A 72,089-nucleotide genomic window follows, 5' to 3' on the forward strand; every position below is an offset into this window, starting at 1 on the left:
ACTAATTACATGTCTGTGGGCTCAAACGGTGCCAGATTCCGAGTTCAAACGAACCTGATAACACAAAAATAAGATCTGAATTGATTTTGGAAAATATGTTAATCAATTCTGGAAACGAAGAATGGAGGCACAACGACGACAAAAGGAATGGCGACAACACCGTTCTATAGTGGCGAAGCGCTATTATGTAGTGGGGGCGGTGCTGGTGCGGGGGACGTCTGTAATTCGTCATTTGGTTTGGGTTTTAATGCAAAACACTCAAAAACGCTTAAAACGCACAAAAATAGTACTGGAATTGAAATCTAAATGTCCTAAACACTCAAAAACATCATAAAAACATGTTTTTAAGCGGATCTGGACGAAAATATGTCAAGAACATTAAGCATGACAAAAAGGCAATCCATGGCAATTCTACCTACATATCTGATCAGATCTGGCATGTGAAAGCAATTACAACATGTAAAACATCCTAAAACGCATGTTTCTAATATAGATCTGGTCTAAACATGGCATAATCATTAGAATTAACAGTTCTAGCAATTAGGTAAAACTACTATTTAATTAATTAAATTCGTAATAAGTCTTGCAAGTTAAGTAAAAAGGGTTTAAAAGTTTATTTTGGTGTCCAAAAATATTAAAAAAGACTTCTGGGACCCTATGGGTTTGGGTATGGTCAATTTAGCCCGTCAAACTTGTAAATTGGCCCATACACTTCTAAGATATCATAATCAGTCCAATTTCTTAGACTTAGATCACAATTTCTTTGGATTTTTATAGGTTATCTATGACTAATTAAATTTTAATCCCTCAAGTTTGGTAAGTGCACATGGATCTAATCAGATTGAACCTGACAAGTGGATAATAAGCTCGTCACCCGGATGAATTTCTCTGTAAATCATAATTGGACGCTTCAATCTTTTATCACTTTTTTCCTGTCTCTCCCATTTTGAATCAGATTCCTTTAATTGCAGAATAAGAGCATCACTGTTATAACCCAATTCTTGAATTGCGACCAGCGCTAAGAAATTGGGCTAGTAGCTCTAAAACCCGTAGCAAGCCTAAAACCGATAAAATGTTTTCGCTAACAAATACACATACTCAGGACAACAATGAAAAGCAGAAGCACAAATAAAACATATATATATACACATGGTTCACTGTGTCTATCGATAGCATACATGTGCGCATATAATTTTTGTAACCTTGTACGTAATAGCTCAACCATGATCATATACATAAGCTGGTATAACACAACCAGACCAAAACATGGGCAACTGGTACCATGGAAACAATATCATAAATCGAAGCCTACAAAAGATATATATATAGACATCTGCTGCAATAGGTTATGACTAGTCTATCAAAGACTACTGCAGCTTTAACCCGAGGTCATGCACTGCACATGCCAAACAAAAAATACTTACGAACAAGGAATGAAAGTCTTGCATGTCCAAAACTCTAAACACCTAAATAGTTTAAACATCGACGGGGTCAGACTATGCTGAGTGAGTTCACTGTTACAAATAGTATTATATAAAATAACATTGCATATAGTAAAATGATTATAAATATAACACAGGTATTAGATCCAATCGAAACCCTAATCAAACAAACATTACATGAACAGATTAAACTCAATTCTCAATCTATCATATTAAGCTCTTCGGTCCATATGGCAAGGTCCCAAGATAGTTTGGCCGAGTTAACCTATACCATGTGACATAATCCCGGGATAGTTCCACCGAGTTAACTCATGTATTTTTTTAAATTCAGGGTGTGAGTCCCGAGATAAATCTACCGAGTTCAACTCACTAGACACAGGTCCCGAGATAATTCTACCGAGTTCAACCTCGTGTCTACCATACAGAGTTAGTTGATACTAACATCAAATACTTACCCAAAACTGGTGATCACACAGTCCTATTGACGCCCAATAGGTAGCCTATTCCCTCGGATCATACTCTAGTTTTTATACTTCTAAGCAAATCACAATACGATAAACATTTCGATAAAATCATTTAATATGAAATGCGTTTCATATCGTATATCGTATAATAAATAGCTTTGTATAATAATACACATAAGTAACGTGTAAGCTCATTGTGACCGCTACACGAAGATATAAAGATAATATGCGTCGATTGATTCCTTAAATACGCAACCTTGTCGGTCAGGTAGCTCCTCGGATCCTCTGTTGCAATACAAAGTCGGAATGCGTTTAATTCATAAACGCTAACTCTAGTGACAAACCCTAGGTCTAAGACTAGACCAATACCATGTTTTCATTTAACATTGGAAAGTGGAAACCCTAATTCATTAGCTCATTGTTTGCTTAACGACTCAAACTCGTTTGGTCCTATAATTCAATTATTAAACCTTAACTTAACCATTCGCAACTCAAACAATCGATAACTCATTTGTTTATCGCATCGATAGTCCTTTTTGTCCAATCAGAAAGTCCTCGGTTAACTTTTAAGATACAATATACTAGAATTGATAGTCCGGGTCGAAATTAGGGTAAAATGCATCAAACGGTCCATCTGGCCCCTTTGCGGTCGCAAACAAGGCACTATGTGATCGCAAAGTTAATTGTGCGTTTGCACAGCCTCGGAACTCGTGTTCCGAGCTGCTCTAACGTGTCAAAACGCTTTAAACTTGATAAATAACCAAAACCCAACTAAAAACAATAATCAAACGTCATAAAAATATCAAAATGGCTAGGTCACGATGCTCTTAATTCAACCGCATGCAATTACAACCAAAACAGCCCAAGAATCTCATAATTTCACATTTAAAACTTAATTCTTACCTTGATTTACAGCCTTAAGATGATATGAGCTCGAATTCTTGACTCAACGCGATTAGAATCGTTCAATTCGAACAAGAAACGTTAAACCCTAGCTAATCCAAGTTGACATGCAAAAGTGACGAAATTTGTGTTTCCTGGATTATGAATTTGAAATCATAACATCTACTTTATATACCTTCGTCAATCCCTCACTTCTTTAACTATTACAATCAGTCCTTTGATCTTTTCTTTTAATTTAAGTGATTGATTAATCGACTTAACTCAAATACTTACGTATTATTCAAAACCAACTGAATAATACCACTCCGAGACTTTATAAATATATTCTGTTAATCTCTTATGAATTAATTTCGAATCTTACTACTCAAATTTGGGTTTTTGACGGATTTGTGCCTACGAAATTTAAGAAATTCCAATTTTGTGCCTCCTTTTAAAAAAAAATACCGATTTTGTGCCTGGGCCCACAAATTTTTCACCCAAGTAAGCAGCAATCCGCATTTTCAAGATGCGGATTGTATGCTTATTTGTTTGGTAGAAAGGTAGATTTAGTCCCTAACTTAAACCAGCTAATATAATAATTCCTTTTTATTTTTGTTTTTATATTAATATGAAATATGGTTAATAATCTTTTCAGTCCTTTATTTCTTTAACTTATACAATTTTCTTTTAACTTTTTCTTTACCTTAACGATCAAATATCCGATTAAATTCAATTGCTTACATATTATTTAAGTGTAAAATTAATTTATAGTTGTCATAGGAAGTAGGTCGTAATTATAGAAATTTAAAATTTAAATTTGGGAATTTAAATTTTAATAATCGGTTTTAAACGGAACAAATGAAGTTTAGAAGGTAAATATATTAGAAATTAATATATCAATGTACATCGCTAAATGTAGAGTTAAAAGTTTCGGATAAAACCTCGAAATTAAAATTTCGAAATTTAGAAATTTCGACCTAATATAAAAGTATATAAGTTAAGCTATAAATATAAATTATATTTATAAATATATAACAAATAAATAAAAAGAAAAAAAAGGTTCATGTAATCCCTAAATTTTCTTCTTCCATCACACTCCTCCGTCTCCCTTTCTTTTCTTTTTTTTCTTTTTTTATTTATTTATTATATATATATATATAAATAATTTATATATATATCTTAACTTATATACTTTTATATTACGTCGAAACTTCTAAATTCGACATTTTAATTTCGAGGTTTTATCCGAAACTTTTAACTCTACATTTAGAAATGTACATTGATATATTAATTTTTAATATATTTACCCTCTAAACTTCATTTGTTCTGTTCAAAACCGGTTATTAAAAATTAAATTGTCAAATTTAAATTTTAAATTTCTATAATTACGACCTACTTTCTAGGACACCTATAAATTAATTTTACACTTAAATAATACGTAAGTAATTGAGTTTATTCGAATTTTTGATCGTTAAGTTAAGAAAAAGTTTAAAAAAGCAATAGTATAAGTTAAAGAAATGAAGGATTGAGAAGATTATTAACCATATTTCATATTGATAATAAAAACAAAAATAAGAAGGAAATAATAAATCATTGGTTTAAATCAAGGATGAAAATATAAATTTTGCCAAACATTTTTCATGCAATCCGCATTCTAATATTGCGGATTGCCACAAAATCGGTATTTTTTTAAAGGAGGTACAAAATTGAAATTTCTTAAATTTCGTAGGCACAAATCTGTCAAAAACCCCTCAAATTTCCAATTCGAGACATAAAACTCATTTTATATACTTTTTTGATACTTCCCTTTTAATCTCATCATTACTTATCTTAATAAATGTCGATATTCAAATTCCTCCATATAACTCGATAAACATAAACGTCTTACTCGATAATATATATTCTTTAATATCACTAATTCTTTATCATTGCAACTTCGGTCCCTCCTCACAGGACACGTAGCGCGGTACATCACCTGAACTTATAGGGCATTGCATTCACGCTCATTGAAAGAACGCTGGAGATCCGCTTTTTTGACTCAAAAAGCTTTTTTGTACTTTGCCATTTCTGTAGCAGCAACCTGGCGACGCTTATCTAAGACTAAAATTGCCTGAACCGACTGAAAAAAGAAAGAAAGAAATGGAATTAATTCAAAAAAGAAACTAAAAAAAACCAAGACAAAAAATAAAGAGAACATACCGAGAGACTACCAAGGCAAGCAGTGTGGACCAGATCCTCGTCATTTTCTCAATCTATGTTTTTTTATATCCTCAGAAATGGTCAAAATCTCCATAAAATCACTGAGGACATCATAATTAGAGAGCTTTGGTGGGTTTCGCATCTAAGCCCACCTAGCCAGATTAGAGATCCCATCTGAAACTGGCTCCTTATGCAAGTTTTTCGCAAGTATTTTTTGCTTCTTTGAAGCAGGAGGGTCCACCGCATCATCGGAAGCGGGACGAATTACGATGGTACTCAGGTCGGGAAGAAGGGACCCGTCAAGATTATACTCCTTAACGTCTTTAGGAGTTTCTTTAGGAACCTCCTTAAATCTCCTAAAGAAAGGCCTCATTTACGGGGGCAGCTTCAATTGGAGGAACGCTATTGCTCGCCTCGCCCATTGGACATATCCACTTCAAAATCAGAAATAAGGTCGTTAAGATTTGTATTCATTCTATAAATAAAAATAAAAACAAGTAAAGTTGGAAGAAATATCTCTAAGGCCATTACTACGATCTGCCAAAGCCCGATGGCTAAGATAATTATTTATCAAATTAGAGAACGAAGGCTTATTTGTCTTACATTTTGATAGTAGATAACGTTGAAGTGGGAATCCCACATTGGTTGTGTGTGTGAATGGACATGCGTTTAAATATTGGTTGGACACCTCCACTTAACACCAATTGGTTTTAAGATGGAATCTAACAGATAAAAAGCAAGATCAGACTCATCACGAGTCATTGAAAAAGAAGAAAGAGAAACTTTAAAAAGAGAAAAACTCTAGAAGAGATCGGAAAAATAATCGTGCTTAACAAGAAAAAAATTGAAGTCCAGTTCTTTAAAGAACTAGGAAGTTTAAACAAAGATCGTCTTGGCCTACCGCCAGCATAAATAAACATCTCACCTCTACGCTTCAAAAAGATGTAAATGGTTAAAGAAGCTCAACAAAGGGATTCGCCTATGAACCCTATAAGATTCTAAAAAACAAATGAGGATTTAGAAAGCGTTCGGGTGAAGTTGCCCAGGCGAGATGCCTAAATCTAAATAAATTTCAAGGATGAAAGGCTCTAAGAGAAGCCTAAGCCCAACAATCAAATGTTCTTCAAGTAAGACTATTTTATTTGGCGAAACAGGGCAATGGTGAGTTCGAAAACGTTTATTAGGCCTCCTAAACCCATACTCTTCTGGAAAGTCATACTTAGTGGAAATTTCTAAAATTATTCAAAAGAAAGGGAACTAAGGGTATGATCTATGTCGTCCCTAGCATTTTGAATTTTTCCCGCCTCATTAGCCATTTATAAAAACATTTTGAGGGGGGAAAAGAGTAAGCAACAAAGGTTTAAAATTTCCGAAAGTAAATGGATCAAAACCACACATTTGATTACAAAATGAAAAGACAAATCAAGAACAATAAGAACACAAATAAATTGAGAATCGAATAAAGAACAAAGATTATCAAAAGTAATGAAAAACAAAATACTTAGAAATGAGATGTAATGGGTTGAAGGAGAGGTAAGGAGCAACTCGAAAGCGAGGAATTTTGAAAGGGAAAGCTAAACAAGTAAAATACAAGTTTCAGTTTTAGAGAGCTTCAAATCTTGAAGAAAAATCTGAAATGGAAGTGAGGGAGAAGAAGAAGAGGAAGAATAAAACGATAACATATACATGTATGAATCCAAAAAAAATAATGATGACGATTAAGAAACCGAAGGTTGAAACCCTACGACACATCCAGGATGAATACACATGGCGATTGTAGTGACACGTGTTAAAGATCTGTGATCTATCATGAACGTGTGTCAAATAATAAAATAAAAAGAGAATATGGAGAGACTCGCTGAGGATCTTAAAAGACTCACTAAATAAACCTAAAAATCAAACAATGCATAAATATATAGATTTTAGCTTACTTGCGGGGGAGCTAATGATGGAAACCTGATTCCACATAGTAGCATTATAAACCAAATCTTGGAGGATTCACCCACCGAGGCAGACCTCAGGACTCGGCGAAGAATGATAAGTCAAAGAGAACCAAGTTCGAGTTAAAAAAGACCGAGTCCTATAAGGCTCGTCCATTTAGAATATAATCCATACATATGTTCCTAAGTAGAAAAAGACCGAATCCAATAGTGTTTGGTAATCAGATCCGATGCGGATATTCAAAGATCTAGAATCTGAATATAATTCAAATTCAATATCGATAATGAAGGAGAATTTAGAAGAGCAAGAGATATTCTCCTATTTGGAATCATACTCCAAATTCAAGAGTATGAGCCTATTTAGGAGACTTATTCCTAAACAAGACTCATATACTAATATAGGAATCCCTTTCCTATTTAGACTCATATGCTAAGTAGGAATCCTATTTCTATTTGAACTCTACAAGGTATCCCTCCATGCTCACTATAAAAAGACTTCAGGTATTGCTTATACACATATTAAATACATAATTATAAATAATATTCTCTTAAACTCGATACTAACTTAAGAATCAGAGTGCTAATCGGACAACCACCATCTCATCGGCAGTCTAACCATTGTTTTGCAGGTTTACACCTGTTGAGAAGACAAACTCCATGATTATTTTGTGTAAAAAAATCAAATATCAAAAATAGTTTAACTACATCAAGAAAGACATCTCATACCCATTATTTATATGTATCTAAAAATGTATATATAACATATTTCAAGTCAAAAACATATGTATCACATATTCAAAAAATATTTAAATTATGTATTAAAGATGTGTCTAAAATATATCATAACTTTATATTAATTTATATTTACATTTTAATTATTTTACATAAAAAATCATATCCAGATTTAGATCAAATACATCTAGAAGATATTTTATACAGATCATTTATATGTATATGAAAGATATTTATAATATAGCTCAAGTTAAAATATATATGTCACGTACTAAAAAAACACATAAATTATATATCAAATATGTATCCAAAATATATAATAACTTTACACTTTTATGTTTAAGTATAAATATTTGTAATTTAATTTTTTTCATATAAAAAATCATATCAAATATACAGTTAAAATACATCTAAAATATCTTATATACATCTCAAAAATTAAAGTTATAATCGAAATAAAATGTATCTAAACTGTTTATAGAGATGTATCATATATGTATATGAGATGTGTCTCTAATGCACTCAGATACTGCACTGACGAGATGACATTCTCATCCATTAACATGTTGACGCACTAGCGCGCTGGTGCACCGACGTGTATTTGAGATGTATTATAAATATATCATATATGCATTTGAGATGTATCACTAAAGCATTGATCGAGATTCAGCTCCAACGAGATGGCGTGCTGGTGCGTTGTCGTGCTGACGCCTTTGACGCACTAACACATCTGACACGGTGATGCAAGCGACATGTGTCATTTTTTGATTGGAAGAGTAAAAATGTAAAAAAGATGCATAGTGAAAAGAATTTAAAAAATTAGCATTTTTGAAAAAATTAGGAGTATTTAGTTTTTTTTTTCAAAAATAATTTAGGATTATTTGTTTATGAAATTCTGACTTTTAAAGTTTATAGAAATTTAAGCACATATTTAAAACGTGTCATTTCACATCCCATCCTTTTTAAATTTGGCATTGTGTAGGCCATTGTCGTGTTCTGGGTGTTCGAAGCCTTTGTAGAAAAACGGAGCAACAACCGTAGACACCTATTTTCCAAACAGGTAAAAAATAATAAGAGACTGAAGCGTTTAATGATGATTTCCAAAGAAATCCGTCTGAGTGACGAGTTTGTGGTCTGCTTGTTTGGATTCAAGCTGATAAGACCAGTGCGCAGTTGTAAACTTGAAGAATTGAAACGTAATTAGTTGCAAGTAGTATATAAAAATCCAAAGAGATTGTGATCTAAGTCTGAGAAATTGGACTAATTGCAATATTTTAAGAGTTTATGGGAGAATTTGCAAGTTTGACGGACTAAATTGACCATACCCAAACTCGTAGTGTCCTAGAAGTTGTTTTTAATACTTTCGGGCGCCAAAATAAACTTTTAGACCCATTTTGCTTAGCATGTAGGGTTTAATTCGAATTTAATTAGAAAAATCTTAAAGATAAATGTTAAACTTAATCCTAATCCAAATTACACCTCTAGAGCTATCACTTTACGCACTCTCACATTCCTGATGCAATACAACAAATACCTAGTAAACCTTAGGTTAACCTAAATCACTATAAATAGGACCTCAAGACAGCCTAGCTAAAGATCCAAGCGGTCGCACCAGAAAAAACATAATCAAACCCTAGGAAATCTTAATTTGGCCCAACCCCCCCCCCCCTCCCACACACACACACACCAGTCGATCAAATAAGATAAAAACGCTTCAATCACACAAGAACGCCACTACATCGATCTGAAGGTGGATTTCGAGTCCAGGTCACTAGAAATCAAGCCAAGGACTCATAACAAAAATTTTGAGGACCCAAATCGTCTTTCCATCACTTTTTATCACATTAATTTAGAACTAATAGATTCAACATCTTAGATTGCATGTTAGGCTGTTTTGTTGTGAAATTGTCATAAACTGTGTCTTTGCCATGATTGCCATGTTTTTAAGCTTTTGATATGATTTCCATGAAAATGAATTAGAAACATGTGTATAGGCTGTTTATATATATTTTAATCATCACATGTTGAATTGTTTACTTTTGATGCTTAGAACACATGCTAGTAACTTAAATTGCCATTATTGCTATGCTTATTGTGTTCTCAGCTGTTTTGCCATGTTTGCCATGAATTAAACTTAGAAACATGTGCTTAGAGTGTTTAATTCAATTTTAGACACTTTGTTTTGATTCCACTAAATTCCAGATGTTTCTTATATCTTTTGACCGTTTTTTTAGCATTTTTGCATGAAACCGAACCGAACGACGAGTCCCCTCAACTCAGCCATGACGGCGCCGACGCCGCCCCACCATTGTGCCGCCGCCATCCCATAGTGGCACTGCCGCCACTCATAGTGGCGCCACTGTTTATCCCTGGTCATGATCCCTTAACGTTCCAAGATTTTCCAGATGCAACTTATCATATTTTTGTGTTTCTAAGTTTGTTTGAACTTAAAATTTGGCTTCATTTGAGCCCACGGACATGTAATTAGATATTGAATTTGTTTGTATGTTGTAATGGGTCAATGCAAATTTATTTCGGGCCCAGAAGCCCAAACTTTTAATCCGCCATGCCAACTTGACCATGGTTTAAACTAGTGGATTTGTATCGACGAGATAAAGAAATTCTATGTTTTGATTGAGTCTATATTCCGATCACACAAACGAGTGTCGGACATTTTGGGTCTATAAGGTTTAAAAGTATCTCTAACCTTGTATACCTTGTATGTATATCAATTGTACGTGTGTATGCTTAAATTGTTTATTGCTTTCTAAAGCATGTCTAAATTTAATATTAACAAGCTAATGAACCTAATCACGTTAACTTAGTTAAATCCTCTAAATCCCCTAGAAATCACAGGACTGTCATAAAAATTTACGTAATTAGTGCTTGTATAGGCATTCAAGACGACTTAATAAAATCAACCTCACTAAGACATCCAGTTTAGGCTTTGTCCATGCAAAATGGTAAAGACTCACCACTGTCTGTTATATGATAGAAACCACCAGGATTAGATGATTGTTTAGGAGTACATGCTACATGTCTCAAATGACAGTCCAGATCGAGTCATATGCGTGTCTTAATTTTTTACCGCTTTTAGACGTGTTTACATTTCCAGTATTATATCTAGTGAACTCCATGATTGTTGAGATGAGATAACCGGGTATGTCATGCAAATGTTTGAAGCGTTCAATAAGCCAAATACAAGTGTTTTGGTAGTGTCCATCGAACCTAGTCTTTTGGTCTGATGCACGATAATCTCACCCATAAGCGAGTGAGTTTATCTAGTCTGTAGAAAAGTCAATTCCTACCTGAGCTAGGTGGCGAATCCAATATTTTTAAAGCCTAATCATATCCAAAGTCAACTATAAGATTGGACGAGCGTTCACCGCATCCCGCTTTGCTTACAACAACTGTATACTAACTCATCGACATCTTGTCATCCATATTTGAGATTATTTTCATATTAAAACCCGACCTTTCGCATTTGTAGCAATTTAGTTAAATTTGGCAACTCGTAGAATAATCATATTTTCTATGTAGGTTTCCAACAACCAGAAAACGTCAATGGAGTACACAATGCGAAATTTAGAAAAATTGAAATATGTTATATAACGTTTTAATTAATGTGCTTAAATTGGTACAAACATTAAAGGTGAGAATTTTATATACTAATTATCAAAAAATCTAACATAGATGCATTGTTCGAATGTGAAATGTCTCATGTTCGCTCTTTTTTCCCTAGCTATTTGCATATATTGATGTTTGACGTTTGTAGTGATTTAAGCATTACATTTATAATTTGGCATAAGAAAATTACATCATCTCATTTTTAATATTAAAAATCCAACATTCATTTTTTTGGTATTTTACAAGCCAAAAGTCGTTGTCCAATATCGTTTCTATCATTAAAAATCCATCAAAACGACATCGTTAGGTGAAAAAATATGTTTTATATGCTAAAAGATGCCAAAAAGTAAAAGGTTGGGCATTCTTTGCCAAGTTTAAATAGTTATGTTTAAATGGCTGTAAACGCAAGAGTTTGAGATTTTATATGCAAATAACTCTAAAAGAGATCTCAAAACTAAAACTTAGAGGACCTAAATGTACTGAACTTAAGTTAAGGGGCATCATTTAAAATAGTAAAAAACCATATTAAAAAGTTTAGGGCTTTAAGATGGACTTTGGATATGGTTGATGTCCACGCAAAGCAAAACCTGCAGTTCCAACTCAAATACCCATTCAGCAAAAAAGACACAGTTATTCCTAAATTCAAATGGCTAGGGATAGTTGCTTGACTCGTGTCACCGCCGGCGTAGCTGTCGGTGGCGCCGTGGGCGGCGCTGTTGGTAAACCCTCTTAAACCCTTATTGTTATTTTTCAATTGAATTTGAATAATTCTTTTGTGGGTTTAGTTAATTTATTTATATATGTGTGTTCTTGGTGTTTCTGTTAATTGTTTCTTGTTTCACTTGATTTCTATGTGGATTCTTGTTTTTATTGGTTTTATGTGTTATTTATTGTTAGAGTAGTTTATCTGAATGCTAGAGAGGGTTAGTTGAGTGATTATTTCAAGCAACCGTAGTGCCACGTCGTTCGTCCAACAAGCTAATGAATGTTTGCGATATTTGAATATTCAAGTATTATTTATTTTTTTATCTTAACTCTGCAAAGGTTTCATTGGTTTGTTGAACCAATGACGTGATACGACTGTTGTTGTGTTGAATAATTATTCCGGTTAGAGTTAGATTAACAGGCTGTAGTTTTTATTGTGGCGTCATTTGTTTGAAGAGCAAATTAGAGAGCTTTTTCGATGAATACAGGCATATGGTTAGATCCTCGAGCTGTTGTCTTATGTGCAAGATTTCTTGTAATATCGTGCCAATTTTGTTCATTTGGTTTTTATTATTGTTATTTGGATTTTCTAATGTTGAATGCAGCTTGTGATTGAGTGTCTAACTCTGTGTTTTTCTTGTAGGTGCTGTATATGGAACTTATGAGGCAGTGAGGTATAAGGTACAATATCTAACCTGCCATTAAATTTCATACATGAGATTGTTTAGAGTTAAATATGTTAGCCTAGAATGAAATAAGTGAAGAAACTTTCTCCAATTTTGTGATGGGATTTTTCTCGTTAGAATCATGTGTAAGATAGGGGGACTTCATATTCGAGAGCTTCGAAACTATGTGCCAAAAAATAAAATCCTCCCTTGTCAAAACTGAAAAAACCAGTGCTAGAGGGATCAAAACAGGAATGTTCTGATTTTTTTTTTGAAAGAGGAATTTTCTGATTTAGTGCGTCAAGATACCCATTTGAGGGATAAAAAACAGGAATTTTCCGATTTAGTGTGTCACGATACACTAATTTGAGTCTATAATCTTATTTAATATGTACTTGTGCATATGGGGTCTATCACCAATGAAAGTCCCTATAATTGAACAAGTAAGACACTTACCTTCTCCTATGATTTAAAAAGAGCCTAGTCAAGTCCTTGTATGCTCAGTTTCGTGTGCATCTATAGGCTGCTTCGTATTTGAGTAAGCCAGCCCGTTGTGTTTTTATATTCATCTACAGATTTCTGAACTCGGCAGATTAAATCAGTGATTTGAATTTAGGCTGCTCGAGTTATTATACTCTTATTCTGGGTGAGCTGGAAGTTGGATCATATTCTTTATTCTTTGTAGTTTTATGTTACCTCCTCAAACGAGGTGTTAAAATGGTTTTATAATTGGCTGGGGTGGTCTGTTTTGTCAGCTACAGGCTTCTCTTTAACGCAACCATAAGAAGCATGTAAATGATATTTAATGTAAAAAGAGAAATATAGAAAAGAAAATAAAGTGTATAGTTTTGTTACCCTCATGCTGCTTCTGTTGGAAAATAAATATTTGTCATGCATAATGCCAAACGATTAAACAAATAGTTGACCAATGCAATGAGCTTCTCCGTCCTTAATTTCATGTGATATGGTCTTCTTTTTTCTAGATGAATTATCTTGCACGAAAATTTGTGGAGTCTTATATTTCACTGTTTCATTTTCGTTTCTGGAAACACTTTCGAAACTCTGAAATTGGAAATTTATAACATATTCATTGCAAGGTTTTCATTTCCGTGCAATATAAATAGATTTATCTGGCATTTAATCATTTGAAAATCTATTAATTACTTTCTTTTTATTTTATCTTCTTACTCTTGCTCTTCTTTATGAAATACGTATATTTTAAATTTGGATAATTTAAAATATTAATATCTTAGGGAAAATTGCAGGTTCCAGGACTTTTAAAAATCAGGTATATTGGACAAACGACATTAGGAAGTGCTGCCATATTCGGTCTTTTCTTGGGTGCCGGGAGCTTAATACATTGCGGAAAATCATATTAAGCGACACTTTGGCAAGTTTTCTGATTATAATGTTCTACTTTTGCCGTGGCTATTTGTTTCTTGGAAAGCTAATTTGATGTAATGTTGGTTTTTGTAGCCTCAGTAACTGCAGAATCACAATTGGCCTTCTTGCTTATGAAATTCTACCGGAATCCTTGCTTGAACTATTGTCTGACACTATCCCATTTTGCTTTGTGTCTCCGATGGTGGGATTGTACTTTATGCAGTTCATTTTAGAGTTTATGGTTCAGAACGTTTTACAACTCGATGAACTGAGTGCAGTGTAATAAACAAATTGATGTCCAAGAATTTGTTTAAAAAAAATATTACTGGTGTTTGATTGAAATGAATTTTATAAAATGTGGTGAAAGTTTTTTGTAATTTTTAGTGTTAATTTATTTTGTAGAATGATTTATGTTTATGTCAAATAAATTACTAACTAAATTTATTCGTAAATGAAATATATATTCGAGTAGAATTGAACCGTTTGCCTTATGTATTTCGTGTTTGTAAGTACGGATGCAAGATGGTTAGCAAGGGACTAGATATTCAATAATTGGATCCATCTTCTTGCTTGAAAGAGCTTGTAGAGGAAACTTTGATTTTCTCTTGCTGAGGATGCAATCCGGTTTTAACATCGGAAACTGGAGATTATAATTCGACCTGAGAGTTTTATATATGATTTTCTGCATGGTAATTGAAAAAGAACATAAAAGCTTGATAATAGAATGGGGCATCTACTATTGTATATTATGTTTCTGAGCATTTTCTTTTGCAAGTCGAAATTGAAGATCAGCTTCACAAAATGCAACTAAATGTGTGCTTGAGTGATATATAAATTTTAAATTTGTATAAAATGGTGTTCGAGTTAAAAGTATTATTAAATTCGAGCTACATGTATGGAGTATTTTAATATTTGAACTCAATTCAGTAGATAGAACTCGTGCTTGACTTGATTAGTATAAGACTACTTTAAATATTGTCAAAGTAGTCATACTGATGATGATAATCACAATAATACAGATTGTGCGATGTAACCTAACACGCAGCTTATGTTTATGCATCTTCGATAGATTCCAATACTTGCTTTGTTCAATATAATTGTGCACGTAAATGGTTCGTCCTAAGTTTCGTTAGGGTCAATACAACAAGTTAACTGAGTAAGCAAAAGAGCCATAGATAGCTGAAACTCCCACTGGTAACAAATCTTTTCTAATATGAAGTGCCCCCAACCAGCAAGATCATCTAATTCGAGTAGTAACCCCTTCTGCATCTCATGTATAAGCTCCGGCCCCACTGATGTGCATTCCAATTCTCCATGGGGCAGTTTTCTAGGATGCGTAATCCACACCCAAATCGAACCTATTGTAATAGCTCATGCATCCAGGTGTGTAATGTTAATTAACTCTTCTTTCAAATAACTGTCTTCTCAAAGCTGTAACTACTTCATCGAGAACCCCATTGTTTTCAGCGAGATACTCTTCAGCGGCTTGTTTGTTGCTCAAAGCTTCTTCTCCAATGAGGTAAGTACTTCCTTCTCTCAAGATGATTCCATGTTCACAGCCCAATTCCAAAACCTCGGATTCACAGCAAAAGCCTCTCCCAAATTGTATCCTAATATCAGCTTTTTTCATTGCAGGTGCCAACTTATTTTTCACCACTTGCACTGACACTCCAACGCCAGTTATCTAAAGAACAAACGTATATTAAGAAGAAAAGTATAAAGTTAGAAGAACAATAAGAACCGAAAAGGAAATGGTTTTTCAAAACAAGGATAAAAGCAGGACATGACTAATGATATAAGAGATGCAAAAATAAAACCCAAAACAAGCAGAGATGATGCATTAACCAAAGTCAACAAGTTTGGGGATAAAGTAGTGAGAAGTAAAGGAATAACACTTCAATTAATTTTCATATTCTTGTGAGAAGTAAAGTAGTTGACAATAGCCACTATTATGGATGCACATCTTTCCATGTTGGTGGTTGCATGCTCTTACTACTGTTGAGTTTGTTCTAGCGTCGAGTGCCTACATGACTGCGTATCTGTGCTAGAAACTGTGCACTTGTGAAGTTGGACATAATCCATCTAGAATCTTTAGGCCAAAGCATAACTATTGCCAATTTGTAGAAAGCATGGAGATTTTCATACTAAAATTTAACCAAAAATGTGAAGTGAGCAACTGCGATTTACGAGCTTGAGTAAAAGAATACATCTCCAACAACTAAGTTAATTTAAGAAGTTGTACCTTATCCTGTGTCTTTAGCAATCCTGTTCGGACCATTCTCAACCGTATAGCTGAATAGAACCTCAAGGCATTTCCACCACAAGTTCCCTCAGACAGATGAGCTAGACCTTGTTCGGATTTTACATTTCTTCTAACCTGAATAGAAAGGACAATAAATGAAGAATGTCATTCTTCCATAACATTTGCAACAAAACTGGTATTACAAAAGCAACACACTTGTAATTTTCAAGAAATTGGGGCTTAACCTGATTAAGGAAAACAATAAGAGTTTTTGAATGAGATAAAGAATAATTAATTTTCCGGATTGCCTGGGACATTACTCTTGATTGTATGTCCTCAGTATTTCCTATCACACCATCAACCTCAAATTGAGGGATAAGAGCAGCAACCTGAAATACAAATTTGAAAGTACAAAATCCGACAGCAGATGTGAGGAGAGAAAGAGAAAAGATTGAAGTAATCTACAAATTCATTTAATAAAGGCTCCAATGACATGCAAAACCAACAACAACTCACCACATCAAATACATGGAGACATTTCCGTTTAAGCTGCTTTAGTGACAGTGATGATGATTATAGTAATCACAACTATACTTGCAATGTGAAGCAAAGACATAGAACGACATAAATGACAAAGAAGAAAAGACTACTGACTAGCATACGTTGAAGCTCCTTCCGGAAGAGACTCAAAGTCGAGCTTTGTGGGTCGGGCACAAATTCGCACATCAAATTCCACATACTTGTTCTTTTTTATCTTCAAGGATATTTCAGTTTAATTCTGGTAAAATCTCTCCATGCCATTAATTTTCTTAATGAAGAATGCAAACAGTTTTCCCTTTGTTGTATATTTTACATTCATAGTAACTCGCTACAGTATCTAAAACTAGACTTTCATGCCTGCTGAAATTGATTGAATGATTTTGCCACTCTACATATCTCAGTCAAGTAAACAACTATTTCTTAAGAGAAGCAGTTCCATTGATATTGCTCCCCAACCATTTTGCATAAGTAATTTCAAGTTTAGTACAGGATGATAGAGTATGCAAGCTATCATCATGCTTTGCTAAAGTAATTGCCATCTTCAAAATTTATTAAATCATAAAATCTTGACCCAGTTTCCTCAATTCATAAAATAGCTTTCAATGTTCCTTTTGTAAGTAAAGAAGATATGTTATTAAATCTCGTGTGACTTATGTCTACTTTCAGAAGATATGCCTATAGACAAGTTTGCAGCATCAAAGCCCAGTCGCGAGTCATCCATACAACTTGTATCTAAAGGAATATAGAAATTCATAAGCAACCTGACCAGACATATTCAGTTGCACACATTCAATAGAAGCCTTTAAATAGAGTTTCTGCTTAATGGGAAGTCAGCAAAATCCATAGGCAACCTTGATAGGAAAGAGAAAAGGCATGGAACCAAAAAACCAATGCACGCAGTCCTTGGCTATATGGATCACAGAACCTGCAGTCTAGAGTATTTATTCATCTGGAAGCAGATGGACCCATTGTGCTCAGTTTATTAACAACTTTCGCATAGTTAATTCAGACAAAAGATACTTTGCAATACATATCATAACAAAGCATGAAGCAGTGAGGTCCTTAATTATGAATTGAAAGGCTACTCTAATTGATAGACACATCTAAAATCAGTAGAAAAATTGCATAGGTGTTCATGCATGCAAATTAAGAAGTAATACTTACACTATCAACCACGATCACATCCACAGACCCACTCTTGGTCAGTGTATCAACTACACACAGCAAATTTTCCGCAGAATCTGGAGGTGAAATAAGAAGATTTTCTGTGTTTACTCCCATTGATTCCACAAGTAAAGTGTCCAATGCATTCTCAGCATCTAGATATGCACAGTATCCTAGAAAAGGAAAGAAAAAAAATAATTTTCTGAGAAAATGATGACTTTGTATGGCCAAGTTCCAAAGTATCAAAAACTAGAGAAAAATAAAATATTATCCTAACAAAATTAAGACAGAACAACATAATGTAGTTATCAAAGTAACAAATGTCGTAAGAATATCAGAAAAGTTTGGGAACCAAAGGAGTACATTAAGAGAATATCAGTGCAAAGCTAGTTATTGGCATACCAGAAAACTATGGGAAAACATCGTCAAATACATCTTACATGAAACTTTTTACAAAACAAGCATAATAAAATTACCTCCACGCTTTTGTGCTTCCTTGATAATATGAAGCGCAAGTGTTGTCTTTCCAGAAGCTTCCTTGCCATAGATTTCAACCATTCTTCCCTAAAGAGTCAAGGCAGAGTTCCAATGTTACAATAGTGATATTTCAATTTTTCACAGCTAAAGTTCAGAGAGTTGCATGTGAAAGTATACAATGTGTTATCAAACAAACCTTATTAGTACGAACCAAACCATATTTGGACTGTAAGTTAGAGGATTTCAAAGGTATTTCAATTAATACAAAAAGTATTCCTTCTGAAACTATCAAGAGTTAAATCACTGATATAGATCATTATTAGGTTTCCTAATCATATATTGCTGTAGCTCTCCCAAGGAAGTAAAAACAATGACCTAAGGTTTACTCATCGCAAGCATTTATTAACAATCATTAAACCACGACTTACGTAGAAAGAAGGCAGAACGAATTCAAAACACAGCATTAAAGCATATAAGAGGAATGTGTGTTACTACTGTACAGTAAACCAACCTCCGGCAATCCACCAATACCAAGCGCAAGATCGAGTTTCAATGAGCCTGTAGATATCACAGGGGGGCGACGTGAGTTGAAAAACCCCTGTAAAGACAATCTAGACTCTTTAGAGAATTCATTAGAAACCTCTTTGAGAGCCAAAAGAAGTTTGGCATTTTTCTCCATCGTCTCACTACCATCATCAACTTGATCACATTCAAAATCTGAAAAGTTTGCTGGAAAAAGAAAAACCATTTCAAAATTCATTAATTAGACCGGAACACTCATGTAAAAGGAAGGCTAAAAATAACAAAATTCAGCAAGAATCAGTAAGAACTTAGGTAGCACAAACACTTCAAGTCAATCAACGTTTCTCATTTCGGAAACGGAAAACGTATAGAGAACTTGGCGTTTCATGCACAAAACATCATCTTTAACATAGGAAATCCTAAAATAACACCGTTTCGATGCGTATGTGTCCAGATATCCCGTTTTCCCGAGTCCATGTCCGTGCTACATAGGTAAACTCAGGGACAATGGTCCTCTCGGAAGTTCACCTCGAACTTAATATGATATCACATCCCTCGTAAAACTATTTATTTTGTTTAATTGCATAGTTTTTATTTCTTAAGTTGAGAGAACTGAGTTTCAGCAAGTCTAAAGCATTATGAGCATAAGCCCCACATATAATTATGAATAACACATAAAGTAACTCAAGTAAAACATAGCAACTTCAGAATGAGAAACCATGATAAAAACTAAATAAATGGGCAAGTCTGAGAAGCTAAAACTTAGTACCTAAAGAGCAGAAAAGACGAGGTCTCATTCTGGTACAACAACGAGTGATTGCTTCCTTTCTTGTGTTCTGTGATGCAAAGATTTGAATAGATGATACAGAGAAGATGATAATAAAGTGGTGAGCAAAGCGAAGAGAGTGAAAACCTGCGAGAGAGGAGAGCAAAGGCGAAACCTTGGCAAGATATTGAGGCGGAGGGACACCATTTTTGGGTAGTAAAGTTGGGTTTCGTAGAGGCAAATCAGCAGAGAGTGACGGGTGAAAATGAGGTTGCAGCAGCAGTTGATGTTCAAACTTCAAACAGCAATGTGTAATATTAGAGCATCTCAATGTAATAACCCTTAAATGAAAAATTATTTCACACAACCGTTGCGCCATGTCATTCGTGCCACAAACCAATTATGCGTTAGACATGTGAAAAATTAAATGATAAAAAAAATAAGTAATAATTAAAAGATCCCCTATCGCAAATGCTCATTGGCTTGATGTAAAAATGACGTGGCGCAACGGTTGCATGGGATAAACACTCCCCTTAAATACACCAAAAATGACCAACTTCCGAGTATTTTTAATATTATTTAATATGAATTTTTTAATTTTTTTACAATTAAGAACATGTGTTGTATTTTTTTTGAAAAATTACATTATTTTACATCCAAAACTGTGCCGTTTTACTCCAACATTTTACATCCAAAACGGTGTTGATGTTTTAATTGCAAAATTTTAGAAAGTTCATGTTTAATAAATCAAAATAAAAGGATTATATTATATACCAAAAACACGTGAAAATTTGTGATTTTTTTTATACATTTAAGCCATAAAATAATATGCTAATGTGGGTCTAATTTGGCTAATAATCACCAATGACCCCTGACCTTTAAGGGTACGTGCACAAAATCCCCTAACGTTTGAAAACGGGCACAAAACCCCCTGATCTTTGTGGCGGCGCTCACAAAACCCCCTGAGCCCCAAATATGACCAAAATACCCCTGACACCGTTTTTGTTCAGTCAAATATTATTCTTAAAAAAAAAACTGACAGCGCCACGTCATCTGCCACATCAGCAAAATACCTTAACATTTTCAAAGACCCAAAATACCCCTAATTTAATTTAGAAAAAGACAAAAAAAAAACCAACCCAATTTTATCCAACCATTTGATTAACCCAACAAAAAAACCAACCACCACCAGACCCAACCGCCGCCACAACTCTGTCATCGCCGGAAAATTTTCCAATCATTTTATTCGAATTGAAGATGACCAGAAATTTTCCGATCGTCACGTTGTGCCTGAGAAGACGATCCAGTTGGGTCGTCTTTTGTTCTTGAAGAACAACAACAGATTTGTTCTTCAAAGAACATACATGTTCTTTGAAGAACTGGAACAAATCTGTTTTTTGAAGAACAGATTATGTTCTTCAAAGAACAGAATTTTTGTTCTCGAAGAGGATGACTGGAGATGGCGGCGGCGGCGAGTGTTTGGGTTGTTGGTGGATGGGTTGGCCGAATAGTTTAGTTTAGATTGAGTTGGCTTGGATTGAGTTGGTTTATTTTGGGTGTTTTAATTTTTTTAGATTTTTTTGATGACGTGTCAGATTATGTGGTGTTGTCAGATTTTTTTTAAGAATGTCAGTTCATCAGAAAAGACGGTGCCAGAGGTATTTTCGTCCTCAGGGGGTTTTGTGAGCGCCGCCACAAAGATCAGGGGCTTTTGTGCCCGTTTTAAACATCAGGGGGTTTTGTGCACGTACCCCTAAAGATCAAGGGCCATGGGTGATTATTAGCCGTCTAATTTAGATGATTAAGACATTTATAAGTTCATCAAGAGGTTGTGGACTCGAATCACGCCTCTGTAACTAACAATTAACAAATGAGACTAAAAAAAGATGATTAACATCTTTAACAAAAATAAATATAATAATACTCATGATAATAGTATAATTTCATATTAAAATATAAAATTTAATTTAATATTAAGTCTCCATAGAATTATCCACATTCCCATTATCATACTAATTTTCTCTACTCTTCTTTACGGATGTAAACGAGCAATTCGGTATTCGGCTCGATAAGAGCTCGGTTTGTGTTCGTTCGTAATCTAAATGAACCGAGTTTGAACTTGATTTTATGTTCATTAATTTAAACAAGTTGGACATGAAATCGTTTGGGTTCACGAACAATTCGATTAGTGGTTTGGGAATGAGCTCTAACAAGAATTCGTGAACAAGCTCGTTTAAAAACTGGATTAGTTTTTCGCGAACTGACTTTTCAACTAATTTATATAAATAACTTATATAATTCTAAAATTACGTAGATTTAACAAAACTACAATTTTGATATAAGAAACTTACGTAGTTTTATGCTTGCGAATTTTATATGTTTCAGCTATTAAACGAACGGGTTCGCGAACGGGCTAGCGTGGTACTTATCAATTTTGTTCATGAGCTCATTCGCGAGCTTATTCGTGAACTTGTTTGGAAGCTTGTTCGAGAGCTCGTTCGCGAGTTTGTTCGTTTAGCAGTTAAACGAACCGAAAATGAACCGAATATGAACGCCTTGTTCGCTAAAAGAGCTGAACATAAACACTACAAAACTCGGCCCGGTTTTTATTATGTCCTTATCTAATAAAATCACCAGTTCTCAATTTTTTACACATTTTTAATTGATGCTAATTTTGTGTTATCCATAAATTATTTATTAATATATTTTTTCTAGATAGATAGATTCATTGAAAAATTAAGTATAAGATGAAAGTTATGAACAATCAAATATATGAACTTTCAAAATTCTAATCTACTAAATAAAAATACATATAAAATTATAAGGTACAAGTACGAAATTAATTCAAAAAAATAAATTAAGTTGACATTTCGCAAATGCCTACGTGGCACTTTTTTCCAAGAATGCGAGGTCCTAATCACTTCGACTCGTTCGATTATGCCGTAAAACCGTTTGCTTGTTAAACTTCATCCGTATATTTAATAATAAGATAGATCTAATAAGACATTAGTTAACTCCAACACATACTTTAAATTAAGGATAAATTAACTAAAAGATTTCTAAGACCCCAATTTTAAAGTTTTGAATAAATCACGAGTTAATATTAAAAGGTGATTCTCAAATTTCAAATGTAACACCCACATTTAAATTGCATATAGTCATGCTCATACATTCATGCATTTCGATGGTCAAGAGTAAGCGTCGTTCATTTGCATTTACGTGAGCATTTAAAGTAATGATTGATGTTAATTAAATGAAAATGATGGGGGTTTGATTAATGCTATAACTATTCAAAATGTATAATAGGTAGTGTAACGACCAACAAATATATCAGAACTAAATTGGAATGAAAGTATGTCGGTTAATTAGGTTGATTTGAGTGGTTCGAAATGAGATTAAGTTTGAGGTTAGAATTGAACATATAAAATATTTCAAGGATAAAATGAGATATTAGTATTTATGAATGATTCCATAAACCCAATCTTATTTTAGCATGAATAAACCCTAACTATAAGTTAAATAACACCTCTTGCCAATCTCTTCTTCACTTATCAAAAAGGAAAAGAGAGAAGAGAGAAGAAACCATAAACACCTAACCCTAGCTTCAGCAATAAGATCAACTACACCTTAAATTAAAGTTTGGATCAAGAAAATGAGAAATTTGGTAAGTAATTTAAGTGTTTTGGTTGATTAGGTTAGAGTTCATCATCTTTTTGGAAGTAATCTGCACATATCCAAAAGAATTATCTCTGTTGTTTATATCATAAACCGAGTTATACAACTCCAAATTGATCGATTCTTGATTCTATGGAAACTATAACGAGTCTACTACAATTGTTATGCTTTGTGTTTCATCATTGGAAATCGTTATGATAGCCTAATAGTCCATACCATTTTGTTGCTCTGTCTGCCTATACAGCCTGGTAGAGTGTCACCAAAACATAAATATCTCATTGTTTAGAGATATAATTGAGTTGGTTCTTTTTGGTATATTTTTTAGACTCATATAAATATAACTTCACCGAAGGGTTCTGTCAAATTGTGTTTATATTGATGTGTGGATTAATTGCAAAATAGGGTATATATTCTGCCTACTTTGTAGAACTATGGCTGCAGCATTAGCTACTTGTGAAATTGATACAATGAGTTATACATGCCCAAATGATGCCATTCTTGTTTCTGTAGATTCATTAGGATGTTAAATAAAACTTTTTAGTTTTGATAAAAGACTAATTCTGTCATTTGGATTGTGAATAAGGAAGAAACATTTAATTGTATAATTTGTCTAGACAGTTTAACCTAGTGGTGTTGTATTGTGCATAATCTGATTTATACTAATCCAATTGATGTGCTTTCAATTGGAAATGAAACTAGACTCCAATGTATATGACTCATATCAATAGTTTATATAAATGATGTTTGGGTTAGGAGTAGTACCTATTTGAAGTCATTGCACATAATCTGCCTAGAAATAGGGGTTATGGTTACTAGTTTATTTCTTTATGTAAATTATCAAAATAGTTTTACTTTGTGAATGAATTGAGATCGTATATGTGAATAGGTACTTATATACCAGAAGGTAATACGACGGACAAGCCTGGAACTTCACGGGTTTGAGACTCGGTGAAATGAGTAAGTGAATAGATAGTGCTATACTTGGTATATACGTTTGTTTGCAATTGCAAGTGTGTATTGATTTGAGACATAAATGCGCTTGTGAATTATGGTTGAATTGTTTGTGCGAGTCATGTTTTGGTTTGAGAATCATGTCATGCTTATGTTTGGATATTCAATGAGAATTGAGATAGTCGTTGGTTGCCTAAAATGGTGATTCAGGCCAACGACGTGAGAATGAGTTATTGGTTGCCTAATGGGCGATTTGGGCCAATAACGTATGTTGGTTACCTATATGGCGATTTGGGCCAACATGAGAATTATGCGCATGATTGAATATCCTTCTGTAAGCTTGATGTTGATTGGAAATTTAAGAATATGTTGCTTTGAATTGAACATTGGACTACTACATTTATAATGGTTATTGTTTATGTTGAATGGAACATTGTTTGAGTTATATATTAATTACTTGAAATTCTTATGAATGTGTATATTTAGTATGCATATATCTATTTGCTTATTGAGTTGCAGGCTCACCCCTCTGCGTTATTTTTTTTCTTTCAGGATACAAAGAGTTGCATTGAGTCGACATTTGCATCTGATAGAGGTTTCAGGTGGGCCAATGGAGAGTTCATTGCACGTGAATATATTTCGAAGTGTTTATGTGTATAAGATAGATATCAAAACTTTTGTACTAAGAGTTATTGTATAAAGTTATGTATAAGTGTTTAATGTGAGATATTTTGAATGTTACGGTTATGCGATAAGTTAAAACTTTTCTCTCGAAACAAAACATATATTAAATGAATTTTGTGATGTTTGTTATAAATGTTTGAGTATATAATATTTTAATTTGAGGGTGTCACATCAAAAAACCACATCTTCTAAAAATTAGTTTCTTCAAATTTCTAAATTAAAATTTACTACATCAATTCTATTTTTTCTACTTTCTAAGCCGAGGATCTTAAATCCGCTTAAAGAACCTAAGAACTTTGATCAGGTTAAGGACTGTTCTAATCGACTCAAGATGAAGAAAGACTCTCAACTCTATATTTTGAAGAAACCCACTAAATAAATTAAAATGTGGTTTTTCAACCGTCAAAATATACCACTTTATTTAAAAAAAAAGGTTCCTTCAAATCTCTGAATTAAGAGAGATTTCTAAGTATGGAATTTTATTGTAAAAACACTTAATAAACTTTATTGAAAAGGGACAAAAAAGAAAAACAAAGCAGAAGAGGCAGTTTTCCGACGAAAAAAGTCAAAACCATTTCCTTAAAAAAATGATTTTTAGTTTCGTATTTTTAAAGAGAATGGAGAAATTTTTATAGAGAAGAAAAGAAAGTATATATATTATTTATTAATTTGACAAAAATAATATAACAAAATATTATTTATTAATTTAAAATTAAAAAAAATTAACAATGATAAATAAAATTATAAATAAAATTTGATTTAACAATTTGTAAGTGAATTAATTATTTTAAATAATATAAGAAAATATAGACCTTAACCTTTTCATCCTATAGTCTAAAGGTCGTTTTATGTGTTATTTTTGATAAAAAAGATAATGTTATTTCGCCATTTGAATGATCAAAACAACACCCTATATATAAAACACTTAGCTATATATGACATAAAATGAAAAATTAAGATATAGATGCCAAGTTTTGTAAACTGTGTTTAATTCGGGAGAATATTTTATGACAATAACCTCAAAATTTATGGGGGAATATTTAAAATTTATAGATAATTTCACTTAATCAATTGAAAATATATAAATATTTTTTTTTGATCTTGAAAATATATAAATATAAATAAAGTGTATTTATATTAATTTTATGCTCCTAGTTGAATGAAACATTCCAAGTTGTGATGTGGTAGAAGTAAAAGATAGTAATAAAAAAAAACTTAAGTAGAAATTTGTCTTTTTAATTTATAAGCAATGAACAATTGACACATCAATAAATTTTATTGGTAAATTAATATACGAATTTGGTGATTATAGGTAATTAATCCATTTTGACAATTTAATTTATAAGTTAAGGGGGCTAACTGTCAATTTAGAATACAATTAACTTATAAATTAAAAGGGCAAATTGCCAATAATCACCAAATTTGTGTACTGATTTACCCATAAAATTAATTTATGTGTTAATTGCCCATTGCTTACAAGTTGAGAAGGCATATTGCCACCTAAATCAATAAAAAACAGAGTCGCCGAACAGTACAAATACTGTTTTATTAAAGAAAACCCCCATCGGACAGAACCAGTCCTCTGCTCTCTTCTTCTTCAGGTAATTCATTACAGTGTTTGGATTGTATTCAGTTTATCGTTTAAATTGCTTCCTCTTTGCATGCATTCGTTTATCTATTTTTTAGCTTTTTTCTTCATTTTTTTTTATGTTTTATTGAATTGAATTTGACTGAATTGGGTTGAATATGAAAATTGCGTGCTTCTGATTCAATTTTATAATGTTTTTGGCTTCATATTCAAACCATGATGGATGAATAAGAAATTATCTATTGAATTATCCATTTAAAGAATTTGTCATCATAATGGCGTGTTTGGTTCAATTGAATTAAGAAAAAAAAAACAATGGTGGAATTTATTTATAAATAAATTTAATTGTATTTGGTGTACTTAGAAATTGATTCAGTAACTCTATTTTTGATTTTTTTGTAGCATTAGTCATGTACTGTCAGATTAATTCTTACCAAACAAAAAGGGAATTCACATTAGCTTCTGTTTTATTTGTTTTTTTTTTTTTTTGCAGAAATTTGTCGAGTGTGTTAATTTCCTAGAGAGACAGAATATTATTTTGTGGAAGGTTATTACTTTTAAGCCTTATGGAGTATGGTTCGGCCGATGTTTCACTTGGTACTACTTTATGTACTCAACTACAAATTGACATTCATGCTAATTTGATGATGATTTTAAAGCTTTTTCTGCTATCATCAAATTTCGATATGATTTAATTTTCCAGATCAATTAAGTGTTAGCGGGAAATTTCATAGGATTCATATTTGTGGCCTTTTTATAGATTTAGATAAGGGAAGAAGTTATAAATAAGTTAACTTTTTACTGGTTACATGAATTGTCAAATGGAGGTATTCTCAGGCTACTTATGTGATCTTAACGTTTTGTGTGCATAATTACACATGATACTGAGTGGTACCGTTGTTACTTGCATCTTGATGTTGGAATGCTATGCAAGTGTTATCTTGTGTTGCATAAAAAACTTATCGAGTTTTATATTCTGTCATGTTATTTTCGAGAACGCTTTTGAATCTACAAAATTTTATATTCATAATCTACTTTTTTAAAAGTTTTTTCATATTTCGTGTCGGCATTTTCCATTTTCATACTACATAGATGTTATCTAAAACTCTTTTAAGTATATTTATTTCTTGCATCCTGTGGGCTGTGTTGTGATAGAAATTACTTTTAGAACTTTTTAAAGTATTTGAATGTACCTTTTTTATTCTGGAAATCCATCATGAGGAGTTTAATGTGAGGTTACTGTTACGGAAATACTTTTCTGTGAAATCAGTTCTGTCCAGTTGCAAGTTTGACTTTACCATAGAAAGGAACATACTGTTTTTGCTATTGTGATGAGAGGAGATTAGGTGATATCATTATACAAGTGCAGTTTCAGATTTTATGTATGGATTCTTTTTGGCCTTTTGGCGACATGTAATGTAATATCATTCATTAGAAATGAGTCAAATGACCTCTTTTGATTAAAAGTTTGAAACAGAGTTTAAAATTTCTTGTACATGCAAGTAAACTGAAACCTCTTAAATTAGAAAATGAGCTATTGCATTGATTATGTGAGGACCATGTAACTGGAACTTAAGTTTTCATAACTTTTGCTCATCTTAGTCTTATTACTACTTCTACTTCTGGACTTGAGCAGTCAAAATGCGCTATTGCACCAGTTGTGATGGATGAAGGTGCAGTCAGATTTTGAATCTCCTTTTATAAGTTTTCAGAACACTACTTCTACTTCTGGACTTGAGCATCATACTCATGAAACTAGAATATAAAAATAGTCTTGGATCAAAAAGATTCTGTAAATTCTCTTTCATACAGTTACATTACATCTGTATGAATCCCGAGCTTAAAAAGAAGATTAATGATAATGTTATTATTTTCTGTTGAAACTCTATCTCTTTGAAAAAAAATTATTAGTTTCATTTTTTATGCACGTGTAAAATTCTTGATCAAAATGTAGTTTCCTAAGTATTGAGCTCTGCAGATGCTGATCAAAAGAGTACAAGGAAGGAAGAAACTATGTCCAGTCACGAAAAACATATTCCAAAACCAGTTCCAAACTCTCAAGGAGATAACAAATACGCTGGCATAGTTAACTGGAAAAGTGGAGAAATAGTTGCGCCTGATGTTCCTGCTGATAAGAACACCTCTGGGGAAGTAAATTCAGAAGCTTCCATGACAACTGATGATGTTATACGAGCCGGAGGGTTTGGAGCTAGAGATGATATAAATAGCTTTCTTCCTGTTGCAAGTGATTCAACCGATTTTGAAGAATCTATTCTTGAAGCTAGAAACTATGAAGAACCACAGGGAGAAGTACGCAGACCTGGTCTAGGCTGGAAGCAATCAGCAGAAGAAGATTAGCTCGTTTGATCCTAATGTAGTGAGTCGCTGTTAACTTTTGCTCACCTTAGTTGTTTTTAATACTTTGTTGTGCGCGCTGTCACATGGCACATTAGGTTTCTTTCGTTTGTCTTATTTTCATATTTTGCTTTTGTTCTCTTGTACAGTCTAGGACCAAACATGTTATTTCTATATGCCCGTAGAAATGACTGAAATTAAGAATAACCTATCTAAAGGATTTGCTTAAGATAACTTGCTGTAATGTTATTGATACAAGTCCTTTCACAATTGTTATGTGCTCCAAGTATTCAACTTTATTAACATTTAGGGGGTCTTCCGTTTAAACCGAACAGAGCCCTTAAATTTTTTAAAAATCAAACTGACAAATCTGTCGGTTTGATTCAGTTTTTGCACACTCCTAATTAACAATAACATCAATGGTCGCATATTTCCTATCTTGCTGATACTTAATGTTCAAAGAATTGTGTGAGAACTCCTAAACATTTACAGTTCTATACATTGTGGCTCACTTTGTGTATTTTTTGGCATATTTGAGTATCTGATATCACTTGAAGGCTATTGCCTCTTAAAGATTCTTTGGCCAGGAGCTAGGATTGCTAAAGGGTCGTAGGTCGATTTCCTCTGTACAAAAACTTCCCATTGAGGACCAAAGTGAGCTTGCCATTCTTCTTGGGTTGTGTAATGGGGCAAATATTGCTTAACTCCAAGATTGGCTTCGGAGCAAAAATGTAGAATTTTTTGATTTTGAGATAAAATGTGTGACAGGCCATCTTTGCCAGTGGAAGATGGCACTGCAGACGATAGGAATGCCACTAGATAAAAGATATCTTCTTCTGGGATGCTTAAAGATGTTTTATTTTTCCACCTGCAATATAAATTAGAACTTGATTGGGAATACATCATTTTAAAATCTCGTCGAAGAAATCGAGTAAATTATCGATAGTGAAATTACTTGGACTTGTTTACTGGATAAATGAGAATGGGTCCATTGCTACTATCTGTAAGAATGTTGCCAAAGACCTTTTGAGCAAACTTGGAGATTTTGCTTTTAGGAATTAAAAGATTCATCCATGGGTGTGGAATTTCCCATAAACCCTTTTCTCGGAGTTTTATCTCGGAGATATGTACTCTGTCGAGAAATTCGACATAAGAAACTTCCGACAGGAAAAGTGTGGATGGAATATAACTTAGTTCTGACAGCAACTCCTCTGTTTTCTGCGTTGAAGCATGAAAGTTAAGAGGCTGGGACTGTGATCAAGTGAGAAGATTTTGTCTGGATAAAAATAGTACTACGTACCTGGTTCGTTACATCAACCTCGTCTGTATTGAAGTATTTAGCGACTTCCAGACAGTAAAGAGTTTTACCATCCGAAATGAACTGGCTGGCTTGTATTGGGTCTTTGGGATCGAAGGAAGATCGCCAGTTGTTGAGGAGACCCGTTCTGTTAATCAATACAAATCCTTCAATATAGTCGAAAGAATTTTCTGATGCTATCAGATGTTCTTGGTCATTGGAGAATCTTGAGAACTCAGAGTACAAGACTCGGATCCATTTCACCTGTCAAATATTATTTACAATATTAGAGTAGATCTAGGATTAGGCAATATTGCTCTAAGTGTGAGTCAGGCATATGGACTTTGGAGAATTGAAATACCCTATTAGGTGCTAGTTCAAGAGATATTCTAGCTTGGGTGATTATGCCAAACTGTCCTAGTCCTCCAAGGGCACCATAAAATAGATCTGCATTCTCCTGCTCTGAACATGTAAATACTTGTCCCTTGCCTGCATCCACAAGACTCAAATTAGATATACTTCTTTTGTAATTTAGCTTTATAGTTAAATATGGTTGCGAGAAGTTATGTTGCACAGAAACTTGTCGACTCTGGAAGCAATTCATTTTTATTTTCGAAAACGCTTCTGAAAATCTGAAATTTTAATATTTAAACATATTTGGGTAAAAAATAGTTTTTCGCCATTGTTTATTTCAACGTATTTCTTTCGGCGTTTTCATTTCTATGCAACATAAGCGAGAAGTTGTCAAAGACGTGAATAATATTTTTGGAGAGGCTTCATTTTTGTTTTCCTTTTGGTCTCTGCAAAGTGCTTTAGTTTGTTTTAGACAATTTCTAAAATGATACTGAGATGACAATTTTAATATCATCTTGTGTGATCTTGGGCATTGAAACTCTACTGAATATTCGGTCCTTATACTCTACCTGTGACTATCTCCAGCTGGTAAACATTGTCAATTTGTGGTCCATGTCGAAATGCTTGTCCGCTAATTCCTGCATTTGACAAGGTACCGCCAACACTGAGATGGAGGTAGTCGGTCCACGATTTCGGTGCAAGCCCATATTTTAGAGTTTCATGTAGAATATTAATCCATAGCTCACCACCTGATACATCCACATAGGGTAGCTCGCCTGTATGAATCCTCATCACCGGACCCTGAAGCGATTCCATACTGATTACTATGCCTTGATGAGCTTGTGCCTGGCCTTGAAGAGAATGACCATGTCCCCTGGCAGCAACTGTAATCTTGGAACTAGGACCCATATTGAAAATATAACTTATTGTAGAAGAAATATCAGAAACTGATTTTGGATACAGAACTGCTGATGGTGGGAAATGGAATCTGTTTCCAAAATCCTTAGCTGCATATTCAAGATTATCAAATCCGAGGTGTCCGTCTAAGTTTAGTGTTTGTTCCGTAAGCTCATCGGAGGAACTTTTATTGGATAGGAGTAGGATACTTGAGTTAGAACAAAGATGTAAATTTCCAGGTATAGAGAACAAGAATAAGATCATAAAAAACCCGAGTAGTGTAATAGTGTTTTGTTTGCGGAAGGCAGAAGGCGGAGACTCCATCTCGCTTTGCATGCTCATGCAGAGAGAGAAAGAGATCGGGTATGAAGAGTTGAAAGGAGAGATGTAGAAGAGGTTATGGAATTGGAAGGTGAGAAGAGATTTTATAGTGGACGGTTTTGGGGTAGCATAGTCGAATAAACAGAGTCAGATATTCTGTTGTGGTGAGTCTGTATTATTATGAACCGTCCCTAAACTTTGTCATATTGTTGTGTGCGATCATATGTTCAGATTTTTGTTTTGGCTCCTAAAGTGGAATGGATAACAGTCACAAGAAAGTGAAAATACTCTTTACTACAAGCCTCATCTTCTTCTTGTGTTCTCTTTTAACTTTTTATCAACCATAATTTTATTAGCATCTTTAAGACCTTCCGTCGCAAATGTTTATTAGATTTGAAGCGTGAACAAGCACATGGATCCATTGATCATAGGAATTCTAGTACCAACTTAAAATTTTAAGCCGTTAGATGAGGTTTCGACTATAATTAAATTATTACTATTTTTATTTTGGTGTCTTTTTAGAGATGTTGCCACTACTAGCAATGATACAGCACTGTTTTTACTACTTGAAGCAATGGAAAAGTATTCACAAGTGATAATTTCTTTTTTTGTGTGTAGAGAATTGACTAAGCCTATATGACTTTTGTGCATAAATTGTTGTCAGTTATTAGGTACCAATGAAGAAGATAAAAATTCCCAGTATCTACGGACCGGCCCCTACTAACATCGTATGCTGCTTCAGCTGAGTGGTCATGACATAGGACCCCAGTCATCACGTGAACTTCACAAGGTCTGTGCTTCATCAAAAACTCTCATTTCACACTTCACTAATTATAGTATGCCACCTCACTAGCTTTCTCACTATTCTCTTACATCAAAACTTGTCTTCACTTTGGAATCTTTTTTGTCTTTTTTCGGTCGGTTTAGCATCTTTCTATGCTAACATTTGAAAATTGTTCTTACTAGCTGCACAACTTAACTATCTCTAACTCTGCTAAGACTATTCCTTATTATTATGTCCAACACATTTATCACCAAGTTTGGTCTCTCTGGGCTGTGTAGGGGCCAATGGCTACTTGGCTGTGAGGAGGTGAAAAGAGAGAGATTGGAATTGATAGTTTGAATGAGGGAAACACTAAAAAGGTCAACCTATCAGCTTTAAGATTAGGTTGGAGTCTTAGATCCCAGCATGGGGCTTCCCTAAAATGATTTCTTCTATTTACTATAAATTTGGTACTTTTCTTTTTAAATTCATAAATGTGTACTACTACTATGTGTTGCCCCATTTGCTACTCTTATTGGCTAACCTAATAAGCATTCATTTGAAATTTGACTAAAGTGTCAAACCGGTCTTCGAATTAGTGATTCGCGCTCAAATAATTCACTCTTAGACATGAGTGATTCGTGCTCAAATAGCTCACTTCTAGACATTTTCATCTTAGGTTTTAGACTTGTTCCTATTGTACGATTTTATCCTTAATTAACATAAAAATAAAGAGTACTGTCCTTAATTTATTAAAATGACAGAGAATGAGTTTTTTGAACCTGAATCATAAGTTTACGGACCGGACCCTTTACTCTTTGAAATTTTGTACGAGTCGGTATCTTTCTATGTTAACATCTGAAAATTGCTCTTACTAGCTGCAACTCAACTACTTTTCTTACTCTGTTAAGGCTATTCCTCATAATCTTTAACAAAAAGAAATTCCCATTTGTCACCAAATTTGGTCTCTGTGGGCTGTGTAGGGGCCAATGGCTACTTGGCTGTGTAGAGATGAAGAGAGGGAGAGAGACACAGAAAAGTGGGGAATGAAATTGATAGATTGAATGACTGAAAAGGTCAACTTATCAGCTTTAATGTTAGGTTGGAGTCTTAGATTCCAGCAATGGGGCTTCCCTAAAATGATTTTCTTCAATTTAGTATAACTAAATTCATAAATTGTGTGTTCAAGGAAACTAGTGGTATTACTACAAAGTATTGCCCCATTTGCTTTTCAACAGAAGTTTGTTTTGCCCTTCAAATTTGGTATGAAAGATCACATAAGGATAAGTTTGTGGTTTTGAAAAAACACCACCTTCAAATTTGACATTGTGTGTTACCTCTCAAACGAGATGTCGGAAAATGGTTGGAGCATTATAAATAAATTGGAGCTGAAGTGACAAATTTATTGTCCTATTTATAGTTGAAAGGTAAAGGGAGCTAAAATATCAGGTTTGGAAGTGTTATCATTTCCAAAGCCACAAACAAATTTTATCTGATATTTTACATCAAATTCTAGATGAACCTTTATCGATTCACTTTTGATATTAGCTAACATAATAAGTATTCATTTGAAATTTGATACCGTACGGGGTACACTATGTAAGTGATTTCGTAGTATGCTCAATGCTTATAGGAAGAGAGCATACGATTATGCAAGTGATTTCGCACTACTTTTTAATTAATATTTTTTTAGACGTAATTTTTTACTAGAATGTTAAGGTTAAGAAGTTTCTATAAATGAAAAATATAAAAACATAATTACATTTTATTTATTTATATTTTTAAAATAATATATAGAAAGAATTTTGTCCACTAAAATGAGATAAAAAAATATTATATTTCTGTTCATTTATGATCCCAAAATGTTCATTCCATTGCCTCCAATGCTTTTTTATTTGTCTATGACAATTGCTTTGTCCCAATTATTTAGGTTAGTGACTGAATAAAATTTTGGTTTCTAATTTCAGCCTGTGAAATAAAGTCAACTTTTCATAATTAGAAATTCAAATTGTAAAGTGCTTTGGTTGAGGAATTTGATATTGTTTGTGGATAGTGCTTCTTACTTAACTGTATTGTTGGCAAGTAGCTAAACATTTCTATTCTCTTATTATGATTCTAAAAGTGGCTTGTTTTAGATTAACTATAGGAGGGGTCCTAATTGGATTGGTGATGATGTTGGGCATCTTTTAGTGGGATAATTATGATGAATCTTACATTAATTTCATGAGAAATTTGCAAAAAAAAGAACTCCATTTGCAAACATATTTATTCTCAATATCTCATTTTTAAAAATTTATTTTTTTATTTTTTTATTTTTATTTGTACTCTCAATTAGCAGATTAATTTATTTATATTTTTACTCTCCTTTTTTTAAACACATGCACTGTTTTTTTCTCTTTTTTCTTTTTCTTTCCTCTTCCTCTTCCTCCTTTTTCTTTTTCTTCTTTTCTTTGCAAGTTTTTCTTTTTATTTTCTTTCATGAAATTCCTTAACAAATTCTATTAAATTTTCTATAATTTATTTAATATATTCGATTTATAACACAAACAATCAAAGATTTGAAATAATTAAAAAATCAACGATGAAAATATCAATCACGTTCGTCTCAGAAAATTTGAAATAATGGAAGATTACATAGCCGCCATCATATCCTCTTATTATGGATCTTCTTCTTCTTCCTCTTTCTATTTTTTATGTATTAATTTTTAATTTTTATTAATAATTTTGTTCATATGTTTGAACCTATTGTAAACCGTTTGAAACTATTTTTAGAAATCGTTTTAAATTGTTTGTTTGAAATCTTTATAAATTTTTTTAAAATATTTTTATAACTAATTTAACCTTTTTTTTATGAAATGTTTGAAATTGTTTTTAGAATCCGTTTGAAACTGGTTTAAACTTTTGTAAACTTTGAAATTTTTGTAAATTGTTTTGAAATTTTTATAAGCTGTTTGAAAATGTTTTTTTTAAACTATTTGAAACCTTTGTAAACTGTTAAAAACATTTTTAAACTGTTTGAAATTATTTTTAGATAAAGGTTGCAAATTGTGTTTTATGAAACTGTTTGAAATGCTTGTAAACTGTTTGAAGCTGTTTTTTTAAACTGTTTGAAACGCTTGTAAACTGTTTGAAGCTATTTTTTTTGAAACTGTTTGAAACGCTTGTAAATTGTTTGAAACCATTTTATAAACCTTTTTTAAATGATAATAAAATTATGTTTTAGAAACTTTTTGAAACTGCATTTGAATCTGTTTGAACCGTCTTTAATAATTAATAATTTACAGTTTTTTTCATTTTTGGAGAAAGTTAGGATTGTTGGATTTGAATTCAAAGTAAAATTTGAAGCGATTTGATTACGAATTAAAAATTCGAGCAGATCGGAAACTAAATTTGAAACTTACAATATATTTTTAAAAATAATGATAGAATTAGAGAAATTAGTTTGTTTAATTGATATGAGCTGAATATTTTGAATTGAATTGCTAAATGGAGTATAAAAATAAATAGAAGAGTAAGAAAATAAATGACTGACACGCTAGGGTAGAGAAATAAAGTTGAGATTTTGAAATTAACAAATGCTAATTTTTTTTATTATTTAGGTATTCTCCTAATTATCCCTAATTTGATAGGATTTGTTTGGTATTATAGATATTGTAGTTGAGATAAACCTCTATTAAATATGTTGGTTCAAGGCTACATGAATAAAATTTTATTTTGATTTGGCCTATTTTGTCTATTTATCTATTGAAGAAAAATGATTTTTATTCATTTAATACTAATAAATAAATGGTCTAATCACTTAAAAAATTTCCCACTTTGTACTTTTTTTTCGTCTACACCCGACTTAAGAAAATTTTCAATTATACCCTGTTTAGAATTTTCAGGTTTCAACTCTACCCTAAAAATAAGTTAAATTGACCTCTTTTAATTTGAAAAAGTTCAATTAATCATTCATTTTTAAGAATAGATGTTAATGTTATTAATAGTATAAAAACACTTTCTTCCTTTAAAATTCAACTAATAATAAACATTTTTATTTAATTTATTCAATAAATTTTTAAAATTTAAAAATGTTAAAAAAATATCATTATATAGAAAATAAAGTTGATTTCCGAAAAGAAAATTAGATTATTTCGCTAAAAATTTAACTTTCGAAAGGCAAAAACCGATCGTTCTTTACGGAAGAACCGATCCATCAGGATCGCTCTTCAATGGAAGAACTGACCCATGAGGGTCGTTCTTCCATTGAAAAACTGACCCATGAGGGTCTGTTCTGAATCCCAAATGCTACCTTATAGTGGGGTGAATAAGGTGTTTTAAAAATTAAGAAGAGATTAAGAGATAGAGATTGACACAAGGGATTTAGAGTGGTTCGAATCACAAGTCGATCCTACTCCACTATCAAAAATTGAGATTTTGATAATTCATTAATATGTGTTTTAAAGCTTAACACAAACTAATACAAAAAGAGATTTTCTAAGGCTAATCTCAAACTTACAAAGTGATTTTTCAAGGCTAATGACAAACCTACAAGCACTTAATAATTAATCAAACAATTGATAATCAACAACAAGAAAGGAAAACAATCAATGTAAATTGATGCACAATAAATGTTTTAAAAATAAGAAATTGAATGCTTCTAATCTTTGGTTGTTGATAAAGTGTCTAACCTCATAATTGAGGTAGACAATGGGTATTTATAACCCTAACAACCTTCCCTTGAAACCTCTAGAACAAAACAAAAGTTTTGCTGGAAAAGCAAAGGTCGCGCCCGCGACTCTTCTGTTGCTCTGACAAACTGGCTGACAGGTGCCACATGGCACCTTTTCATAGGGGTATTCAATTATTACCGTTGAGGGAATGTAACGGATATATAGATCGCGCCCGCTAGGACTTGATGTCGTGCCCGCGACATTTCTTAAGAAACGAAGGGTAAGAACATTGGATTGTCGCCTCCGTGAAGATTCATGATCGCGCCTGCGACTTATGTGTCGCGCCCGCAACTACCTCAGGGTAGCGGGCGCGAAACGCTTCTGTTTCTTAAGGATACCTGGTTTTGTGATTCTTGCTAGAAGGCTCCGATTCGACCCGTGATGGTTTCTATATGTTCCTGCATACTAATAAACATTATTAGAATCTTTAAATTGATTGTCAAATTCAAAATTAGGATTCACCTTGGTCCAACAATCTCCACCTTTTTGATTTTGACAATCAATTTATAAAAATGGCTACGTTAGTAGAAGTTCAAATGAACTTTGACTCCCCCGCACTTTATGCACAAGAAATTTAAATGAATTAAGGCAAGCATAAAGTATATACGATTTTAAAAATTTTGGCATTTTATTAAAAATTTGCACTTTTAAGAGATATATATATAAAATAGAAAGCAAATATCTCTTTTCCTTTGTCAAGATCAAAAAGAGTGAAAGGCAAATATCAAAAGAAATAAAGAAATAAATACAAAAAAAAATATGAACAAGTAAGTAATAAAAGCATAATGGAGAAACAATATAGAAACACACAAACATGTAACCTATTACTTGATAAAATACAAGGCATTTTTGGTATATAAAAAATGCAAAGTTATGAAAAAATGCAAGAAAAATATGAAATGCATATGAGTTGGAGCTTCAAAGGTCGCTTTCGCTCACAACTTCTTCATCATCATCATGTCCTTCTTGAACCGATGGAGGAGATTGAAGACCAAAATGATCATCCATTCTTGTTCGGAGAAATCTTATGTTTTGATCAACGGTATCAAACCTCGTATCAATTTGGTTGAAACGATTTCCCACATTCGTTTCAAACAAGGTCATCCTTCCATACATGTGAGAAAGGAGTTGAAAGGTGTCCATACCGGGAGGTGGTTGAGGATAGGCTTGAGGTTCTTCCATAGGAGCATAAGGAGGTGTATCTATTGCCGCTTGCACTTGTTCGTGAAGTTGCTCTACATTTCTCCCTAAACCGCCTCTTCGCCTTTTGGCAAGTCTCTCAATGTGAGTTTGCATCAAATTCTCACCAAGAAGATAAATAAAGTGAGAACCATCATCATAAAAGGCCTTGCAATTGTTGACCTAAAAACCCAAATTGAGAAGAGCCGCGTTCCATTTGTAAACTTTTTCTTGAAGGGTGCGGATGCTCGGAGTCCAAGCCGAAGAACGCTTAACCAAGGCCATAACAAAAGCACCACAACGAAGAGTTCCCTTTCTTGCCACCAATCCATCCAAGTGACACATGAAGTGATAAGCACAAGACATCTTTATGCCCTTCTCAACCGCATATAAGAAAACAAGATCTTTCAAATGCATTTATCATTTCTACACTAATTTTGAACCAAACAAAAAATAAAAACAATCATTCTCATTCCAATTTCTTCTCATTCCGATTCTCATTTCCAACCTTGAACCAAACAGCCCCTAAGTATGTCTTCAAGTAGGCAAAAGTTTGCAACATTATTTCTATCACATTTGTTATAAGGTTTAATCATTTAAAAGCCCCCAATCTTTAAATTTTTTTCAATTGCACCCTGATGTAGGAAAATTCTCTCAGAACCCCCCCACGTTTAGATTCTTTTTCAATTGTACCCCAAAGTATTAAATTGACCTATTTTCACATGATTTTTTTCTAAAATAATCTTTTATTTTTAATCTATATTCTAATTAAACACTAATATTATTAATAATGTATAAAATCATTCTTTCTAAAATTATATCCAATAACCTTTTAAAATCAAAACTATAATTTTTTTTTAATTTAGAGTACAATTGAAAAAAATCTAAAGCTGGGGGATTTTGAGAGGATTTTTCTATGTCAGGGTACAATTGAAATGAAATTTAAAAGTGTGAGGGTTTTGGGAGAGTTTTTCAATGTCAGAGTGCAATTGAAAAAAAAAAATTTAAAGGTGAATGATTTTTGAGTGATTAGACCTTATTATAATAAGGTGTAACTATTTGGTGCTCATAAATACTGGATTTCCATGTTGTGATGATGATATATCTTTACATGTTTCATATAGATTAAGACAAAAACTCTTATGATTACTGAGATCTTTGCATTATTTTGTTGCTAACCATATAGGAGAAAGAATGTTGAAGCATTTTCAATACTTTATGATTCGGTCTCCTAATTATAAAAAGACTAAAGTTTAATATGTTAAAAACCCACTTGAATTATGAAATTAATTAAATTATACTTATATGTTCTCTTAAATGAGACCAACCTGATTCTGACCTTAGTATAATCGAACTTAGTATCTCATTCACACTACACATTGTTTTATATTTAAAAATTCCTTTTATAAAAAGATATTAGTATTTAAATTGAAAAATTATAAATTTATTTTAATAAAAAGTTATTTAATTTATATATTTATTAAAACAAAATATTACCTTTTTACAAATAAAATCATTTGTTTTGTAAAAGTATTATATATATTTTTTTATCAAAAAAGTATTATATTTAGTTTATCACATAATTATGTCAGGCTTAAAAATAAAATAAAAAAACACCTCACTTTTTTAAATTTTTTCGTTTATGGTTCAAATCTTCGAAATTATCAATTTTAGTTATTTTTTTAATTTTAATTTTCAATTGTACTAATTTGTTTAGATTTAAATGACAAAACAATCAAGTGTACTCTTCATGTTTCGAAAATGGTAAATAAGCAAATTGAAACAATATGAAAGATATATTTGAATTTTTTTTCCGCTATAAATTGAACAAATAGCTAAAATTGAAACTGAAAATTGAAAAATAATTTAAAATTTAAATATTTTGAATGATTAAACCATTATTTAATTATATATAACTTAAAATAGTTTACCAATATTTATGTTAGTAATAAATATTATATAAATTAAATTAATATCCATTATTACATGATTTTATTGAAATAAAGTTATATATAAAAAATAATAATTGTTATTTTTATTTTTTTTCATTTGCAACCTTTAACCGAACACATCGTTATTGATGGAACACTACAGAAAATCCCACATTGCTAGAAAAAGAGCTACATGACTGAAAGGTCTATAAAAGGATAATAATATAACTTCTTATAAGTTACGTTTTATTGCCTATTTATTTTAAGTTAATTACTCGACTATCCTTACTGACTTAAACATCATAGTGGATTTTAGGTCTAAAAACTCAAGTCCATATGCTTGTCTCACTTGCACCTCCCACCCTTTTACAGAGTAACGGCCGTTGAATCTTTACAATTAACAAATCTCTCGTACCATCACGAGATCCATAATTTGGCGCCATTTGTGGGAATAAAAAATTTCCAAAAACAAATTTTATTCGGGATGGCCGAAACTAATAAAAATCTCCCACCCGCAATAAAACTATGATGCCATCGGGGACGAGGGAAACACCAGCGCCTCTGCAAACGACTATGAAGGATCCACACCTACCGCCCCTAGCCCATACACACTGATTGGCCAACCTACCGATTTGGGTGGTTTGAATCTATGAAATTGATATTCTATGCTTAGGTTACTGATATGTATGATATGTTTGATGGATTTGATGTTTATGAATTGATCTTGTTGGTTGTATCAACATTTTGGCATGCTCTCGATTATTTTAGCTAAAATTGCGTAAAATGGTGAATTTTGGTTGTTTGAGAGTTCTAATCGCATAAATGTTTTGAGATGATGTACCTACTATTCTAAAATGATAAATATGATGTTTATATGATTTAGGATCAGTGGCTATACGATTTGGATTGTCGAATGCATGATTTGTCTTGTTTAGCATGTTTAGGCAATTTCTAGCGAAATTGCGGTATCGATTGTTTAAGGGATGTTGGCACGAGTTTAGACAATCTTGTTGGTTTGAAATTTCGGTTGATCGAGGAATCATTTGGAGTACAGAGCTGTTAGACTCAGAATTTTGTACGTATGCGTGTTTGACCTTTCGAAACTTAAAACCACTTTGATTTTATTTTGGTGATGGAAAGAGTACCTTCGGCCTAATCGCGATAGGGAACCGTTTTTATTCTTATGGTCAAAATTTCGTGGCGCAGTCACTAGGTTGAGGAGTGAACTTGGGAGACGGAGTCCAACATGCTAAATTGTTATCTTTTACTCTTCCTGGAGATACGCTGAGTTTATTGTTTATGTATTTTATGATATATATGTGTGCACTAAGTCTTTTACTATACCTGAGCTGTTTGTTTAATTCGAAGAAGAATTATCCTAAGTGGAGTAGAATAATATCCCGTATTTTCCGGCATGTTCTCCTTGTGTTTTTGATTTGTTTTTGGCCTGTTTCATGTTAAGATTAACACATATGGTACCTTGGTGTATCTTGACGAGTGTCTTATGTTTATCCCTTGGGTTATAAGAGTTCAACACTTATTTTGTTGTTTTGAGTTAAATTCGAGGACGAATTTTTATAAGTTGGAGAGAATGTAACACCCTGTATTTTCTTGTTATGTTTTCGACATGGTTTCAGATTGGGTTTAGTATTGTGCCACCTTGATTGAGTCTTGTTTTGTATGTTGTATGTGTCACATGTATCGTGTGAATATTAGATATTGATTCGACTCATTTTTGGATATTTATTGAAGTTGTTTTCTCATGTTTTCCAAAACTACCATGTGTTATTAAAACGTTGATATCTCACAATTGAACGGTCGGATCGGGCTAGTCTTTGGACATGTTGTTCTTGAGAGTACTAAAATCTGGTCGGTTGGATTGTTATTTAGAGGTTTCTAACTCTTACAATACCTATTAAACCATAGGCTTTAATTGAAGCCCAATTAAATCCCGCGAGAGTCTATAAATAGACCCCTTAAGTTGCAAACCCTAGCCCCCCATTCGACTCCAAACCCTAAAACGAATTTCTTCACTCAAAGAACTTAATTTCTTCTTTCTAACAAGTCTTGATGCGATTCATTCCGCTAAGAACATGATTTTATATCCTACTCGCAAAATCTACGCAATTTCTACGTTGTGTTCTTCGTTAGAGGCTTGTGGATTAAATTGAATTCGGTCCAGCCCCTTGAACCTTGGGTTAATACATCATTTATCTTATTGTTCACCATCCTTAGACTTGTCGGTTGTTCGTACTTCAGAGTCCAACCAAGTTTAGTTGCTTTCCAGGTTTTTCACGTGGATTCGCAAGCAACAAGTTTTTACTTACTATTTACGGATATTAAACTTCTTAGGTCACTCAAGTCTCAGGAAATTTCAAAAAGGTCACTAAAGTCAATTTTCTTACAAAGTGGTCACTAAACTATACCTTTTATTATAAAAATATTTCTATTGTTACGAAAAGAACACTAAACTTTTTGTGAACTACAAAAAAATCATTGGGTTATTCCTTTTATTACAAAAAGGTCACTAAACTATGTTCCTTTTTGTAATTTTGGCTTGCCACGTAAGCAAAAATGTTAGGTTTTTACGTCATTTTATATGGGTGAACCCTTTTGTAATAAAAGGTATAGTTCAGTGACCATTTTGTAAGAAAATTGACTTTAATGACCTTTTTGAGATTTCTTGAGAATTGAGTGACCCAGGGAGTTTAATATCCTACTATTTACCGTTTTATTAAGTAAATTGTTATTTTGCTATATATATTGTATACGATATTTTTTTCATGATGACTCTTAGTTGGAACATGCTACCTAATGGGCATCATTAGAACTGCGTGCGCATCAGTATTGATCTGGGTAAATGTATATTGTGAATTGGGGTAACTCGGTGTGAGCATAGCTCTCGGGACTCGATTGAGTAACTCGGTGTAGTTCAGCTCTCGGGACTCTAATTATGAATTAAGTGTGGTCGGTGGTAACTCGGTGTAGCTCAGCTCTCGGGACCAGGCCATTGGATTAAAGTACATATTTAGAATATTATGGTTTAGGGTTCCAACTATTAATTGTAATGCTTATATATAATGTTTTAATTGTTCTAAAAGTTTTCCGCTTGATAAATGTAAATAGTGGTATGAACTCATCTAAGTATATCTGAACCCGTTGTTTTCCCCATTTTTTCAGGGTTATAATTTGAGAGAGTATGCAAATCTCCGTTCTTTACTTTCCTCAGAGATTTCATTATTTTTATAAACTGTCAACTGTTTTATTCTTAGACCGCAGTAGTAACTAGAAGTGTAATTGTCTTAGTACTTGTTGTCAGATTTATTCAATGGATTTAATTGATGTTTGACATTCTTATATTAACTTAGGTTAATATGTATTTCTGCCATGTTTAAGACTCAGAGTTGGCTAAGCACTTTATATAAAATGTTGAATATAATAAACTGCTAAAACTAGGCTGAAGTCTCGGTTGCCCCCGAGCATTGGTTTTTTGCAGGTTTATTGTAATTGTATGTTATAGAAGAAGGCTAGCTACGGGTGTTGGTACTATATTACCCATTGCCCTAGCGCCGGTCTCGATTCATAAAAATGGGTCGTGACATCTGACTAGGGTGGTCATACTGTTCCAGGGTTACGGATCTCCCGGGACAAGCGTTGAAGAAAGCACAAAGTCAGCATTCCAAAAAGCGATAAATCAAACTATGCAGGCTTTGAAGGGCTTACAAGAGAGCGTGACACTAATGATCAAAGAAGCCACATATACTTTAGCACACATATCCCCAGCCAAGGGAACTAGCTCTGTTTCCGTAAATGGATCTAGAGCTGTAGCACCGCGTAAATTTAAATGATTAGGTAATGCCACGAATCGAATATTTTATTAGTTGGGAGTACGTAAATTTAATTTACAAGTATTCCTAAAAATAAATCGTGGTTATAGAATTTTAAAATTTAAATTTTAGAAATTTAAATTTTAATAAGTAGGAATTATCGGGATTAAGGAAAGCATATAAATTAAAATATATAATAATGAATAAATCTTGAGAAAATATTTTCAATCTCAATATCCACAACATAATTTTAAAAAATTATGGTCAAAATTTTATAAAATTTGGGTATAAATATTTGATCAAGTGGGACTGAGCAGGGCCTTAAAAATCGTTAATTTTTTTTATCAAATAAATTATAAGTTCCGTTTGAATAAAATTATATTTTTATTAGTTTTATGGTTTATGGTTTACAGGATTTTCGGGTAAAATTTTAAAAAATTTAGAATTAGTTTCGGACGACTAATTAGAAAATTGGGTTAGAGTATAAGTTTGAGCCAGTGACCAGTTTGGCAATCATCCAAACATATATAAATCAATTCATTTGAATGAAATGAAGGCGGTAACTTCATTTCTTGAATCTCCAACATTTCATTGACTTGCTTTACGATTCAAAGGGCAACGAAATTAGGGTTATGTACCGTTTTGTCCGGTTCTCGTTTCCAACTCTGATTCTCTCGATAAACGACATGTATACAAGGTATTAATCACGTATTCAACATTAATTTTGATATATATTAGTTTAAATTCAATTATAAACGGTTATCGAATCGATTATCGAGTACCAAGTGTTATATGTGTTTTAATTGTGGAATTGAGTTGGATTACGGTTGAATTGATGTTTTTAGCGTTTTTTTAAGTCTGGAATAGTTCATAATGGCCTGGGAATTGAACTTCATGGGGCTGGCATGCTGTGAGCGCGCACAACAACCTAGCTGTGCGGGCGCACAACGGCTTCGAGAGGGGGAATTTTTAAGGTCTTTTTCCCTATAAGTTCAACGTGTTTTCCATTGATCCGAAAACGTTTTAAATGAACGTTTTAAAAGTAATAGTAAATGTTTTAAACGGACTTTTCAAAAGAAAAAGTGGATGTTTAAATGATATAAAGTGTATTTTAAAAAGATCAATAATCGGTTTTTCAAAACGATTATTATATTACTATTATTTGTTTTAACAAATAGGTATATACTATAAAACGATTTCTTTAGGTATAGCAATACCAAAACTAATTTCTAACGAGAAGTTTGAATACTTCCTAAAATTGAGGATTATTTATACAACTTTTAAAAGAGAGTTGTCGTGAGTGTTATATGTTTATATGATTGTGTGCTTTGTCTGGAATTGGATTTCTGGACTTAGAAGCTTATACCTGAAACATGTTTTGATGTTTTATCTTCTGTGTTTTGTGTGTTTGATCCGATTAGCTAGCTGTCAAGCCGTCAGATTGAGACATCAGGGAGTCTAACAGACTTGCCCAAGGAATATGTACGGAAGTAGCGGTGTCTGTGAGTTTACATGTTTGCTTTTAAATATTCATATTTCAACAGTTTAAAAGGAAATTGCACTATGTATCAAACTCAAACCAACTAAGATCCATTGGAACAAGTTTCATATTGGGTGGCAATAGGACTGCGTGATCATAAGTACTGATAATAGATTAAGTTGTTATGGTGAAAGAGTAAAATATGATTATGTTAAGTAATATGACGATGGATAGTTCACGATCTAAACTTAACGAGTAACCCTGAGGCGTCTATAACATGGTTTACGTTCCAGATACCCAATATAAAAATAAGATGTCAATTACATTGTTACAATCTATATTTTGTATCAAACTATGGTGTGTGTCTTATGGATTATATTACTTTTTACCTGTTTGGGAATTAAGGTTAAGGAATTTATCTAGATCGACAACTTGGTTATATTTTTATATACAACTATTTTCTTTATATGTGATTTTAATATTTAACTCTAAATATGTATACTCACTCAGAAATATTTATATTTCTGACCCCGTTGTTGTTTACCATTTTTCATATGTTTAACTTTAAGGTGGTCAAGCTTCCTTATTTCTACTTTAGGGATACTCTCTCTTTTTGACTTGTATATAGTTTTAAACTCTTAGATGCTGCAATAGTATATGTTAGTTTTCCAACTTCCATGTTAGTGGTTATTTGTTTATATACTCTGATATGAAACTAGTGTTTTTATATATATTATAGTGGTGGCTGCATAGATTGCATAGTTAGTTACCGGTTATATATATATGGTCTAGCTGTGCGTTTTGATTATATGAGTAGTAGGTATAGTACATGCCATGCCAGTTATATGTGATCAATCCGTTATGTATATGTTGATATGTTTAATGTCACGACCCAATCTCAGGTCCGAGACCGGCGCTAGGGAATGGGAGTGGTTGCTCCGAAACCCGTAGCAAGCCTAAAATCGTAAAATAATTTTTCGCGAATCAAAACATAAACGTCATACATGACATACATAAATACGTGTCATGCAGAAGCACACATGCCAGGCATACATATCCTCTGGCAGTCTCAAATATAAAAACGCAGCTAGCGTAAAACATTTAAAAACTTTAAAACATTAAAGTTATATTTACAGAAAACTATATATTACAGGCTGACTTGCAAAACACTTATCTACTGCAGTTCTAAGAGTAAAGTACTATTTCTTTACATACTCAAAAATACAGACTTCTGGAAGTAGGATAGAAGTCCGTTGCCTCAAAGCGTCTTTATCCTGAAAGGAAATCTATGAGAGGGTCAGTATATTGGGATATACTGAGTGAGTTCATACATTTACTAATAAGTATTCAAATAAAACATAAAACCGCAATCAATCATATGCAGCCAAGTACAGGATCCGATTGAAACCCTAATCCTCGAACATGCTAAACGTATGTACTCAGAGGAAAACTTATCCAATAGTCCGACCCGGGAGTATTCACACTCTACCACGTCAGTCGCGACAATTCTCTTAATTCCAGTGGTGGGTCCAACCCACTAGATACGGGGCTCAGGTTACACTGTAACCGAGTTCACTCTCGTATCACAGTCATACGCTGTATCAAATCGAAACTGGTGATCACACAGTCCTATTGCCGCTCAATATGTAGCACATTCCATCGGATCAATACTGGTTTCAAATCAAGCGTATATGCAATTCATATAAAGATTTCGCACTATAAACATGCAAATTAAACGCAAAGCAATATCAAGTAATCGCTTAAATAAATACTTTCAAAGCAAATCGTATAAACTCACAGAAAACGCTTATCCAAAAATGCGTCGGGGCTTAGAAACGTCAAGCTTCCCGAGCTCCTGGTCCAGCTGCTTCTTGCCTCGCTGGATCTAAAACAATTTCAAAACATTTGACTCACATCAGAATCCTATTCTAAGATTGACTCTAGACTAGAGACACGACAAGACACAAAACATAAGCCGCCGTGCTTCAAACGTAATCTTTTCCGATAAACGAATCATTCTTCTCTCGTTTCTTAACACTTTTCAATTTAATTCTCAGTAGAGAATATAGGTTTTCTTAATGAAACCAATTGATATCCATAAACTATCTCATTCCAATCAACTAGTCATATTTTACTCGTTTGACGTCCGAATCTCGCATTTTCGGAGTCCGGGAGTCGATATCGGGATGGGAAATCGTCAAATTAGGTTTTTAGGGTCATTCCCCTTCAAAGGAGGGGTGGTGCACGTCGGGCACCCCCTAGTGCACGTCGTGCACCTCATTGGTGCACGTCGTGCCCCTGCACGACGTGCTCTGATGCTGAGCACGTCGTGCCCCTTCGTGGGCACGACCCCGACCGCTGAAAACGGCCTCCCGTCGTGCTAAATCGATCTGGAACTCATCCAACATCCATATAACATCCTAATCTATCCAAAAACACAATAAAAACGTATAAAACGAATCGAATACGTAATCGCGATACGGTTTCGCCGTAATCTAATTTTCAAATCAAAATCCCATCCAATAAACTCAAATAAACGGCAAAAAGACGTGTTTACCGTGATTACCCGTTGAAATACGATCGATTCGAGCTATAGAACGTCGAAAACGGACGAGAAACGGAGATCGAGCGTCGGATCGTAAGTTTTCGTCGATGGTTATAAGAAAATGATCTGATGAAGTTTAAAGGTTCTGGACCTTTCCTTCATCATGAAGGTTATATATATATATATATATATATAATCCGGCTAATTTGCACTTTGGTCCTTGAAACTTTTCAAAAGTTTCAATTTAGTCTAAAATCTATCCGCGTCCAAATTTTAAACGATCTTCGATCGACTCGAAATTTTTATCACAAATACTATATATTATTTTGCGGACTTTGGCGAAATAAAATCCATTACGAGATTTATAATTTATTTTATATTAATTTTCAAAGTCAAATCCTCAAATCCCGCTAATTGACTTATTAAAATTTATTCTAAATTCTCGATATAATTAAATTAAATTCTCCTTAATTTAATTTATCGGAAATCACGACACATGGCACGACTTAATTACCTTAAAATATTTTGGGGTATTACATTTAATATAATACTTTTAGGCATAAATATGTTTGCATTTTTTTAATAAACATATTATTATTATAGTAAAGGTTTTGGTGTGGTTTGTAACAGGGCGGCATATGTTATAAGGTAAGCAAGTAATGCCCTGGTTTCCAATGTGACAACACCAGTTTTCAGAAGGATTTTTATGTTAAATAAAAGTAAAGATTTAACAAGTTTGAAAACATATAAGACATACAAAAAAGATTTGTTTTGCAAAAACACTATATAGGGTTATAGGCTTGTTACGGGTTTCGGAGATACCACTTCCATTCCATAGCGCCGGTGTCAGCCCAAGATTTTGGGTTGTGATAAAGTTGGTAATAGAGCAATAGTTTAAATCCTACACCATTACTGTTGCGTGTTAAGCGACATGTGTTTTAGGTACCTAAGAATTCATATGACTATTGTAACAATATAGGATTCAAGTCATGTCTTCGATACGCTTTTATCTGTTTTTGCAAACTTTCAACTTTCCTTTTTAGGATGAGTGTCTGTATCTATGTTTTGACCGGGAACATTTGATTGGGCTCCCTTGAATTCAAAGTGTTGAGATTATATTTTACAGATGTAATATGAGTAGATGGAATGTTTAATTATATTTATATTTATGATTATTATGAGATGGACTTGGTTCTCTCGGTTTGTGAGTTAGACTTGGTAATTGCTATAACTCGGCCAACTCAAGGATAAAGTATTTTTCTAAATATTTTGAGTTAATAACCATTTGATTATAAAAGGGGAGATTCTCGGGAAATTGCTTTTAAAACCATGGAGCTCAACTAACAATCGAATACTAATTGATTGACTAGTTATGTTTGGATTTTGTCGTTGATTGGATAAGTGTCATATAGTTTGTTTTGATGATTATGTGTTGGTATGGTTGAGTCGAGTCTAGAAATCTCTAAAGTTAGGCTTGGCATTATTCACAATTATATATTAATTTATATTTGTTTCCTAGACCCGTTTAGTACTCGACCGACGGAATCGGATCATGGCTTATGGAGCATGGTGGAGTTTGGGATTAGTGATCCCGTGTTGTGAGTTTATTTTAACTATTTTGATTTATTAATTAAGTCATATTATTATTTATGCAAATTTATATATATAATGATATTGTTATCAAACGTTTTTCACAACTGTTATAGACTTATTAGAATGTGCTACGTAATGGGCATCATTAGAACTGTGTGCGCACTAGTTATAATCATTGAAATATATGATTGGTAGTACATACATATGTGGTTGGGTAACTCGGTTGGAGCTCCGCTCTCGGAATCCATATTGGTTGAGTAACTCAGTTGGAGTCTAACTCTCAGGACTCACACTTGTGGTTTAAGTGTGGTTGTCGGTAACTCGGTTGGAGCTCCGCTGGGACCAAGGCCTTTTGGATGAATGAATTGATTTTAGGATTATTCGTATTATGGTTACTTGGATTGTGGCATAGGGTTCCATATATTGTTGTAATGGTTAACAGAATGCTTTGAATGGTTTTAATGATTTGTTTTCGCTTAATACCTAATTGTAATACTATGAACTCACACAGCTTTAACTAACCCCCATTGTTTTTTCCATTTTCAGGTTTATCATTGGTGGAGTGGTGTCACTTCCGAACCCTTCACCTCAAAAGTTAATTTATTTATGTGTACGTTCAATAAATGATTTAACTCTAGATCGCAGTAGTCATAGAAGTATTGTATGTATCTTTGTAATATCATATATTGATTTTGGGTGGACTATATGATGTTATTATTAATGTTTATACACATGTTGGAGTTTCAGTTGTCCCCGAACATTGGTTATATTATTGTTGTCCTATGTTTAATGTTTGGATTATATCATGTATGTTTAGACTTGCTATAGGTTTTGCAAGAGACACTTTCATTCCCTAGCACTGGTTACGGTCCCCGAATTTGGGTCATGACAAGTGGACCAGATATATACCCCAAAGGAAAGAATCAATTTTGAGCATCTAGTGGGAGAGAGACACCAAAATTTCTGGAGTTTACATAATATGACACAGAAAGAAGGATAACAACAGTCTAACCCTTCATGCGAGACTTCTTATAGAAGAAAATTTTACTGTCAACAAGACGTCATTCTTGTATGCAACATTTAAAATAAACTTCAGAAAGTTATGATAACTGTGGAATAATTATAGAACCCATAAATCCATGCAATAGGATGACACTTGAGATAGCAGAGGGGGTGTTTCCCCTCCACAAACTTAAGAGGCACTGGACATGATAATTACTTAGCATTCGTGCAATAGGATGGCTCTTGGGACAGTCGAGGGGATGTTTTTCCCTCTAAAAATATAATAGGTATTGGACAAGATAATTACAAAAGGTTCAAGCTACTGGACCAACTTCAGGACAGATGAGGAGTATAGCTCCATTCCACAGGAAAAATTACCGGAAATTCTGATCCAACGGACGACCTTCAGATCAGCTGAGAAATACTACTCGAACAGATAGACATAGAGTATACTAGAAGCAAGTGGGTATGGAATCAGAAACGTGCAACTCAACCGGTAATGCTCAGGTTAGGGCATTACTGAACCACCAACGAGCGAGTACCTCTAGAGGTGGAAAATATCCTTATTGCTTGTCGAACAATGAGTCTCGTTCTTTGACAAAAATTGACCTACTTTGTCAATTCTAGTCAAAAGGGGGAAAACTGTAAACACCTCTGTTCCAAACGGTAGAAAAGTGATAAGGGAATGAAGCGTCCAATGATGATTTCCAAAGACACATGTCCGGGTGATTAGCCAGCAATACTCTTGTTGTAATTCAAGTGGACTAGATCGTTGTGCAACGATAAACTTGAAGGGCTGAAGTGTAATTGTCATAAATAACCCATAAAAATTCAAAGGGATTGTGGTAGAAGTCTAAAAAATTGGTATAAATAGAATGCCTTATAAGTTTATGAGCCAATTTATAGGTTTGATGGACTTAATTGCCCAAAACCTAACTTTAGTGGTCCTGAAGGTCCTTTTTGACATTTTCAGGGTCCAAAACAATCCTTTTGCCACTTTTTTTTTCATATCATGTATTGTATATTCCCAATTTAATATTAATTAACTTAAAATTAGAGTTCTAACCTAACCCAAAATCTAGTAAATCCTAATAGCTAACCCTAACTCTAACCCTATAAACCTTTATAAATATGTCACGACCTAAATTCGAGGATCGCGACCGGCTCTAGGTTATGGGTATGGTCGTACCAAAACCCGTAGCAAGCCTCGCGGATAAACCAACAAATATATATACCTGCAGAAAAACACTGCTCGGGGGCAATGGAGACTCCAACCTAAATCTAACAGTTTATATAAACAATTTTAATATTAAATACTCGGCTCAAATCCGAGATTTCAAAACATGCCTCATATATATATATAACTAATCCAAAGTATAACATGTCAAAGATATAATAAAACAATCGGACCAATTCGACAATCTAAAGTATGATAACCGAATAATAAACTAGTTCTACTATGGTCTAAGAGTTTAAATAGTTGACTAGTTTAAAATAGCATAAAACCTCCGAGGAATCAAAGAATCGGAGATGACCCAAGCTTTCAAATCATAAACCTGGAAAATTAGAAAAACAATGGGGTCAGATATACTGAGATGAGTTCATAATGCTATTTACATTTATTAAGATTAGAACCCTTAAAACCTGAAATCCTTTTTTTCTAATATATATATATATATATATCTATATTCACTTGATTATAGAATACGATATTGAAATGACATCCCAAAGTATAGCCTAAAGTATATGGGAACAAATCCTCATCGATCCCAAAGTAAGCCAGACATATAGTCAGCTAATCCCAAAGTACTTACCGGTGCACATAGTCTCGATACTTGCCTATCGAGTAGCTCGTTCCAATCCAGATCCATAATCATTAAAAACAGTTCGCAAACAGTTGTAATACTAAAATAATTTACGGTACTTAATAAAATGGTAAATAACACTACAAACTCATTGTTTGCGTATCCACGTGATAACCTTGGCAAACAAGCTAACCATGCGCAGACTCCGAAGCACAAACGGACGACGGGTGTAAAAACAAGGTACAAGTTAAAAACCATACAACCCCTAAATCTAAGAATACTAGACACATATAGGACTAGCATCTCAATTTACAACCAAAGTACAAACCAAAGAATCCATACAATCCATATCAAACAAATAGCAAGTTAAGCTTAGATGAGTTCTTACTTTTGAAATCAAATCCGAAGTTTTTAAATACTTAAATAATCATTTTAAAACACTTAGCATTCCCAAAGTAGTGTGTTAAACATAAACCACATTTTGGTTTAACACAACATGTCGGGCGACCCAAGTCTAACCCAACCCAAGTATAAGCCAAGTGTAACCCAAAGCAATAATCCTTTAATTCAAAATCAAAGTAAATCAAAATCCTTTAATAAATCAAAGTTAATTTAAAAAGAAGAACTCATACTAAACTTAACAACATCAAACCATAATGAGCAAAAAACCATGTACCTTGCCAACACTTGGCAGGTTTCACCCCAAGTATACATCACTTAAACAAGCCACCTTAAATGAAATCTCAAAGGACATAATTACACTCACATACATAAATTCAGATCTGAAATAATAACTCAAGTAGCCATAATACTTGAGCAAAATCCAACATAACTCATATACCATTCCAACCATCAATTACCAATCAAACTAAAGCAAATATGGCATAATTTGATCTACTAAGATAGCTCTAGAACATTCCTAAGCAACCACTTAACAACCTAAGTAAACAATCCAATAAGACCATCCAAACAATAACAAGGCAATTACATAAGCCAACGATTAAATCACCAAGTCAATGAACACCCAAAGTATCATTTTAATTGTTTAAAATCAGCCTTTTAATAATATTTACAGCCTTATTAGACAATTCAAAAACAACGAATTAATCTTGGTAATACCATAACTTACATAACACTTGGATCTAGCCAATAGTTTCAAATCACCCGATGTGTTAGTTGTTAGCTAGCAACCTATAACTAATCTTATATAGATTTCCAGATTTTAAAAATGCCCAAAACATAATTTTAACTCGAGAATATCAACCATTTGATACACTTTTCAATCTAAACAATCCATCCAATACACTCAACGTATAATGAACATTCAAAAGGCAAATTCAATACCAAATCAACATTTCCAGATTTATAAAACATAGTAAAACAGAAAATAAATCTCATAACACCAAAGTGTGGATCCACTACTATAATCAACGAATCTCAAAACAAAAACACAAAAGAAAGGGTTACGTACCTCTTGAATGGACTAAGAACAATCAAATAGAGAAAATCCAGAAATATATAATCCAAATCAGCCTACAAATTATAGAATAACCAAGAAATATAGAATCCAAATTGAAAAGACTAAGGAACCAATGAATTAAACAAAGAAAATAGGCTTAAAACACTTACCAAATATCAATTTAGCAAGGGAGGGGTGTGGAAATGAGTAAAATTAGAGCTCTAGCCGTTTTAAAGTTTTTAGAAGAGTTTAAAACTGATTTAGGTCAAATAAGAGGCCTTTAAATAGAAAACAGTGATCTAAATAGTACGCACGTCGCGCCCGCTACACGGGTATGTCACAGCTGCGACATAGGTCACGCCCTCAACCCCTAACTTGTAGCGCGCGCGAAAACCTTCTGGATCCGAAAAATAATTAAATTTTTGAAAACGAGTTCGGGACCACTCTGAACCCCGAGGCCACACCCAACACATCTCAAAACATATACTAAAAGGTTTGGAACTCGAAAACCACAATTCCAAGTAGTCGAACTACTCAACGAACCTCAAAGTGAACGTTAAGCTTAACGAAACTAGTCGGAAATACAAGATGTTATAAAATACCGGCTTATGTACAGAATTGAAAGGGGACAGTCAGATCACACACAAACCCTAATTGCACAAATTTTATGATGCCTAGCCAAAATATATAGCTTCCACACGCATAATATGCATCCACCAAAAGTCGATCGAATCAAGTTATTACGCTTCAATCATAGAAGAATCAGCTACAGCAAAGTGTTCTACATTGGATTCTAGATCCGGATCACCTAAAAACAACCCCAAGGCTCAAAATGATACTTTTGAGGACTCTAATCAGTCCCTGTATTCATATTTACTATCATATTTGCATTTAATTTTGATCTTGATTCATTTAGATGCATGATTAGAGTTTTTGATATTCTTAAATAAATTGCTATGATCATCATTATTTTCACCTCTAGATCAATGTCTATGGTGTTCTAATTGCCATATATGTATTATTTTGATATATTTGAATTTCCGGAAACTTATTATGTGTTTTTTGTGTTTTTGGCATGTTTTTCGATGAAAACTGAACTCGGGCGAACCATGGATTTCTATAGCCACCACCACTCTGTTCTAACGCCCCTGCCTTTGTGGAATGGCACCACCACGAGTCCATCTGGCTCTTCCGCCGCTCCTTGTGGTGCCGTGGTCCCCCGCCCCACAACTCCTCCCAGATCTTCGATTTTGATTCCATAACCTGTTTTCGCGTTTCCGGGCTCATTCGGGCTCATAATCGCTCCCTATTTTAAATTGACGGAAATGTAATTAGCTGTAGGATTATTTTCTATAATTTCTCGGACTAGTCTCAGTCAGCATGCCTCTTCCATGTCAGCAACAGTGATATATTCCATGTCATCATGGGTCTTGAAACCCGATCTCTTGCCAACAACTTCCATTGTCGAATCTCGCTTCATTCAAACTCATAACCGACTCTAGTTTGGACCAGTGGACTCGTGTTGACAAAAGGAACAACTTCTGTGTTTTGACCAGATCCCAAATTTGACTGTATTGACAAACAAATAACAGACAACTGCTAGACACTGTAGAATAAGATTTAAAAGTATTTTTAACTTTATATCTATATCAACTGTTGTTTGAGCATGTAAATATTTCTTAATACTTTGAATGTATGTTCAGATGCATCATTAACAAGTTTACTAAGATAATTATGTTAATTTAGTTCCAAATTAATCAAATCACGTAGAAATCTTAGGACTCCCATGAAAACTGGAATTAGTAGTTGTATAGCCATTTAAGACAGTAAATATAAAATCAATTTCACTTTTATATCCGGCTTAGGCTTTATGCATGTAATTGGAATAAAATCTACTCTTATCTGTTATGTGTTCGAAACCTCAGGGGTAGATGTTTGTTTAGGAGTGCTTGCTTCTTGTTCACTATATCAGTCCATATCGAGTCATATGCAAGTCATGAGTGTAATGCATGTTTACACTTCTGCACTTATCTTTCCAGCTATTAATTTTCCAGTCATTTACTTTTCAGTATTCTATTTTTGGACTTTTTATTTTGTTGAGATGCTTATTTCTAATTAGGATATGCATTGATAAATCGATAAATCAAGTATGAAAGTTGATTGTGTCCACGAACCCAAATCTTTTGATGCACGACATCGCATCCATATGAGTGTGTGATTTTCTAGTTGGTAAAAAATGTATTTTCTATTAGCGATTCCATTTTTCAAACTAAACCATCGAGGTTGCCATAGTATCGACGAGTCTGACCTCCGCTCCACTTACAAATATTTAATAATTCATTTTTATATTTTTTTACAAATAAATTTGTTTATTTTAATTTTTATATCTATATCTATATTTATAATCAATTTTGTAAAAAATTTTGAAATAAAATTATTTAATAATTTCTTAAATAAAGAAGATTTAGTTATATATGTTATAAATAAATTTTATTAAATTCTTTAAACCTTAGGTGTTCTTAGATTCTAGATGCTAACACAATGAAAGAAAGATGAACGAAGGAAAACACAATGACAAGTGTCTAGACCAATAGAACTTAGGCCATGTCATAAGCATCATGATCCGAGTCATGTTGTAACACCTTTTCAATTAAAGGAGTGGCTAGGTAACAATTTCATCCAAATGACCCTATAATAATCTTAATGAATTAAACTAGAAAAACTACACATTATTCTTATCATGTTCCCCATCACACTTACATTCCACTCTTGTCATGTCCATTTATCACTTTTTTTACTCAACATGTGTCAAAATTTACCTTACCCTAATTATCGAGATCACAAAAAATAGCTTTACTAAAAAAAAAAACTCTTATGTAAAAAAATCAAATTTTTTATAAAAATTTCATAAAAATTTAAATTTTTTAAAAATATCCAATTTATCCTGTTATATATGATTTTGTTTCAATTATATCCAACTACACAATTTTTTTATGTAGCGCTGATGTGTGGCATTGCCACATCAGCGCCACGGAGGCGCCACATGAGCAAAATTAGATAGTTGGACATTATTAAAATAAAATTATGCGTTTCAGGACAAATTGAATAAAATTAAAAAATTTAAACTTTTATAATATTTTCATGAAAGATTTGACTTCTTGGCTTAAAAATAAACACTATGTCATCATGGAATTTTTCTCCTTAGCTAGTCCATCTTTTCGTGCATATTAAAGACTATTGACTTAATTAAGGTCTATAAATTTGCACCTGAAATTTTTTTAATCCGACCACTTTAATTTAGGATAATTATACAACACAACCGTTGCTCTACCTTCTATCTCTAATTGAACTTTATTAATGTATGGCCTTTTATAATATTTGTGATATTTATAGTTTGATTTATATTATTATAAAATATTGAACTTAATTTTGAAAAGAATATATTAAAACTTGTAATGTGATTTGAAATTTATGTTATTCTAATAGTACTTATCTATGTTTTAGCAAGAAAAATTCTAAGAATTTTTTCATGAACCATTAATTAAATGGTTATGCATAGTCAATTTATCTAGTATTCTTTTTTATATGAATATATATCTAGTATTCTTAATCTATGCTTTTTTCCATTCTTATTATCCTTCCCTTAATTTATAATAAATTTTCATTTGAGATCAAATGATTAAATAATTCCAAACAACTTGTGAATCATACATTTACTAGCAAACTATTGAGGTTTCACTTACCTTTATAAAAGTTATTATATATGGTAAACATGTGATTCAAGTCATGAGTTATAGTTTAAATAGTATAACCTGAACAACAATCTATAAGATCGAGGAATCGACTTCTCTCATAAGCGCTCTCCATCCGCCTAATTATATAAATAAAAAGAATGTGATACATTTGAACAATTTTTTCAATTAAATTGCAATTTTCTTAAATCAAAATGATGGTTAATTATCTCCTCCAAAGATAGGCTATTTTTGCAAAATACCTTTATTTCCTACTTTTTTCACCAGACGTCAAATCATGTGGTAAAGGACTATAAGAAAGAAATTTAGTAGTTTTTTTTTTGAGAAAACAACAAAAATGCCAAAAATTAGGCTCCAATTATATTAATTGCCATTTAACTTATTTAGTTTACATTCGTACCACAAAACACCAAAACTTTACATTCATGTCATCCCAATAAGAAAAAGACACATGGTTCCTCTTTTTCTTTCCCACCTTGTCTCCTTTTCTCTCTCATGTGTCCACTTCCTCTCTTTCTCTCTCTTTTTTATCACGTGGTCCCCCTAGAGGTGACCATGGGCCGGGTCAGCCCGTGAACCGGCCCGGAACTGGCCCGGTCAAATCCGGAACCGGACTAAAACCGGCCGGAACCGTACAAAGGGCGGTTCCGGGCCGGTTCCATATTTGTCGAATCGTGAACCGGCGGTTCCGGGTCGAAACCGGCGGTTTAAGGGTCGAACCCGTTGATAAAAAATATATATTGTATATTTAAAATATATATTATATCTTTATCATATAATATATTTACTTTTACAATTTTGGTTAAATTTTTTGTTAATATTTTAATTTTTTAAAAAAAATTCTTTATTTTCTTGTAATACTATCTCCGTGAGTTATTTTATTGTTAAATTACATTTTTTAGTAATTAAATTTTAAATTTATTTTTAATTTTTTCTAAACCGTCCTAAACCAGAACCGGAACCGGAACCGTCCGGTTCCGAACCGTCATGAAACCGTCTCTTATGCGGTTACGGGCCGGTTCCACTTTTTCTTGAAGGAACCGCCGGATTATGAAACGTGGCCACCTCTAGTCCTCCCTTTTTTCTCTCTTTTTTTATCATTTTCTCTCTCATGTATTTTTCTTTCTCTCTTTCTCTCTCTCTTTCTCATACACACACACCATATGTCTAAATAATTTATTTATATAACATAAATTTTGAAAATAATATTACTTTTAATTTTAAAAATTTAAATTTATTAAATTTATTACATTTTAAGAAATACATTAATACATAAATAATATATTTTTTTATAAATTATTTAATTTTTATGCCATGTATAATTATATATTATGATGTATCTATCATGTATAGATATATATCATGATGCATCTATATAGTACATTTTAAAAATGTATCTATCATGTATAAAATATCTATTGAAAAATGTATAAATATAAAAATGAACCTATCGAATTAGTCCATTAATTCAATTAATCGATAAAAATTAAAAAGTTTAATTAATTCGGTTAATTAAACTCTAATTTACTACTTAAAATTCACTTTCTCGATCAAAAGATTTTGGAAAAGATAAGTTAATCCACCTACGCGTCTTTTAACTATTTATGTTTTTAAATAATAAATTAATAATTATCTGATATACCTGAGATGTATCAAAAATGAATCAAATATGTATCCAAAATGAATAAAATATGTATAAAAAATGAAACAAATATGTATCAAAAATGAATCAAATATGTATCCAAAATGAATAAAATATGTATAAAAAATGAAACAAATATGTATCAAAAATGAATCAAATATGTATCGGAAATGTATCAAATATATATAAAAACAAGAAAAAATATTTGAACGATCGAATATATATCAAATATGTATCGGATATGCATCAAATATGTACCGGAAATGTATCGAAGATGTATCAAATATGTATCGGAAATGTATGTTTCGGAAATGTATCAGATATGTATCAGAGCTGTATCAAATATATCTCCAGCAATTTTGTATATATTTTCTCTAATATCTTGAATATTTTTTAATTTTTTGATAGTATTTTTATAAATATTTTTCTGAATAGTTTTAAAAAGCTTCTATTCAATAATAAATGGAAAATTAAGGTACTAGATAAATAAAAAAAAAACATAAAATTAAGGGATCAGATAAAAAAATGTAAAATTAAGTGACCATGTATGACAAAATGAAAATTCGAGAATCGGATAGATAAAAAATATAAAATTAAAAAACTAGATAAAACTAACTAAAAATTTAAAAGTTAAATGGACAAAATTTATGAGGCACTCTTTTGGAATTAAATTCCAAAGAGGCACTAAACCGGAAATTTTAATGTCTTATAGGCACACAAAAATCAAAAACCCCAAAAAAGTTAAATGAATATAAATATAAAAAAAAGTAAAAATAAATGAAAAATAGTTTACGTCTTTTTTATGGGAATATAAAATTATGTATTGTGAGGGGTTGATTTTTAAAATGAAAAATCATAGAAAAAGTCCAAAAAGTGGCACAGAGTCAGAAATTGTTGGCCGGCCACGTGACTTCCACCTCACAAAAGGAATAGAAGCTATATATATGTAAGAAGATGGAAATCAGTTAATGAGGGTGGAGGTTTGGACACATGTAAGTTTGAGGAAGATGGTACTAAATGAAAATTAAATGGGTTTTGTGATATTAATTGAAATAATAATAGCAATAAAGAAATAACTCTAACTAAGATGACAATTTGGTGAAAAGCAAATGTAATTTATGATTTTTCTTGTTATTTTCTCTTTTTTGTTTGATTATATATTTTTTGTGAGTTTATCTCTATTGATGGGTAAATTACGATCTAATCTAATTTAAAACAACTAACTACATGAATCTCTATTTGTAAGCTTCTTGTAAAAATTGTAATTTTTTTGTTTTTTATTATCTAATATGAAATAGAAATTAAACTGTATTTAATTTAATTGAATGAACTTGAAGAAAATAATAAATTTTAAAACACAACCAAAATCTAATATAACTACTATGGAAATAAAAAATTAAATTAATTTAAATAATAAAAGATATACATATATGTATTGGAATGTTAGAGCTCTCCAATTGCAATCTGAAACTATTACATCAAACTTCATTGATACACGTCTGAAATTGTTTTCTTTTTTGAGATTAAAAGAAATATATTGAATTAATTCATTAAATATTTTAAATTTTATGCAAACTATTTTTAAAAATAAACTATTTTTTTCATAAAAGTATCTCCCTCTACTTTTTGACACATCAATATTAAAAACAAAAAAAAACATGGAGAAAAACTAATATTTTTAACTGATATAAACATACTATAAGTATATGGAGATATATTTGTTGCAATAGAACGAAAATGTACAATATGTATGAAAGTAAAAACTACATATTTACAAGGAAAAAAAACATTTACGGCACCTTTTCTTAAACTTTACTTATAGTGGTATCGACTTTTTAAAAATAATTACATCGTGTATTTTTTATTTTTCAAATTACTTTTTTAATTTCAAAAATGTTCTTTTTGGTGTTTTTATTGTGTAATCATAATGTTATTATAGTGTATTTTATGGTTTATTTATAGTGTGTTTATAGTGCATTTATGATGTATTTACGATGAGTAAATATTGCTGGGTAAAAAAAGTATTTATAAATATTTTATGAAACTGGATATCGAATGTAATTGACAATTCATGACCCGTATATTTTATAATTACTTTCTAAAAATAGGGTAGTTTGAGGACAATCTCTATTTAAAAGTTAAAACTATTTTGACAGTTTTGATTCTTTTATTAAAAAAATCAATGATATGATTCTTTATGTTTATTTTTGTTAACATTTTAATATTTTTTTGTTTATTTTTTGTTTTTAACTAAGTCAAACGACTAAATTAATAGATTAAATTTTAATTTAATCTTTAAATTTATTTTTAATACAAATATAAATAAAAATAATATTTATATGAGATTTAATGATTCTATGTATTTGATGTATTTATATAATACTTTTTCATTTTTTAATCTTTTAAGTTTTAGTTTTTTTAAAAATTAAAAGTTTAGTTTTTTGATATTTTCGGTTTCAAAACTAAGTATATTAATAAAATTAATAAAAATTAATAATTAATAATATTAAAATTAAAATTAATAAAAATAAAAAAATAAAATTGGATTCATCAGTGGATATGTATTTTAGTTTTTTAATATTTTTGGTTTCAAAAGTAAGAACATTAATAAATTAATAAAAGTTAAGAAAAAAATTGGATTCAACAGTGGATATATATTTTTCAATTGATAAATATTTAGAATTAATTTTTTACTTTTGTATATAGAAATACCTATTTATATAATAAGATTTTTTTTTGTGTGCCTATAGACACAATGTCAACATGACGAATAGGCATACGTACAATTTTGCCTTCACTCAAAAATCAAAAATCAAAAACGGCTTATCCCCTTAAAAACCCCTCATCTTTTACTCCCAATTTGTTTGCACTCTCACATTATAAAACCACCAAATATATCCAAATTACGACCTTTCGCTTTCAATTGCACCTCAAACATTAAATTGATCTTTTTTCACTTGAAAAAATAGATTTATTTTTGTTTTAAATAAAATATTAAGTCATATTTTAAAATATATGCTAAAATTTAAAGTATTGATTTGAACATTTTTCAAGTAAAAAGAGGTCAATTTAATGCTTAAGGATGCAATTGAAAGTGAAAGGTCGTAATTTGAGTATATTTGGTGGTTTTATAACGTGAGGGTGCAAACGAATTGGGAGTAAAAGATAGGGGGATTTTAAAGGGATAAGCCATCAAAAAATGATGTTATAGATAAGAGACAGAAGTGAAAGAATGAGGATATTTTGAATTTTCCTTGATAAAGAAAGAAGGATAGGCCATCGTTTGAGACAGGGTGGAGTATTTTTTATGGTTGGGATGGACATAATTTGTAGATATTTTTAGGTTTTTTTGTTAGTTTTTTCAAAAACAGTAAATTCATCAAAAAAAAAAAGAAACAGTAAATAATTGAAAATAGCCATTCTTTTAAATACCCTCACTCATCCATCATTCTTTTATTATAAAAATAAATATTTAAAAAATAACATAATACTTTTAAATTTACTTCATATTCGTTAATTTACACGTTTTTTTACAAAATAAAAAAATATAGTTCATGTTTGATAAATAAAATAGAATAACATAAAATAAAATAGCTATGAAAAATCTAAAACTCTCTCTTTAAAAAAAATTTCTCCCTCTTTTTTCTAAAAAAAAGTCTTCTTCTTTTTCATCATTCGAATAAAGTAGATATTTTATGAAATAGCTATTTTTTATTTTTTAAGAGGAATATTTATTACACAAAATCATAAAACAGCAATTTCATAGAATATCTACTTTATGAGCCAAAATAAAATATTATTAATTATATACGAAATAGCTAATCCATTCTTGTCCTATTTTATGAACCAAATATAACTATATATTAAAAAAGTCTTCACATTAAAAAAATGGTAATTTATTTATTGAATATAAGCTCTTACATTCAAGTGAAGTTGAAAACAGTGTTGTAAAAATTAGGGTTAATTCTTAAAAAAATCACGAACTTTACACGAAATTTCATTTTAATCATGAACTTTAAAAGTTGTCATTTAAAGGCACGAACTTTCATTTTGTTTCTAATCTATCGCCAAAGTAAAATCCGATGTATTTTATCGAACAAAAAATTCATAATCCTATATATTCTAACTAAAAGATAATAAAATTTAATGTAGATTTATAATTTGGGTCTTTCATTAATGGTTTATTTAAGAATTTAGTCAACAAAAATACACTGAAATGATAGATTTGAAACAAAATGAAAGTTCGTGCCTTTAAATGGCAACTTTTAAAGGTCATGATTAAAATGAAACTTCGTGTAAAGTTCGTGATTTTTTTAGGAATTAACCCTAAAAATTAATGGTCGGTTTATTGTTTCAACTGCCTATTAAATAACACTAATAAAAAAATTGAAAAGTAGCGACTGATTTTGAATGTTGACCGACGTATTTTTATGTCGGTTATTCTATTTAAACCGCCAGTTTGATCCAATCTAATTTGATGGAACCATATTCTCAATTGTTTGTTTTGTTATTTGGACCAAATATGTCAAGATCCAAAATTTCGGACCGAGACCGGCGCTAGAGGAGAGTTTTAGCTCTGAAACCTATAGCAAACTTAAAAATCACTATAAATTTTTCACTTTTAATTTGATTTGTAATTAGAGATTCATTCTTAAAATATGTGATTTCATTTATAGAAAACGTCAGAGATTAAAAAGCACTTAATACTTTATTCATAAATGATAGATCCTGACATTTCGACGGCGTTTAAACCTGCAAAAAAAGATAGGTCCGATTAGCTCTCTAATGCTTAAGTCAGTATTAATAATTGCATTTGTTATAAATTGTGTGATTAGGCAATATCTCAAACTCTTTATATAATAGTAATGATGGAGTGCCTTGTAAACTCTAAATAGAAAAAGGATTCCTATTTAGCATAAAAATTCAAATAGGAAAAAGATTCCTACTTGACATGTAATTCTATTTAGGAATAAATCTCCTAAATTGGATTATACTTCTTAATTAGGAATGTGCTTTCTAATAGAATTGTATTTTCTATTCTTCTATGAGATGGATCTTCTGGAATCTCAATTATTATGGGTATTGAATAGGAAAATCCCGTAAGACTCTGTTCATAATATTTTAGTTTCCATCATTAGCCCCCCCGCAATATACCTTGTTTGATTTTTAGTTTTTTCTTATTGATTTGAGTTTTGCCTTGACGGGTCATCCTTTTTAACGAGAGACTCGTTAGATTCTCAGTGAATCTCTTTGATTTATTATGATACCTTATCTCTAGGTATTTTGTTGTTAACTTTTTGGTTTCTTCGTGTTCTTGAAATTTCTTTGAATTTGTATTTTCAGTTCCAATCAACTTTGTGATTCGATCCATCAGTCTTTTTATATTTTGATTTTTATTTATTTATTTTCTTTTCTTCTTTGTTGAGCTCCTCCTTAGTGAGACCTTTTTAGCAAGATCCATTCTCTTGTTGAGACTTATTGTCTTCTTTTTATTGTTTTATAGGCAAAGTTTTGCGGACGAATCCTCATCGTTGGATGAAGGTATTTCACTGGATGAATCTTCATCTCTGGTTGAAGCCCTTGTATAGGCAAGATCTTATCTTTGGGTATTTCCTCATCCTATGGAAACCTTCGTTTTTTGGTGAATTCCTTATTGGATGAACCTTAATTCTTCTTCGGGTGAGACTTTATTGGCGAACCTTCATTCTTCTTTGGATAGAACCCTTCTTATTTAGGACTTTGTCAAGTCTTTTCTTTTGACTTCTGGGTTTCAAATCTTTCTTGTTTAGAACTCGATCGAGTTTTTTCTTTTTTCTTTTGTATTCTTATTTAATACTGCATTGCTACTCATTTTCCATTCATTTTGCTATAATTTATCTTCAAGTATCTGATATTCGTTGTAGTTTTAAGTTTCTTATTTATTCCTTTTCGTTCTTTATGTTCATTCTTCTTTGCTTGGTTTTACGATTTCAAGATTCCTTTGTTCTTTGTGTTTTTTTTAGCTTTATTGAGCAAAGCCTTTTATTTAAACTCTCTTTTATTTAGTCGATGTCATCATATTTGGTGAAGCTATGAACCTTATTTGGCGGTATCTTTAAATGCTAATTGATGTGTACTTTTTAATGAGTAATTGTTTCTTGAAAAAATTACGTTAAGATCCCTGAGGTATATCATAATTAACAGTTTGGTACCCCTTGTTTCAAAAGTCTACTGAATGGTCCCTCAGTTTTAATTCCGTTAACTATTAGGTTCCTCCGTTGATTTCGACACTTATTTTCAAACGATTTGGTACCCCACCTTTAATTTTGTGAACGATTCGGTCCCTCACTTTTAATCTTATTAAACGATTTGGTCCCTCATTTTTAAACAATTTAGTACCCGAGTTTCAATCTGTTAAACGATTTTGGTCCCTCAAATTAATAAAAGGATTTCTCAGTTAACAGAGTTAAAACTGAGGGACCATTAAGTGGACTTTTGAAATAAGGGGTACCAAACTGTTAATTATGGTATACCTCAGGGGCCTCTAAGTAATTTTCTCTTGTTTCTTCAAGGTGAACATTCTCGTTTTTATTTATACAATTCTTTCTTCATTTTGAGAGTTTTATTTATGATATTCTCTTTGGACAAATATGAGTCTTTCGAGCTCCTCCACAAGTTGTTTTGTTATTTTTTAAAATGCAAATTAATACCCTAAACGGCGTCGTTTTGACACTTAAGGACTGAAAAATGGTTTTTTGCTAAGTTGAATGACCATATAAGAACAAAAAATAGTTTAAGGATCACATAAACAAAACAAGTATAGTTTATGGACCTGAAAATGGGTTTTTCCTAATAAATATTAGATCAAACTCATCCTCAGGCCCTTCTACTCTTCGACTTATTTTCGGAGGTCCCCCTACTTTATTTTACCGTTAAGGTGTCCCTCTACTTTCATTTTCTTAGTCATAATGTCCTTCGATGGACGGAATGGAGAGAGTGTACCACACTCTTCGTTAACTAACAATATTTACCGTTAACTAATAAAATTTCCATTAAAAATGGCATGTCACCATATTTTTGTTAAAAAAAATTTAAAGGATTGAAAGTGTTATTTAACCATCTTCCTTTTCCAATTTTTGTTTCTTCTAATCATCTCCTTTCTTCTTTGGATTATCGACAACTCGCTTCCACTTATTGTGCTATTGCCGTATGCGATAACTTCGGTCATCAATTCAATTTAAAAAAGAACCATAAAAACAAATTAAAACAGAATTATTTTACAATTTGCTTAGATTATGGATCATCGTGGTCATCATCTTCTTGTTAGCCATTTGATTGAAAGGTTTGGAATTTCTTTTATTTTGAGTTGTGTGATTTTTTTTCCTTTTTTATTGTCTTTTTCAAATTTTCCTATTCTGGGTTTTGTTGGATTTTAAATTTGAAGAAATGGATGTGGTTTGTTTATTTGTCCCGATTGATGATGATGATGATGATGGAAAAATGAATTTGTTTTGAACACTCTCCGATTGAATTTGTTTTGCCGATAGGTATTTATTCTGATTAAGTTTGTTTATATGATGGGTGTTCATGATGTGTATTTGTTCTGATTGTAATAAACAGATCATATGTTTATTTGTTCCTTGAATTTGTTTTGATGATGGGTACTAAATTTGAACAAATACAGAGATGGATGGTGATGGCAAAATGATCAATTTGCCATCAGATTTATATTATAATTACGATATTTATATTAAATTATAATTTTGTATTAGATACGTTCTTTAATGTTCTAAAATTTATCTACACTCTCAATAACGGAGAGTGTGGCACACTCTCCGCATTCCATCCATCGAAGGGCGGAATGACTAAGAAAATAAAAGTAAAGGGACACTTAAACGGCAAATTGAAATAGGACCTATTGAAAAAAAGTGAAGAGTAGAGGGACCTCAAGATGGGTATTACCCTAGGTAGCACGGAAACGGAAACGGGAAACGGAAACGATACGAAACGGACACGGGGAAACGAAAGTTTTTCAAAATGGAGGACACGAAACGTGGGGGAAACGTGTAAATAACAAAAATATAAGGATATATTTATAAAAATATTATCTAAATATTTATGATAATTAACAAAATAATTCATTCTAATATACTAAATATTTAAAATTTTATAAATATATAAAAAAATATAATATAATTCAACACAAATAAGTATATTTGATGTATTGTGGGCAATGCGAATGTAAAATTTATGGGTAACTATTTAGATTTTTTTATTTGTGGGCAATAATTTTAATTTTTTTACAAATTATTAATTTTTACAATTTACGGAAACGGCCCGAAACGTTTCGTGCGGGTGTCCAAAAGTTTCCGGTTTCCGAAACGTTTCCGAAACGGGAAACGCAACTTTGTCGAAGTTTCCGTGCTTCATAGGTATTACCTAATTATTACAGAAAATGAAAAACACTTCAAAATTATTTCATGTAAATTTCAAAGTCTTTGAAAACATTTTAAAACCTTTTACAATTGAACTCACTACTAAAACTCTTTTGTATACTTTGAAAATATTTATATAATATACTTTGTAACCGTGAATCAATTACACACTATGAATTTTAGCTCATAATCATAGTTTCTCAGTCTCACTTGCTTGAACATCGATAGCATAGCCAATGGAGGTGAACTACTCGTTTGGACATCGATAACAAAGCCAACTAATGTAATTTATACGCTTGACATCAATAGCAAAGACAATTGATGTAAACTTATATACCTCACATCGATAGTAAATCCAACTGATGTAACCTATGCCCGTGGGACCAATAGCACAGCCAACTGATCCATCTTATTCATGTTATTTCAATCGCTGTCTCACTAGTCGTATATATAATGTGCTTAACTCCACCAACACCAGAATTCATGTATAATAACTATACACATTTTCAAAGAACAAAAAAATATATAACAACTTTCAAAAACATAATTACATTAATATGTTTCAAAATTAAATATGCAATCACGAAACATTGCAACATGTATATCAACTAGCATATATGAAAATATTATTGTTCTACGAATATTCAAAAATAAGAACGTGTACTCACAGTGGTCACTTATCCTTTGCAATGTTACTCGTTATAGTTTTTACTCTTCAAATCTCCAAAATCGTCGTATTTAATGTAGGATTCAACTGTTAAAATACAATTCAAATAATGAATCTAAATATATACTTTTCTTTCAAATTACTATTCTTATTTTCGCTGTTTATACTCATAACACTCTTTGCTTAAATATTTTGAACAATTTACCATTTTAAACGATTCAAATTATTGTTTTAAGCATTTAACGGTAATTTGCCTTTTTCTTGATTTTTAATCCCCAAAATTATAAATTTCTTTATAATTTTTTATTTACGTCTCATTTTTCACTTTTTATTTGTATTTAATCTTTTTATATCCCGTCTTGTTGGAAAACATCATTTTTCACTTTTCTGTCAAATTTTCTCGTCGAAAAGTTTTTGTCAACTTTTTGCGTCGGGTCGCGTTGGAATACACTGGGCCTAAATGCGCATGGAGCTAGGCAAGTTGCCCAAGCCCCGGTCCAAGGGGCTCGGAAAGAAAAGGGCACGTCATGCCTGCTCTACCAAGAGCTCTCCGACGTGTTTTTCTCCGACCAAAACAATCAAAAACCGTCAAGGTACGCACTACCATTTATCCAACACTGAATAATTCATTTTATCTATTTTTCTTTCATTTAATCATTATTTCAGCCCCTAAAAACTTTAATAAAACTCTATTATGTCATCAATTAACACCTAATTCATGTTTTTAATCACTAAAATTCAAGTTTAATTGAAAAATTTTAATGGAAAATGAAAGAAAATGAAAAATCCCATCATACCTTGAGGTGCGGCACCCATACATGGATAAGAAGATGAGTTTTGTGTTTTTGGACACAAAATTTATTGAGGTAAAATTAGAGCATCTCTAATGGTTCTTTTTATTTTGTCACGATCCGAAATCTCGAGCCGCAACTGGCGCTAGGGAACGGGAATGGTAGTTCCAAAACCCGTAGCAAGCCTTTAAAAGAACACAAAAACACAGTAAATTTGTTTTTTCGGAAGCTTCCTTGTAAAACATATACATACATCCATACGAACATATACCAAATGATTTCGTACAAACCACACAAGGTTTTGATGTATATAACGTCCGTTCAAAACCTGAAAACAATATACATATAGGAACCTAAGCCTTACCGTGCGATATCATACAATCCAGCACAGCCCGTTCCATCATAAAATCAAACGGTTTTACAGCGGAAAATACACAACGTTCATATACATCAGAGTAAGCACAAAACATTTAAACACCGTTTGTTAAACATATACAAACTAGGACTTGACTCTACTGCAACACTACTGATCATGTACATACGTCAGACTTCTGGAACAAGGATTGAAGTCCGGTTTACCAAAAACTAGACACCTGCACCAAACATTGTGGGGGGTCAGTCGAGACTAAGTGAGTTCATTAGTTTACGTACAAGTATTTATTAAAACATTCAAATCAATGCATAAGACATTCAAACGTATGTATCCATGTATAAGCATTTCAGATGAAACCCTACAAGACAACCACAGTAAGGTTTTGGTTCTTACGTACGTACAAAATAATACAAAAAGGCCGCGAGCGAATCACCGCCGCCTTAATTCTGTATAGGGTAGTTAGGTCGCGAGCGTATCACTATCGCCTTAGGGTTACCCGTTAAGTTCAGGTATCCAGGCTGTGAGCAAATCACAAACACCTCCTGACTTAACACTTACACACGGTCATACACATGTTCGTATCTAGGACACAACTGGCTATCACATATCCTATTGACACCCAATGGGTAGTTGTAACCCATTGTTTCATCGGTCTATACTGGTTTCAAATTATGATGCGTGCATTTCAAAACAAGCAACCATTTAAAATGATGCTATGTAAGTATTAACACATTTCCATAAAAGAAATGCATTTTTAAAATACTATATATGTAAATGATTCCACATAGTAAACTCACAGTGCTATCCCCAAAAAATTCGATAATAGCGTAAGCTCCCCGAGCTCCTGGCTTGCTAAAAAATTGATCTGCCAAACCTATCACATAGATATCGAGTTAATACTTAACTCGGTAGATACCATATAATTCAGAGAAAACACGAATACGTCTTGCTATATTAGTCGTATCTAACAAAGATATCAAACTAACTCGATAAACTTAACTCTATCGAGAAAGGTCACTAATGACCTAAGCAAAACCAAGTTATATCTCGGCTTATTGCTTAGCCATATTTTAATCAAACAACTAAGCAATACGACTTAGTCGTAGCTTAAAACATCTTTAAAATCTTTAAAACGTTTTGCTTGAAACCTCGCTTTTCTCACATCTTTAAAACATTTTTCCAAACATCAAATAACCAAACCCCATTTGGCTTTCAAAATGTGTTATTGATACACTTTTCACATGTCAAAATCATCATATAAAAACTTCAAAACCATATTTAAAACATTTCAAACTTAAGTTGTCCATATTGGTAAAACTGCTACGTGCAACAAAATGTTTTGATTTATTCGAGCCATTTAGAGGCCGAATCCGCAGAAACTAAAACCTAGACAATTTTTGCCAACAGCCTTAAGTTTCCTTACCAACAAACAGAACTTAATTCGGAGCTGCATAACTCGAGATATTGCCCACACAATATCCCTATTTCTGCATCAAAATTTCCAGCAACGATACCAAACATTCATTAATCAAAAACTCATCCTAATTCACTCATATTCAGCTCTATCATCATCAAGCTAATGCCTAAGCCATAGTTATCAAGCTTAATGAAAGCTTTGTCTATGGCCGAACCATATCTTAGCATATCATACTCAATTACTCATCCAAACAACACATATACCAATCCTAAAACTCAAAACAAACATCATACACACCATAGCAAACCATAACACCAAACTCAAATCAAAAACTTAATATTTCTATCCACAAAAATTCATCAACCAACCAACAAACTTCAAAATTAAGAGGCAATAAATGATTACCTAAGCTTGATGATTAATTTGCCTCAAGAAAATAAGAGTTTGGTATAGTGGTGATGGTTGTTGCGGCAAAAGGAAGGAGAAGGAGTTGGGAATTTCTTTTATTTTCTCTCTATTTTTATTCAAATGTTATCTTAAATGAATAAGATAGGAAAACATCCCATTAAGCCCTCCCTCTTTTGCCTTCTTACTCCTTTTAATAAATTAAAAATCTATTGTAATTTATTTAACATTTCGACGTACTTAATTATCGAGACGACTTCGGAAAATCCTTTTCCGAAAAATCTTTACTTATTCTTAATAATAAAAATTTATCTTATAAATTATTGTTATTCCTCGACATATCTTTAAAAAAATTCATGTCGGTGTCCAATTTCGATCTATTTAACCCAAATTACGAAATTTTAGGATCCGTGGCCCAATCCGATGCCTTAATATTTTCAGGGTTATTACAATTTTAAAG

At 32.3% G+C, this 72,089-nt stretch overlaps 4 protein-coding genes and 1 long non-coding RNA gene across 5 annotated transcripts; 3 read left to right on the forward strand and 2 right to left on the reverse strand.

Annotated features, from left to right (window-relative positions):
- Positions 1 to 11,848: 11,848 nt before the first annotated feature.
- On the forward strand, positions 11,849 to 14,416 carry LOC126677717 (uncharacterized). Its single transcript, XM_050372480.1, has 4 exons — positions 11,849 to 12,005; positions 12,635 to 12,672; positions 13,922 to 14,046; positions 14,133 to 14,416. Exons 1-3 carry the CDS (start codon positions 11,933 to 11,935, stop codon positions 14,033 to 14,035), a joined length of 225 nt encoding a protein of 74 aa, XP_050228437.1. The 5' UTR covers positions 11,849 to 11,932; the 3' UTR covers positions 14,036 to 14,046; positions 14,133 to 14,416.
- Positions 14,417 to 14,966: 550 nt separating this feature from the next.
- LOC126677716 (DNA repair protein recA homolog 2, mitochondrial) lies at positions 14,967 to 20,082 on the reverse strand. Its single transcript, XM_050372479.2, has 8 exons — positions 19,898 to 20,082; positions 19,754 to 19,820; positions 18,974 to 19,191; positions 18,462 to 18,549; positions 17,986 to 18,158; positions 16,527 to 16,670; positions 16,282 to 16,416; positions 14,967 to 15,723 (listed from the first exon to the last, which is right to left on the reverse strand). Exons 1-8 carry the CDS (start codon positions 19,955 to 19,957, stop codon positions 15,433 to 15,435), a joined length of 1,176 nt encoding a protein of 391 aa, XP_050228436.1. The 5' UTR covers positions 19,958 to 20,082; the 3' UTR covers positions 14,967 to 15,432.
- Positions 20,083 to 23,316: 3,234 nt separating this feature from the next.
- On the forward strand, positions 23,317 to 25,121 carry LOC126676625 (uncharacterized). The gene is made up of 3 exons (XR_007640365.2): positions 23,317 to 23,414; positions 24,312 to 24,382; positions 24,929 to 25,121. It is a non-coding gene; the product is annotated as an uncharacterized LOC126676625 (long non-coding RNA).
- A 1,802-nt stretch (positions 25,122 to 26,923) lies between these two features.
- On the forward strand, positions 26,924 to 29,273 carry LOC126678385 (uncharacterized). Its single transcript, XM_050373283.1, has 6 exons — positions 26,924 to 26,928; positions 27,051 to 27,060; positions 27,142 to 27,195; positions 27,952 to 28,030; positions 28,226 to 28,321; positions 28,627 to 29,273. The coding sequence occupies exons 1-6, from the start codon at positions 26,924 to 26,926 to the stop codon at positions 29,004 to 29,006; spliced, it is 624 nt and encodes a 207-aa protein (XP_050229240.1). The 3' UTR covers positions 29,007 to 29,273.
- A 194-nt stretch (positions 29,274 to 29,467) lies between these two features.
- LOC126678760 (cytokinin dehydrogenase 1-like) lies at positions 29,468 to 32,171 on the reverse strand. Its single transcript, XM_050373660.2, has 5 exons — positions 31,224 to 32,171; positions 30,662 to 30,789; positions 30,304 to 30,564; positions 29,959 to 30,221; positions 29,468 to 29,871 (listed from the first exon to the last, which is right to left on the reverse strand). The coding sequence occupies exons 1-5, from the start codon at positions 31,891 to 31,893 to the stop codon at positions 29,562 to 29,564; spliced, it is 1,632 nt and encodes a 543-aa protein (XP_050229617.1). The 5' UTR covers positions 31,894 to 32,171; the 3' UTR covers positions 29,468 to 29,561.
- Positions 32,172 to 72,089: the final 39,918 nt, after the last annotated feature.

This window comes from Mercurialis annua, linkage group LG4 (assembly GCF_937616625.2).
Source record: "Mercurialis annua linkage group LG4, ddMerAnnu1.2, whole genome shotgun sequence".
In the NCBI taxonomy this organism is placed as follows: Eukaryota; Viridiplantae; Streptophyta; class Magnoliopsida; order Malpighiales; family Euphorbiaceae; genus Mercurialis; species Mercurialis annua.

What these genes read in the sequence shown, in the direction of transcription:
- LOC126677717 (XM_050372480.1), top strand. Translation starts at nt 11,933, where the DNA reads ATGGCTAGGGATAGTTGCTTGACTCGTGTCACCGCCGGCGTAGCTGTC. An exon ending in CGCCGTGGGCGGCGCTGTTG is followed by an intron (nt 12,006 to 12,634) that starts GTAAACCCTCTT and finishes TTTTTCTTGTAG; the next exon opens with GTGCTGTATATGGAACTTAT. An exon ending in ATGAGGCAGTGAGGTATAAG is followed by an intron (nt 12,673 to 13,921) that starts GTACAATATCTA and finishes GGAAAATTGCAG; the next exon opens with GTTCCAGGACTTTTAAAAAT.
- LOC126677716 (XM_050372479.2), bottom strand. Translation starts at nt 19,957, where the DNA reads ATGGTGTCCCTCCGCCTCAATATCTTGCCAAGGTTTCGCCTTTGCTCT. An exon ending in ATGTGATCGTGGTTGATAGT is followed by an intron (nt 16,671 to 17,985) that starts GTAAGTATTACT and finishes TTTGTATTTCAG; the next exon opens with GTTGCTGCTCTTATCCCTCA. An exon ending in TTATTGTTTTCCTTAATCAG is followed by an intron (nt 16,417 to 16,526) that starts GTTAAGCCCCAA and finishes CTTTCTATTCAG; the next exon opens with GTTAGAAGAAATGTAAAATC.
- LOC126678385 (XM_050373283.1), top strand. An exon ending in AGAATATTATTTTGTGGAAG is followed by an intron (nt 27,196 to 27,951) that starts GTTATTACTTTT and finishes ACTTTACCATAG; the next exon opens with AAAGGAACATACTGTTTTTG. An exon ending in ACCAGTTGTGATGGATGAAG is followed by an intron (nt 28,322 to 28,626) that starts GTGCAGTCAGAT and finishes TGAGCTCTGCAG; the next exon opens with ATGCTGATCAAAAGAGTACA.
- LOC126678760 (XM_050373660.2), bottom strand. Translation starts at nt 31,893, where the DNA reads ATGAGCATGCAAAGCGAGATGGAGTCTCCGCCTTCTGCCTTCCGCAAA. An exon ending in CCAGCTGGAGATAGTCACAG is followed by an intron (nt 30,790 to 31,223) that starts GTAGAGTATAAG and finishes TTGTGGATGCAG; the next exon opens with GCAAGGGACAAGTATTTACA. An exon ending in TATCCAGTAAACAAGTCCAA is followed by an intron (nt 29,872 to 29,958) that starts GTAATTTCACTA and finishes TTTATATTGCAG; the next exon opens with GTGGAAAAATAAAACATCTT.